The sequence below is a fragment of the Oreochromis niloticus genome, linkage group LG23, assembly GCF_001858045.2.
Source record: "Oreochromis niloticus isolate F11D_XX linkage group LG23, O_niloticus_UMD_NMBU, whole genome shotgun sequence".
NCBI lineage: Eukaryota > Metazoa > Chordata > Actinopteri > Cichliformes > Cichlidae > Oreochromis > Oreochromis niloticus.
This window is the reverse complement of record NC_031986.2, coordinates 31707197-31779285: the sequence shown is the minus strand read 5'-3', so window position 1 is coordinate 31779285 and position 72089 is coordinate 31707197. Positions and strand designations below refer to the sequence as shown.

General features: G+C 39.9%; 2 protein-coding genes across 5 annotated transcripts; one reads left to right on the top strand and one right to left on the bottom strand.

Annotated features, from left to right (window-relative positions):
- Window positions 1-14892: 14892 nt before the first annotated feature.
- LOC100694678 (kynurenine--oxoglutarate transaminase 3) lies at window positions 14893-23878 on the bottom strand. 4 transcript variants are annotated; one of them, XM_003444204.4, is made up of 14 exons: window positions 23761-23878; window positions 20819-20909; window positions 20476-20537; window positions 19883-20027; window positions 19581-19730; window positions 19395-19481; window positions 19027-19149; window positions 18809-18929; window positions 18264-18340; window positions 18089-18178; window positions 17829-18015; window positions 15990-16063; window positions 15815-15901; window positions 14893-15711 (listed from the first exon to the last, which is right to left on the bottom strand). In XM_003444204.4, the coding sequence occupies exons 2-14, from the start codon at window positions 20906-20908 to the stop codon at window positions 15655-15657; spliced, it is 1350 nt and encodes a 449-aa protein (XP_003444252.1). In that variant the 5' UTR covers window position 20909; window positions 23761-23878; the 3' UTR covers window positions 14893-15654. The 4 variants fall into 4 exon arrangements, with proteins under 4 accessions (XP_003444252.1, XP_005451227.1, XP_005451226.1 ...); XM_005451170.4 differs by having other exon boundaries at window positions 23775-23861; XM_005451169.4 differs by having other exon boundaries at window positions 23714-23832.
- A 5645-nt stretch (window positions 23879-29523) lies between these two features.
- On the top strand, window positions 29524-45394 carry lrrc8db (leucine rich repeat containing 8 VRAC subunit Db). Its single transcript, XM_025903282.1, has 4 exons — window positions 29524-29684; window positions 33169-33311; window positions 35734-37977; window positions 41107-45394. Exons 2-4 carry the CDS (start codon window positions 33174-33176, stop codon window positions 43678-43680), a joined length of 4956 nt encoding a protein of 1651 aa, XP_025759067.1. The 5' UTR covers window positions 29524-29684; window positions 33169-33173; the 3' UTR covers window positions 43681-45394.
- Window positions 45395-72089: the final 26695 nt, after the last annotated feature.

Genomic DNA, 72089 nt, shown 5'->3' with positions numbered 1-72089 from the left:
CACTTAAAAACTCATAATTCAGCGCCCACACCCACCCTCAAAAACCCCGTCTTCTGAGACAGAAGATATGTTGACTTTAAAAAGTTGCGGTAAATGAAAAAGCAGCTGATCCATTGCGCATGATATCATTTAATGAGACATTCCTAAATGTTTCTAATCTTTCTCAGCTAATTATTTGCTATCCGAGTATACTGCCAGTATTAATTATTCAGTATGGAGGAACTGTATTGAATGAGAGCATAACACAATGAGAGACCTATTTTATATTCAAGATTTCTAATTAACGGTTTCTCTTTATACACATTTTCTATCTCTCTGATCATTTAGATAACAACTTTCATCATCATCGTTTGATGTTTACAAAATACAAAAAACAGGCGTCGCCGAGATTTATGCTGCACATTCGCCTCCTAATAACATTTGCATTTACTAGTCAATTAACTTGATTAAATTCATATTCCAAGTCTGATTCAACTTTGCTTGCACAGACAGTTATTGCTTAGTGAATTAAAATAAGCATCATGGGCAAAATGACGCAACGCAGAAAAAGGCGGGAGGAGGCTATGTCAGGTCCTGTTAGGCTTAAACAACACAGGACAACAACCAAAAAAAATACACATTACAATAATATAACCCATGTAGGGCATGTCTGTCTTAAGTTTCTTTCATCAGTTTTCCAAATTATAATTCAAATTTTGATCTCTTGTCCTCTGCGGACTTCCGCCCGAGCCCTGCTCAGCACATTAGTAAAAACATATGACGTTTCCACCGCATTCCTCCTCAATACCGCCACCCCACCACCACCCTCACCCCCACCCCTCTGGCTCTGTATTCCCACAAGCAAGCGTTATCTTGTAAATTCCATGCAATTAGTAGCCTTAACATACCCAGAAACATTCATTTGATTTTAACCTCCTCTGTCCAATTAACAAAATGTAGGTTGGAAAATAAATGGCAGACGCCTAAGCAAATTAATTATGTGTCCACCAAGCTGTTAGCCCGTGTGCAGAGAGCAGGGGCTGGCATTAAGAGCCGGGCACACACTGCCATATGGCCTGTGTGAGAGCGGACATCATTTGGAGGGTGCAGTGGTACACCCTTTAAATTCTCACAGATATTTATGTCTCGGCCATAATGGCTATATGACATATGCTGGGAAAATTCTGCAGAATTAGTCCAATATAAATGTTTTGATGACTGTTGTTTGGATGATGGGTGCTTTATTTTGATCCATCTGTGATCTCTTGGGCCATTTTTTGCTTTCAGTTGGAAGCTTAATTCTACTGTGAGATGGATTTATGTAGAAAATTGCTTCTGCACGCTGCTCTAAATAAAAGCTTTTGTTCCCTGGAACTCGGCAAACTACTGTTGCAGCAAGAATTATTAAAGGGACACTCCCTCAAATTCACACATTTCTGCTTGTGAAAAGAACCTTTTTGTGTGTCTTGATGATGCTGTATTGATGGCAGCATGATTACCTTGGCTAGGCATTTATAATAACTTAATAATAATAACTTTTTTTTTTTTAAATGCATGTATCACAAAGTGATACGAGGATATGAATTGGCTGGGAGGAATGGACCTAAAAAGATGCATATGAGTTGCATTATGGGATATGTAGGATCCAGCATTTTTGGAGATTTATCCAAAGCCTGTAACAAAAGACTCAAACCCAAAGTATCTCTGCTCTGCAGTTAAAATGTGACCCTTAATTTGATCCATATGAAGTGTTTGCCATACATTTGAAATGCAAGCCCCTATCTCATGAAGACCATCATCTGAGCCAGTTAAATCAGACCTCATCATTGCAATGCAACTTCAAACTACAGAACATGAGCAACATGGCCACCTAGGGGTAGCACAGAAAACCACAAACATCTGGTCTCATTTTAAGGGCAGCAGTAACCCAAATCCTACGCCATAACGGGATTGTGACATTAGATTATTGACACAATAATCATAATTAACATAAATTATGATGTTATTATACCAGCAGACATCTAATCCACAGGGATCTAGTGACTGCACATTAAGTATATCTGACAACAGCAGGCTGCATTATAATCCTATTCAGGTTTTTAACTGCAGTTGTTGCGTTCCCAGCACCAGTTCTCACAGTGCATTACCGCTGTGAAGCTTAACACATTGATATAACTGCATATACTTATGCACTGAAAATTCCCTTGATATGGCACACAGTATGAAACCAACAGAAGTTTAAGGTGAAGTAAATGGAACAAAAACAACATGACCTCATGTGACTTGTGCCTACCATACTCTGTTTTAAAAGACTGCTCACATCTAAAGACATTGAGCTCTTGATGATAGGGTAGCCATTCTCAAATATGGAGTATATGGTAGTAATAAGGAGATATGAGAGAATAATAGTAAGCAATTTTAAATCCCAGTGGCTTTCTTTAGTTTCTTTTAAAAAAAATAAACGTTTCATGGTTATTTTAAATGCTAATCAAAAGTCCTTTCAAAAGAATAATCAGATTTTTGAACTGATCTGGAAGGACTTTATCCTACAGAAGCTTATAAGAAATGTGCAAAAGGCTCATCATTTGATTTATTCATTAAAGTGCATCTTATCATACAGGAATCACATAGATTAGATATTCCTGTCTATTTAAAATCGTAAAGTCTTGAAAGAATTTTAAAACACGTTGAACTCTCTCTTTTTTTTAAATAAAACATATTTACAGTAACAGTCCTCTTTCTGCACCAAGGGGGTGACGGTCTACACAAAGCTGTAGACTTTGCCACGATAAGGGATCTGGTAGAGTTGTATGGTTACTATTTTCAACAACCAGATTTATTTTGAGAATAGTGCCAATGTTCACATAACTTCAATACAGTGTTTCTACTGCTTTGGTGAATACTGATGCACTTAAGTGTTGCACATACAGTTAAGGTAATGAGTTTGTGCTACCTGACTTAATAGAAGCCTATGCATTCATGTTATTTCTGGCCATTTCATATTTATTTTTATTATAGATGATATTCCTGGTTAAAATGTAACTAATAAATTCTTTCAAGAATATGAATTTGGTGGAGCAGTGGTTTTTAGCAAAACAACTAACCACAGGCTCAAGATTTAAAAATAAATAAATAATGAATACTGATGTTACTCATCTAATTTATTTGCACTGATCTTACTATACCTCACACACTGGTGTTATGATGCTAATGTACATTTGTACTAGTTTCTGTGAATGAGTGACAGAGGAACCAAAGGATCACCATCATGAGCTTTTTCATCATTTTGGCTCACTTGACAGTTTGTCTTAGGTAACACAAACATACAAAAAAACTGTTCATTTTGTCAAAAATCTTCAAAGTCTTGCTACATAGCAAACTAAACACAGAACTGAATTTAATAGATCAGCACATACACATTGTACAGCAAATGATCAACATGCTGGTAGTGCCTGCTTTACTTTAGCAAAAACTGTCCCGAGTTTACATTTGTGTGCACCACAGAAATCACTAGAAAAGTCATGTGGTCTAAGTAATTAATATTACTGATAAACATGTGCCATCTGTTGCAAAGTTTCAAACACATTAAATCCTTTTAGTTTTTATTCACTGTAGTCAAATCACAGCAGGTTATTAGGGACAACCTCATGATTTCTTCATGGGTAAAGCAGCACAGACCCAGGGATCAAATTACTGCTGACATTTTATGACCATGAGGCTGTGGACACTGAGTCAGGCCTCAGTGACAGGAGGGTATAAGCACAGGAAAAGGATCTTTTGTTCAAGAGGCAGGTGTCATTTTTTTGTGTGTGATTATGTAAAAAACTGGCTGCTAGTTTCCATAACATCATCAGCTACATACACTGAAAGGTTCACACAGTCACGGTGTGTTGATGTTAATCTAGAGGTCGAAGGGGGGGGGTCGTCCTCATCACGGCCCTCTTGTTTGCCTAGCAGAACAGAGCACCTTCATCCCTACCAACAGCACAATTTCATGCCAAGTAGCTTGGAACGTTAACTATTAACTCTGAGGCTACAATTAAAAGCATTTCATCAGATAATGATTCCTCCACCACATTAAATGCAGGCACAGCCCTGTTGGCTACGACAGCTGGAAATGGCTTTAAGTTCAGTATTTATGGCGCACAATTTGCAGAGCACACAGAGACATGCTTTAAGCATGGAATGCCATCATTTGTCCAGGTACCATCATGCCACTCCAAATATTTAAAGGAAAGATACCGCAGCCTCCTCACCGGGTGTATTGGTTATGCAGCTAATATTTGGAGCACAACGTCAAATGTTTAGTATCCACAATGATGAAATTTATTGTTGTGTGATTATTAGACAGTTAGATTCAATAATTTAGGTAAACTCGGTAATTTACTTGCATTTTGACTTCTTACAAGATGGTTCATATTATAACATTCAAGGTTTTGCCTGTTCCCTAGAGAACAGCTCACATTCTACCAAAGAAAAAAAGCCCAGAACTGTGATTAAAAACACTTTTGAAGTAGGGTTTCATTTACTCAACAACGAATAATACAATACAAAATACTTTTAGTTTAATAAATGACCAGTCTTATAATATTCTGTTAAGTAAGACACTTAAAAAAAGACTCATTAGTATGACTATATGCAGACCACACACTATAGCAGAAAATCCCAGAGTACATAAGTAAAATTACCAACACTCTTCAAAGATCATGGATCATTTTGAACTCTCTGTTATTTCCATCCTTTAAAAGCAGTAACCGTTTTTAAAAACAATCAATTTAAAATCAAAGACACATTTATTTCCTTCACTGAGCCATTTTTTCCTTGCATCACTCATGTTACAGGGGAATCCAAAACACTAAATATGACATTAAAAGTGGATTTTTCTTTCAGTCTGATGTACTTTGTCTCCCCCAAGTGGTTCACAGCAGTGCTTCATTTTCTTGTAATGTTATAAATATATAGATTAAACTATGATCAAATGAATATCATTTAACTATTAATTATATAAAAAACAATTTTGAGCTTGATTATTTTCTTAACTACTCTAATTACTATAGATATCTAATTAACCATTTATCTACTACTTTTAACACAAAATTACTACATCATTATCTAGGAATTGCATTTTGGTAACGGTTTCCATGTCGCAAGCAGCCTTTAGATATTTCACATTTTTTAACTTACTTTTAAATCCCAAAACTTACTTTTGCTGTATCAACAATACATGTGCAACACTCATTTTATTATTTAAACAATTAAGCTGTGACATTTCTTGCTGTATCACTAACATGATTATCTTTACACATGCTGATATCTTTTCGTGGAATTGTTTCATGAAAGTCATGATTACTACACCACGTACTGCATTTGATGTATTTTAATGATATATATAATGCATATTACAGAATGTAGAACCTGCATATGTGTAAAAAATGTCTTTGATCTGCCAACCCATTTGATTTCCATGCCACCCTCAAAAAAAATTTCTACATCCGCCCCTGCTTATACTATGACATAGTGCAGTCTTCTCTATGGCAGCGAGGATGAATCAGTCAGAGAGTGAGAAGGAGCTCTGCTGCCTCAGAAGTGTGGACCAGGGTGTGCTGGGTTGTCCATAATGGAGAGCAGTTTGTTCAGTGACCTCCTGTCTGTCACTGACTCAAACACTTCCAAATTCTGACCAATGATTCTACCACCCTTGCGGATTAGTGTCTTAATTAAATAGTAATAATCATAATAATTAATACTAATAAAGAGATTGATTAATTAAGTGGAGCAGTTCTTTTCACATCTTTCAATGTCCTCATGTATATTAGATGAAGCAATACAACGGATCTGTAAGGGAAAAGCATCCTATATTATGATCAAAAGTTGTACATTTTTATGGAACTAATCATTAGGTATTTAACAATAAAATGTTAGAATAATTTCTTTATTTTTTCATGCAGCAACATTTCAGATAATGAAAGCTGCTTGCTATTTGCTAATCATATGAGAGATTAAATCTGATGATTGCACATGCGGTAGAACAATACTCACTGAGTGGTGTGAACGTAAACCAAACAGCCAACAGGCGGTATCTACAACGTGAAAAATGGCACCATCTTGTAGCCCCTTTCTGTCACTATAATTCATTCAAGGCTTTGTGGGAAATGCTTCACCTGTAAAAGTTTCAGTCACCAGTGACGTTTTTTTCATCAGCAGAACGTTGACCGTCATCAGAATGAACCAAATTCGATGACGTCACAAAAGTCAGAACAGCGCACAACCCCTTTACCTCAAAAACATAAACATCAATTAAATTCAGAAGAAGTTGGTGTTTTTATTTAAAAACTGCTGCTGGTGGGTCTGTGGACTCTTAAAAAAAAAAACACATAAAAAAAGCCCAAAATGGAAATAATATTGCAGTTTATCTTTTAAAGTGTAGTAAGCTTTCTGTCACCTCTGTCTGCGGTACAACAAAAACATGAGTTCAGCCGTTCATAGCTACAGAGAAAACACGTTTTAACTGTGAATAGTAATGTGATATAATTAAATACGTGATTAATACATGAGAAAAGAAATCTGCACCACATTCATTATGAAAATGTTGTGATCATATACCTTTCACAATCACTCGACCTCAACCAAGACTATCTGGGGGAAATTTGACTGTCATAACAGATAAATAATAGCTTTGTTATTGTTTCCCAATCAATTCCAGGAAACACTGAAGCTGTTGCAGAGGCACGTGTTGTACAAATATTTCAAAAACTTGTGTTTGCCACCTGCTTGTACACATTGCTTCTGTGGTTCCGGTCTGTTATGTATTTTGTTATGGAAATTTTAACAATAACCTGCAACACACCCAGTGAGCTTGATCTGAAGTGGGTTTAATAAACACATTACAATGTAGAGAGAGCATCTCAGTGAAACACTAGGATCATCCCACTATCTGTTTAACGTCTCCCATTACAATGGCCTCACTGTGTTAACATTGCACATGCATGTAAACTGGTGATGGGAGTGCTCTCACTATAGTAAAGTGAGAAAGTGATATTACTATAACTAATGCGATTTGATTAAACATGTGATTAATAGATGAGAAAAGAAATTTGCCTCCACAGTTTCTACATAGTTTTGTCTTCTGAGCCTGTTGGCAGAGAATGCTATTTGTGTGCAACTTAATAAAAACATATCAAACATATTTCTCTTTCTATAGATTTTATTTATTTATACTTGTATGTTTTGTCAGTACCCTTAGGATTATTGTGATGCTGATTCAAAGAAGATCAGTAAGTCTAAGGCAGATTAAAGCCCAAATTAGGCATTCATTAAGTGAACCCACAACTCACTGTTACTGTAACACAGGACACTTTATTAAAGTGGAGGAAACGGGAATACAGGAAAACAGCACTGCAGGGTAGTCAATCAGTGAACTTGATTATGAATGCAATGCGAGGGGCTTTACATAATCAACTGTGTACACAAAGTCAAAAGTGCCTGTCAGGTACGCTGGAATCATACACGTTACCATCAACAGTATCATCGTGAATGTTACACACTTAAAGAAAGTTTTAAATGAGCAACATGTACTGACAACAGCCATACGCAGGTAAGTGTGTAGTAAATGGCAGTGCAGTAAATCTGCCTAGTACAATATTAAATACACGATACACTTACAACTTCATATATGTCACATCGTTTGTAACGAGCCACGGTCGGAAAGCACCACCGGGCACTGCAGACGTGAACGCGCGTGGATACCGTCTGTGCGTGAGTGAAGGCAGCGACTCGGCTGAGCAGCTCCTGTGGAGGTTTGGTGAAGACCATACCTTCACCCGGCCTGCTGACGATGTGCAGGGGCATCTGGGTTTATAACACGAATTGCTAGTGTCGCCATCATCAAGTGTAGCCACTGGAAAAGACTAGAAATGGGCGTAATGCATTAAATGCTGGCTAGCGCGCAGCTAACATTTACCCTAAAGTGAGAGTTGAATAAACTATGCAGCCTCGTGTAATTTCAGCTAAGTCCAGGAGCGTCTTAGAGTCTATAACTTACCGTAAACATAAAAGAAATGCCAGTTTCCATTAAAAAAAAAAAAAAATATAGCGGACTTACCGGGGTAACTACTTTAGCACAACACCGGTACTGGTTGTTGTTGTGGTGATGCAACTTCCGTCGACTGACGATTTGTAGTCTAAAGTGGGATTCAGCGCTCCTATTGGACCAGACTCTGCGAATGCAATAAAATACATCAAAAGAAATACCATCACAGGTCACAAGAGTAGGAACACAAAGCGTCAAAGGAAATCTATGACGTTCATCTCTTCATCATTTATTTAAATTAATTTATTTTAATTCAGCCAGAAAGGAAAACGAAATCATGAGGCCGAGGAATACTTTAAACTTTATGCACAAGGCTTTGTGGGAAATGCTTCACCTGTAAAAAAGTTTCAGTCACCAGTGACGTTTTTTCATCAGCAGAACGTTGACCGTCATCAGACTGAACCAAATTCGATGACGAATCAAAGGTCAGAACAGCGCACAACCAATCAGAATGTTGCCTTTGATCTCTGAAAATCCTCAAATAGCCGTAAGGTCGCAGTGTTCCTCACAGCAATCAGTTGCGATTAGTTCACATTTGCCCTGTGTTTTTAAAGCGTTTACTAAAGAGATTTAAACTCTTTTTCAAGGACATTTTAAAAAGTTCTATACCAATCAGCTAAAGTTTGACAGCTGTACCGACCAGTTTTCTCCAGTCTATTAAAGCAGACTGTTTTCAAAAAATGGATAGAGGAGATGGCTCACAAAACCATGACGATGGTGAACAAAACCATGTTGGTGAAGGGCCAGCAGTCAATGAGCTGGTTTTGGAACTGCACATGATGCTCCCCTGGTTTGAAATCGATCAGTTGCGTGGTGTAGCTGATAATCAACTGCCACAACAAGAGGAGGCAGTTGATGTTCCGGTAGGAGGCATCGAAATAAATCCTCCCCAGGAAATAGCAAGACCCTGGGAAAATAATAGAGCAGAGATGGGAGTAGGAGATAACAGAGAAAGAAATCCACCTCAAGAAATAGAACAACCCTTGTACAATAATGGAGCAGGAGACTTTGAATTAAGCCCAGCTGAGCAAGAAGAAGAGCCGATTATTGACGAAGTGAGGTGGTGGGAAGATGATGGATCTGAGAGCGACACTGAAAGTGTTCCTGATAGTGACACTGAAAGTGTTCCTGATAGTGACACAGATGACAGTGATGACGATGGAGACAATGGCCAGGATGCTCCTGTTCTATTGCCCCCCAGCCCAGTACCAGGAGGTTCAAGGAGGAGACCAAGGGAGGAGGACGATGAAGAAGAAGATGGGAGAGCTAGAAAAATGTCTAAACACTGAATTTTGAGCTGAGCTGGACAGTCAGTGTTGCACCCATCTTCCAAAGTTACATGTGTCCTACATTGTGTTTCTTTCTGCAGAGGAGCTTGCATCCAATAAAAGCAGCAGGAACAAACACGGGAAACAAATAAAAAGGACAAAGTGAAAAACTGCAAAGCAGAAAAGGAGGAAGCAGGGACTCAAAGAAGGAAGATAAATAACAGAAAGAAAAGAAGAAAGTGTCATGGCTGTGTGAAGGCAGGCAGGAACCCAAGAGCAGGACTCACAGAGGCAAATGTGAAGTCAAAACACCCAGCTTTATTGGGAGTTTGCCGATTGAACAGAAAACTAACTAAACTGGGAAAGCAACAGACAGGAAAACGGGCAAACAGAACAAACAGTAGAATGAAGAACGACACAACGACGAGCAGGGGAAGACGCAGACACTAAATACAAGAGGTGAACGGGACTGAGAGGAAACAGCTGGGAGACACGGCTGACACTCAGAGACAAAGTAACAGACAGAGAACAGAAGGAACACATGGGCAGAAACTTCCACAGAACCAAAACCCTTAAAACTAAAAAGTTTAAACCCGAACACATAATCAGAATGAACTAGAAGACAAGATCATAATAAATAATAAACACAAAATGCTGGGTCAAATGACCCAGGACCATGACAGAAAAATAAAAGATGAGAGAAGAACGAGTCAGGTCAAGCAGCAAATTGTCAGACAATGATGAAGATCCAGATGACCGTGTGTCAGCGCCATCTACATCAGCATCAGCTGGACACTGGAAGCAAAAATGAAAGGACAATGAAGAACAAGATGGGAAAGGCGTTACACCCCAACTTTCAAGCCCAGTGTCCTACATGTAACATGCTCTCTCTCAGGTTTTAGTTAATGGACTCAGGTGCAGACCGGAAATTCTTGCAGAGTTGACAGTCAGTTTATTTACACAAACGACACCAGGTGATACTATTTACAACGTCCTGGAGGGAGGGAAGGGGGGTCCAGGGCTCCGGGGCATGTGAGGGGAAGGACGGGAATCAGACACACTCCAATGGCTCTCTCTTCTCTCTCCACAACGGGGTAACACAAATCCACTCACTCGTCCACACGGTAACAGGCAGGCAGGGAAAGGTCCGGGGTAGATCTGTACACAGAAACCAGAGTTAACGGCGAACAGACGGAAACGACTTTACAGAGTTGAACTCACTAACGGTAGAGCGACTGACGCTGATAGCTCAACGATCCAGCGACGAGTAACACAGCGCTGCCGTCTTAAATAGGCCTTGCGATCACCCAGATAAGCAGCAGGTGCGTGGGCCAGGGGCGGGAGCCCATTATGAGCACTGCCCCGGCAGGTGAGAGAGAGAGAGAGAGAGCAAAAAAACAACAAAACACATGTTGCCTAATACAGGATCAGCTGGTGAGGCACAGGGACCATGACACTCACAGACTGAATCTCGTGAAAAGCAAGTGAAAAGCAACATATGTGTCTCATATCACTGGTACCTTGTTAGATGGTGATGATTGTGGTCTCACTGGTCGCAGACATGGAGGGAGTGGTCCTATTGGTTGGCTCCCACATTAGGAAGGCGGGGTTGGGGCCTTCCTATCACCATTGTGCTAATGTAATTAAACAATAAATAGCATTTACAACACCACCATCTTCAGGTAGAAAAACACATTATGGAACGCTATCAGTTGTGTATTGGCCTCCCCACAGCCTGGACCTCAACGTTAGTGAATATGCCGAAAGGCAGCCAACATCCAAAGAAGAGCTTTGAATGCATGTCTTTATCCTGTCTTCCTTCTCTCACCCCAACCGGTCGCAGCAGATGGCCGCCCCTCCCTGAGCCTGGTTCTGCCGGAGGTTTCTTCCTGTTAAAGGGAGTTTTTCCTTCCCACTGTCGCCAAAGTGCTTGCTCATAGGGGGTCATATGACTGTTGGGTTTTTCTCTGAAGCGCCTTGAGGCGACTTTTGTTGTGATTTGGCGCTATATAAATAAAATGGAATTGAATTGAATTGAATTGAATTGAATTTTATTTTCACTATACACATTAACAATGAGATGCAGAGGAGATTGAGGTTTAGCTGTGACTGCATGGCTTGATTTTTGTCCATATGCAATGTGACATCTGTATGTGTGGGTGTGGTCCAGTGCAGTTATGTGGAGCTTCAGCAAAGATGAATACTGTCAGAAACCCCAGTTTTATTGTTTCACTGTATTTTTTATTTATGTATTTAACACAACTGAAAATGAACGGGAAACCTATAACAGATGATGCAACACATTAACACATAGAGTACATAATAACATAATAAACAATCGTATTGGCAGTGTTTATTTAAGGTTTTGTTTCTTTCATTACACTCTGAGTTGACATGTGCTTTTCAAACATTACCTTTAAACTGTTTAATATAGTGGCCATTCCATCCACTCACCTTTAATCTTTAATAGTTTTTAAGCATTGATTGTTTCTAAGAAAAACAGTAAGTGAAAATAGACTTGTGTTTGTAAATGGACCCCCCCCCATGTTGTGTAGCTTTCTGGATTTTATACTTATTGGACTACATACTTATTATATAGGCTATATAGTACATAAAATCAGAGTTTGCATGTTTTATGTAACTGAAATGTTTAATTATGTGGGCTAAAGAAAATAAGAAATTTATAGAGTATATTTATATGAAACAAGTGTATACGTACTGCATTTGATGTATTTTAATGATATATATAATGCATATTACAGAATGTAGCACCTGCATATGTGTAAAAAATGTCTTTGATCTGCCAACCTTTGAGAAGTTAAAATATCTGAATCGTAATTCTAATAATTAGTTTTCCCTTTTTGTTTAACTGTACGTTTATAGCTACGGGCAGGGCCAGTAGAGAGTAGACAGGACAGGAGGGAGAAAGCAGGGGGGAGTGATCTGGTACGAACTCAAACCCTGTAGCATTTCAGTATATGGGTAGCCTGTTCAAAAACGTGTGCTATAATGGTATCTCCAGATTACCTAAGGAAGCTCAAGCCCAATGCATGTGCAGAAGATTACTGTTACACATTATGAGCCACCAAACATACTCAAGAGTGCATCATACACAGCAAGGGTACAACTGGTGAAACTTAAATACATAAAATAGAGGTAAAAATGCAGACTATTAGTGTCAGTATGAATGAAGCCACTGGAAACTTACATACATCATATATATATATATAGAGAGAGAGAGATGCAAACATGCTTACACATCATATGTAGAGTTACAGTCAGGCTGATATTTTTTCTGAGTCAAGGGAATCTGAACAGAATTTCCCAGACTTAGATAAAAAGCAGAAAATAACAGGCTAAGAATTGCTAGATAATATTAATAATCCAGGTTAGGCTAGGGAGGTGTTTTCCTTTCTCTGTGTTTTTTCCAGGAAAGGAACAGATTCAGACGAGCTTAGACGTGGACGGAGTGGAGCAGAAGATCCCCAGGGGGAAATGGCAGGACTGCCACGTCGCTACCCAGAAGAAGATAGTCATAATAATACTTGTTTTTGTTGTGGTATAAAACTGTATTGCCCGCTTACAGGGGTATCCTTTTTGTGAAGCAGACTGCTGGTTCACATCCAGGTCCACACACTTTAACTTGTAATTTCAACTGCTAAAGTGAATGAAAAATGGAATTAAAAGTAGTTGTAAATGTAAGGAAAAAAGTGAACCTGTTGGGGGGTTGCAATGATCAGGAAGTATTTGTTTGCAAGTTGATGTAGTTCCATGTCATAGCAGAAGGTGACACTAGAGCCAAAGATATGATGTAGAGGGTAGACGAAGAAAAATGTAGAAGTTGCAGGAGAGCTAGAATATGAGGGAATGGAATTGTTGTTGGTGCTAGCTAAGAGGATGTAATAAAGGCAGGAAGCAGAGATGAAAAAGGACTGGTTGTTGAGAAATAAGTAGAGAAAGAAAAGAGGGGTGAGTAAAAATGTTGAAAGCGGATTGTAGAGAAAACACCTGCTCAGGTTGTGGCTGAGCAGGTGTTTTCTCCCATTGCGTTTGGTTGTGATTTGTTTTGGAGCATGGCAATAAATGTTGCATTCATGGGGATCCCGGAAATATTTTTCAACAATTTATGAAAGTTTGAGTACACGGCCTCTGCATTATCAGCTTTAAAACGACACAGGACATCACATTTTTCATAAGTATTCAAGCTGACACTGAAGGTAACTTTTGTCAATTGAGGGCTGAAGTTGTAGCTTAGCAGCCAGGTAACAGCTACACGGCGAGCTACATGATTACAGTGGCATGAATAGCCGTTTGACATGTAATCTCATTTCTGTCAGTTTTCAACAGTTTTTACAAAATTAAATCTCAGTCCATTACGCTGAAATGAGAACAAAACGACTGCAAAAAAAATCTTATGAGACAACTTCACTAAGAGGTTACATAATTTATATATACACTGGATGTTGGTTAAATTGTCATCTTCCCTAACAGGCTAAGTCGCCCCATAGTGGATGGGTGGCCATTTAACTTTCTGCCCTTCTTTCTTACAGTTTGCACTCAAATTTTCACATTTAATATTATTACTGCTGAGTCACCACATATAAAAAGACGATTTATTCCTCTTCTGTCTGAGGGCAGGTTGCTGTTTTTGTTTTTAAAACTGTCTGCATGTCCCAAATGCCACAGATGTGTTATGTATTTTACCTGTAGTACCAAGTATCACTAAAAATCCAAAGAACAGGGAACATTTCCCTAGGAATTGTTAATCAGACTCACAGAAGCATTACACTCAAGATAAAAGGGCTTTTTTTCAGGGGGAAAAAAGTCCTAATTGGACTTGTGCTTTTTTCTTTCTGACTCCTCCATAGTTATGAACTCACCTGAATGGTTGTGGTGCCAAAGGCAAGTGGTATCACAATGCTGTATGAGACCTTTTGTTTTTGGCCAGGATTAATTAGAGATTCAATGAGATTCACTTGTTCCCATACATTACAAAAAGAATTTCTAATCCAACAGTTGAAAACAGTCCTCTGTACTCAAAAATGTTATCTCACATCCAAAACTAGGAGTAAAAGGTAAGAATGATATCCCTGTGTTGGTGTTGTTCCTGGATCATCACAACTAACGTTGGAACAGGTTCAGATATTTTAACTGGTTTTCCTCCTGAGTGGTTTTACTGTACTTTAGTTAACTGGATTCTATTTATTTCATAAGGCTTTTAACCGTATTTTATTATTATTTTTTTTAGTAACGTCTTAATGTCGGGGCGATTGTAGCTCAAGAGTTGGCAGTTCGTCTTGTAATCGGAAGGTTGCCGGTTCGAGCCCCGGCTACGACTGTCTCGGTCGTTGTGTCCTTGGGCAAGACACTTCACCCGTTGCCTACTGGTGGTGGTCAGAGGGCCCGGTGGCGCCAGTGTCCGGCAGCCTCGCCTCTGTCAGTGCGCCCCAGGGCAGCTGCGGCTATGTAGCTTGCCATCACCAGTGTGTGACTGGGTGGATGACTGAATGTAGTGTAAAGCGCCATAGGGACTAAGTAAAGTGCTATACAAATACAGGCCATTTACCATTTAATGTGTTCTTTTTCACAGTGAGCATGCCTGCGCTCCAAAACAAACTGCGCCAATGAGAACAAATCAAATGATTTAAGCAGAGAAACAGAAAACAATAAAATAACACCAAACTTTGTCAATACATTTAATGCTCAAGCTTCTTTGTGCTGCTCGCTTTAGGGATCGCCACAGTGGATCATCGGCCTTCAGCTCACTCCATCCCTAACATCCTCTTCTAATAAATCAACCCATCTGCATGTCCTCCTTCACTATATCCATGTACCTCCTTCCTTTGAGATCGTTCCCTTTTCCTCCTGCCTGGGAGCTACATCTTCAGCATCCTTGTCAATACATTTAATAACTGTACTTTTTAAAAGGAGTCTTAAACCTTTATGGATGTTTGGTACCAGCAGATTGCTGTTAATCTAATGATTAGCACTAAAATTTTACAAAACATTTGATCACAATAAAGTTTTCACAAACCAGACCCATAGTTTTAGTGGAAAGGGAAGACACAGAAAAGGCACAGTTACAGCAGATTCTTCCTTCCTGTTCTTTTGTGTTTCATGATTTAACCCTCTACAAATAACAGCCAAAAACAGAATGACAAAAAGACTGACTAGGGTTTTTTCATCTATTCAATATTTGGGTTTCCTTTCTCCTAACACACTGTACAATTCAAAATACGTACTCTATAATCAACTCTTCTAATACATTTGACTAATTTCCAGTTAGTGTGGAGTTTAAGTCTTCCGAAGCACCTCCCGTTAAACCTTTGTCCAGCTCTTCAAGATGCTCCGCGCTGCGTCGAGAGTACCATCTTGCTGTTAAGAGAAACAGGAAAAATAAAAACTGCACCTCAGCCAAGATTCATCTTAACTGGATAATTTTAGAGGTACTGTGTTTATTGACACTTTGTGTGTTTACCTTAATGAAGCAAAGGCGAATATATTTCTCAAAGTCTTTTGTAGACTCTTCTCCAACAAATGCAGTAACTGGAATGGCTGCTAGTTTCTGTATAAAACATATATATTACCATTTTTTTTAAAAAAGCATTACAGAAACACATTGCTCCAATATAGTAGAATGAAGAAATATTTACCTTTTCTTTAATCATCCACTTTACAAACTTGTAGTCATAGGCTTCATCCTCATCCATATGTGAAAGGTCCTGATCTATAATGAACACAGAGAGGGGGAATATACATTTTAAGGGTTAGAAACAGTCTCACTGACCAGTCATCAGGTCAGCAGATCCCTACTGGGTTATTTTTAAGGTGTTGCTGCAGCTTGGGGATTTTTCCAGCCTATTTCTTATGACAATTACATTTAATGAATAATATATTTATACTCAAACCTCACTTAACTGACTGCAGATGATCAAGTACACACACAACATGCTGCAATACTCTTCAACCACTGTACCTGTCTGGCCTTACCAACTATGCTACCGGCTAATTCATGGGATGCCGTTTGGGCTGGTTTTGTCACACAGGCATGGGAATCTGTTTGATCTAATATTCATAAATTTTCCACATGACGGTCTACATATGCAGGGCTCATACGCATTTTTCAGGGTCAAATTCAAGCACTTTTTAAGCACTTTCAATGTCCATTTTCAAGCATTTCCAGCACATTACCAAAAAAAGAATGCATGTTTAACTTAGCATCACCTCAGTAAGGCCATGTAAAAATTAAAACTAAAATTTTTAGGTTGACTTAAATGTCCTGTGTTCCCCTTTTGTTAAAACACCAGGGAACTTCAGTAGCACAAAAAAAAGTGGCTATTCTTTGTGCCCATATGGATCAGTCCCTCTTATTACTATTATTTCCATAAGCCTTAAGTTGGTTAGTTAAGTATCGGACTAATGTTTAAACCTTTTACTTGAGTAAACTCACATTACTGCTACTACTAAGTAATGTTAGCTAAATTCACAGCATATTCCATAAATCACCAAGCCATAACTAACTGCTATAATAGCGCGGCCGTACTGCATCACACTCGGTGCATTTCAATCATTTCTCCAGCAAGTTTGATAGCTAGCAAAATAATAATAATAGTTTTAAAAATGTGCACGTGTTATGTACACATTCTCAAAAATTATTTACTAGGACTCACCTATCATGCGACTCGAGAGCACAAACTCCGCTATTGTCGTTTCCATCAAACACTCATTTAACAGCTATCTCCAGGCATGTTAGTGCACTCATCCCCGACTGTCCGAGGGAGTGGCGGGGTCACACATTGAAACAGACTGACATGCAGAGGTGCTAGGCAGCCCGGGCGGAGAAATTTTGCTTTTAGACTTTGCGACTCATTTTATTTCTCTATCTGATAAGAAAACTATTCGTTCAGAAAGTTATATGTGGTAAAAGAAATACAGTTTCAAGCACTTTTAAGCACCACATCTGAAATTCAAGCACTTTTCAAACCTCAAAAAGACTACATTAAAATTCAAGCATTTTCAAGGATTTCAAGCACCCGTAGGAACCCTGCATAATTGCCTTTGTTACATCAATAGCAACTGTCAGTTGTGATTGCTTTCTTTTTTGAGTTAAAGGAAATGGTAAATGGACTGGTTCTTATACTGCTCTACCTGGGTACTCAAAGCGCTTTATACAACTAGCCTCATTTACCCGTCCACACCGATTCATACAGACACTTTTTCCTATGTTTTTTCTATAGAGGTTCTTTATATCTAAAATTCACGTTTGGCATACAGACTGGAGCAGCCAGGAATCGAAGCACCAACCTTCCAATTAGCAGAAGAACTGCTCTACCTCCTGAGCTACAGCCACTAAAGCACACAGTATAAATATGAAAACAGAAAATTGTTAACTAGACCCAGCTGAAGTTAGAACACAGTACCAAACTGTAAGAAACACAAGTCACGTGTAACTAAGTGTTTTGCGATGTCAGTTTAAAATTGCAGTAACTCACTGAGAGCTGTGACATCCACGAGCATGAAGTAGCCTCCCTCTGGGATTACGGGAGTCATGCCAGCCTCCTCCACAATGGCAGCAAGGCGGTCCCTCTTTCCTTCAAGTTCATCTGCCAGTGAAGTGAAGTAACACTCAGGCTGATCCATCAGCTCATAGTTTAGGAGTAAACCTTGTGCCACTGCCTCCTGACAAGAAACACAGCTTTAGAACTGAAGTACAATCACGAGCCTGCATAATGGAGATGTTTGGTGGACTTGCCTGCAGAGGTGTGGGACAGGTGTACAGGGAATTCTGCATGACGGTCTGAAGATGCTTCATCAAGTGCTCAGGTCCAATAGACCAACCAAGCTAGAAGATACAAATGTCACAACAAGGTCAGATTAGTGATTAAATAAGTCACTGTTAAACAATAACATGGCTTAACACGACTTACCTTCCATCCAGTCACACTAAACGTCTTTCCTGCACTGCCAATAGTAACAGTTCTATCCCACATTCCAGGCAGAGTTGCTGCAGAGAGAAAACAATGTTGACATGTCAGAAAAGTCAAATACAAAGTAAAAAGTAAGTAAAAAGTAATTGTGTGTTTCAACAATTTGGTTCACAGTCATAACGGTAGAATTAATAAATTAAAAACACATAAGCAGGCGCCAGTTTGTGAAAAACGTCATTTTGATGCACAATCTTGAATACACTGTCCGAGCTGGACATAGCCGTCGCTCCTAACTACATTTCATGTTTGTAGCTGGAGACCTGCCACATACGTAGTACACCTTAGAAGTCACAACCATTGTCTTGCCACCAAAATGCCCCAGTAATTTGTCATAATTTCAGCACTGTCTACAGGGACATGTGGATGATTTCTATGGTTTGAACCCTACATAAAAGTTACAGAGTGTTTAAACACTCCAAACCTTGTACTGACAACACTGACTGGTACTTTTTCAGTCAGAAATGCATGTTGACCAATACACATACCAATTTTGACATGCTGGTGTCCCCTGTAGACGAGCCACTCATAAACCTCATCACTGAAGCACAGGGTGTCATGTTTAATGCAGAGGTCTGCGATCATCTGCAACTCATCTTTGGTGAAAACCTGCAGGAAGAAGACAGGAATGAACTCGTCGGAGCAACGGTCATCGTCTCAGTGGCTTTTTCAAACACAGTGACAGATAACTTAGCTGTGTGCTTACCTTTCCAATGGGATTGTTGGGAGTGTTGATGATGATGGCCTTTGTCTTAGAGTTGAATTTACCTGCGAGCTCATCTGGGTCCAGAAACCAGTCAGCGCTTGTGATCGTCTTCTTTCCAGATTTCTGAAATGTTGAAGATTTGTGTTAAAGGTACTGACATCTGCTAACATCCTCAGGCCAGAGCAGCAGGTAGACAGTGCCCCATGCACTGAATTCAGATGAACTCTTTACAGCACAGCACATCTTTCTAACAGTGAATTTTCTCTTTTCTAATGTTAATAGTTTCTTTATATGTTATACAGAATAGGTTATATTCTTTTTTGCAGGTTGTTTTAAGTTGTATTAACTAAACACATGGCCATACTTACAAGCCTTAGCGGTATCAACACAGGCTTGCCCCCGGCCATACGAACCATAGGTACATAACAATCAAAGAAAGGTTCAATAATGATGACCTGGAAGAAGGAAAATTACACAGTGAATGCTCTGGGAGAACATTTGTGGACGTAAATATGAACGTTTTTGAATATGAAGCAAGGGAGCAAAGTCCTCACCTCATCCCCTTCTTCCACTAGAGCTTGGATGGCGCTAAATAAGGAACCATAACCACCAACCGTGACCAGAATTTCTTTTAAGGGATCAATCTGACGTCCATAGACCTTCCCATACACCTGAGAGAGGGCCTTCACCAAAGATGGGTGCCCCTTTTCAATAAACACAGAGCATAAGTGGAAGAAAAGAAAAACCATGAGCAATGTAGTTACTGCAAATCTCTCATAATAATGCAGTATTCATTAAGATGGTATGGGAGTTTTAACACACGAAACTCTGCAGATTGTGGTCCACAAAGACTTACAAAGCCTCTTGTGTACTGGTTCATCCTGTCAACTGATGCGGCCTTCGCTAGCGCCTCCTTGACATAAGAAGGTGGAGGGATGTCTGGAAAGCCCTGGCCCAGGTTAACAACAGATGGGTCGGCTGCCAGTGCGGTGAAAGCCACCCTAAAGTAACACAGGAATAAAGCTTCACTAGAAACAACAGAAATTAGTACATATTTCTGACCAAAGGGCAAAAAGGGCATATTTTCATATTTTAAAGTGGTACAAAAGTCATCCAACAAAACACAGAACGATTTCTATGAAAGGATATTAGGCCCTTTCAAGCCAAGAAAATAAATTATAAAAAATGTAATGGAACAAATTCACAAATGCTCTGACATTAAAGCCAAAATCAGTAGCGGCAGGAAATAACTTGTACTACACGCTCCTCAAGCATTTTGCATAAAGTTCCCTTTGAAACTCACACTAACGGCACAAAGCATAACGAGCTGCTGGAGTGGAAAAACTGCTGGATTACTCCTCATGTAACATGTGAAGTCTGACCCTGATCAGTGGTCTGTTAAAAGAACTCCTGCCCTCTCTTATAAAGACATAGAAATGCTTTACTCACCAGACATTCTTGTCCAGTCCTTCAATTCTTTTGGCATGTGTGTGCCGTGACATCATTACGTGCTGCAACAAAATACAAAAAAGTATGACAACTTCCATTACTTAACAATTTCCAGTCACCCAACATAGAGGAAATTGGAGTGGTGGTAAAATAATCATCAACTAGCTGAATCTTGAGAAAACGAAAAAGTTTCAGGACGTTGCTCGATGGCTGTGTAGCTTCTCCAGTTATACATCTACAAACATCGCTAACAAATCAGTTCAATCAGTGTATCCTGCCAGTTAACAACCACATATCACATACCCTGGGTGGCTCAGTTCAAATCTTTTTAAAGTGCTGTTACCTGTGAAGTAGTAAACCTCTTTCTGCAGGTTACATGAGCTGATCGACATGTAAACCTGGAGCAGTTCAGGACCTGTCGTGCAATGCTCATGCTGCACAAAAAGAAAGGCAATTAAAAGAAAGTGAGTTAGTTTACTTCTGCTTTCCCAGTATAACCTGTAGCTTTCTGCAATACCTTTGCTGCTGTGACTATGACTTTTTGCTCAGTTAGATGCCTCCACATGGATTCTCCACATTCTAGTAAAGGACAAAGTCCTGTTTTTTTTTTACAAGACATCAGTTATCATTAACACCCCAAACTGGAGAATGTAGTCCAGCAAATTAGCTATTAAATGCTCTTTTTGCCTTTGGGTTAATTTAGATTTAAAAACAAAAAAAATAGGATTTGAATGCAAAGAAGTGCAGCCAAAAATGGGGTGAGACACAGATTTAATTATAAGATTAATTATCTGTAACTGGATCGGGCAATGTACTTCTTCAAATGTGGTAACAATTATTAATGCACTTAATGTAATGCTTTTTAAATTTGTAACAGAAGAATTATTCTTTAACAAATCAATTCAATACATTCATAGGAAAATTAATAAATAGACAATTTTAAAAACACTTGCTCTTTTGTATTTGTTTCATACACATTAAGATTTGGCATGACATCTGCGTGTTTATCTTGGATTTTATATTCTTCTTAAAGTTCATTTTCGAACTTTCAACTTTGGGCTTTGATATCTTTTTTGCACAATCAGTGTTACCAACTCCTCAGTAAGGAAAATCGCTATTAGCTGTCCTAAAAGTCGCTAGAAGTCGCTAAATGACATCATTGCCTAATTTGCATAATTGGTCATGCTAATGTAATTGTAACCTATGTTGTTGAAGAGAGAAATAACAACGTGGAACAAGACATAAAGTGAGTAAAGCACGTCCTAAATGCAGTTAGAATTTATTTAGAACTACAAATTAAATTTCTTTTAGCAATTATTGTTTTTTTTTAATGTCATAATTCCAACCCTGCAGCTTTATCTGGGCTTGGACCGGCAAAAGTGACCCGAAATAGGCACTCTGGTGGAGTTACTTTGTGTGTGTGTGTGTTTTTACAAGTAGTTTTAAACCTTGTGATCCACAAAACAGCATAATAGTAAAAGAAGAACTGACTGCGTTACAGGCAGTGCGGGAGCAGCGGCTTCGCTCATGCGCGATTCATTTGCCGTTTGGACGCATAGGTGTGAACGTCTCCTGCCCTGATAGCAGCTGGGGGAGGACTACCCTCCGCCTGTGAGCGCTTTGGCACGGGTGAGGTGCCCACGGCCAGTGTTTGGAAGGTTACTTTTAAAATGTATTCCATTACAGAATACTGAATACATGCCCCAAAATGTATTCTGTAACGTATTCCGTTACATTACTCAATGAGAGTAACGTATTCTGAATACTTTGGATTACTTAATATATTATCGTGCTGTTTACAACTACGTGAATGTACTATTGCTGTGATTTATTACTGATACTGAAGGTCCGCGGCTCCGAACCGTAGTAAAGCGACCTGTGGCTAATACAGTGGGTTCCGTGTCGGGCTGGTAGCCGAAAACTAGCTTTACTTTGTTGTCTGGGTCAACTTTGCTTGCCAGAGACAGAGAGAGGCGTTGAAAGGCTGCTCCAACGGAACTTATTTTTTCCGGAGGAAAACACGAACACGGTGTACAGTTGAGTCTTAATAGCTTACTTACAAATGGGCTCGTCAGGCACTCTTCTTGGCTGCAGTGGTTATTATTATATTTACATGCTTCCAGCTCCCGTTTTTGCTCCGTGACAGCTCGGACTTTTCCTTTCTCTCCCTCCCTCCCTCACAGACACATAACGTGTATGGTAGTTCATTCTCGCTGCAGCACGGACTACACTGCCCATGAGGCTACATTCTTTAGGGCCATGCCTGTAGCATTCTGCCTTTTAGCTTAGCACAACAACAACAACAACAAAGCGCTCTCTCACCCAGGAAACACGCAGAGAGAGAGCGCGTCACCCTGTAACCATGGCAACCGTAACGCTGCCGCCTGGAACAACATTACGTAGCTGTCAAACAAACCCAAACAGTCCTGACCCGCGACAATATGAAACAGGGAAGTACCGCCGTGTAATCCATTTATTTCAACAAAGTAACTGTATTCTGAATACCACCTTTTTAAACGGTAACTGTAACGGAATACAGTTACTCATATTTTGTATTCTAAATACGTAACGGCGGTACATGTATTCCGTTACTCCCCAACACTGCCCACGGCAGCACCGCTGCTTGTTGAGAGTAAGGGCGATACGCGCTATCACGTCAAAAAGTCGTCATAAATAAGTCTCCAATAACACCAGAAAAAGTCGCCAGATTTGTCGCTAGTCGCTTTTTAGAAAAAAAGTCGCTAAGGGGGTCTGAAAATTCGCTAAATATAGCGACAAAGTCGCTAAGTTGGCAACACTGTGCACAATGTTGCCATTGCAATAAAAAAAAAATTACAGCAGTAGGTAGGTGGCGCCGATGTTCTTCCCTTCTATGTGGCGAATTTTGGCACTAATGGCTTGCCATACCCTTCAGCCCACTGTCACGTCACGGGTACTGCTGGGCAATACCGGGGAACTATTATCCGGTAGGGAGACACTGAAAACCCATGAACCGGTTTCACCTGCTGACTTTCCCTTAGTCGGTTTGTGCAGCTCTGCTGCCTGACGTAAACATGGATGTTCTCAGTGAAACATCTGAGTCATGTGCTATCGTCGGCTGCAGATGAATACACAGCACCAGCTAGCTGAAGCTAACGGTAGTAAAAATGCTGATTTAGGGATTAGCTGCTCCGTTAGCTTGCTATGAAACCCTCTGCTGACAACCAATACTATCAGCCCTTCTTCACACATCACATACCATGCAGTCGTAGAAGTTAAGGCACTGGCTCTGCAATCAGAACTTACTTATTAACACTTACAAACAGCTACAGCAGTCAAGAGGAGGAGGAGACGTCACTGCTGCTGCGTTTATAGCTACCGGAAATTTGCGAGTTTTAACTCTTAGTGACACTTAATGATATGAGTAAATGGCTCGACTCATGAGGAAAAGTCATACACGCTTTAATTAATTTTTAGAAATCCAACGAAAGTCACTTAACACTTAACAGCATGAGGACCGTTAAAACTCTTAAGTTCACGTTTCGTCTTCAATTATTTGTTTACGTAACGGACATGAAGGCAGCACTGTACTACCACACAGGCCTGTGAGGTGACGTTTGTGTCACGTGTGGGCTAACAAATAATGATTTCACCTAAGTAGTCTTTGCGGTCACTTTTTTACTCTGTCCATTAGTCCATTATTAAATGAGTCGGCATCTATAAGCCAGCTGATGATGTTAATGTCACGTTTAACAAAACAGCCACCACATCCAACTAAACAGTCCTGGGTGGATTGTTTATGAGTCTGTGCCAAGACTGACACCGTGGCAATGTGTAACAAGACATGCAGGGTTGTATTTGGAAACAAGGTTGTCGAACATTTCTGCGTGAATTAGACAATACTGTGCAAAAGTTCAAAGTTCTTATCTGGACTTTGGCTGCTTTTTTACATATATTTCTAAATATGTAAGAAAAATTGTGTACGTTTCTGTTCTGTGTCCTGTGTACTTATGTGTCTTTTTGGCTGCTGTTACAACCAAATTTCCCCTTGTGGGACAATTAAAGGATTATTCTATTCTATTCTATTCTATTCTATTCTTTTTTACTTATTTTAAGGCCGCTACTTTTACCTGACCATTTTCAGAAAATTTTTTGTCTGTTTGTTGAGCCACTTAACACTGACGTGTGAACAATTAACAATTAAAGTATAAAAAAGCTTGTGGGGATAGGTTAATTGGATAATCCAAATTGTCACTAGGTGTGAATGGTTGTTTGTCCCTGTGTGTTAGCCCTGCGACAGACTGGCGACCTGTCCAGGGTGTACTCCGCCTCTCGCCCTATGACAGCTGGGATAGGCTCCAGCGCCCCCCGCGACCCTGAAAAGGATAAGCGGAAGCGAATGGATGGATGGAAGTATAAAAAAGACACCTAACTGAGATGATATCTTTAGGCACTTTGTTTCTACCAGCCTTTAGCCAAAAAAAAAAGAACGCCTCAAATAGCTGATAGCCAAATATTTGGTATATCTCAGCATAATGTGCAGTGTGTGGTTGAAAATGTGAAACTGGACAAGTGAAGGACAAAACAAATGAACCCTGGACAAGTTCTAGGCTTTAAAATAATATCTAGAGCAGATCAACAGTATCTGAAACTCATGTTCTAAAGAAATGGAAGAAGAAGAAAAAATCCAGCAAACACCTGACATAGGACCTGACAGATGCATTTGGCCCTTCAGTTGATCCAAGGATTTTCACCAAGTCAGAAATGGTCTTGGTGAAATCCTTAAGGAAGGGAAATACAGAGAAAAGATTAAGGTATGCCAAATTACACAAGAACTGGACTTGTGTGATGAAGCCAAATATGAATTTTTGGTTAAATTGTGTCAGTATGTGTGGAAGAGGTCAGGAGAGAGGTACAACAGTGATTGTCAACAGCCAACTATAAAACATGGTGAAGGCTCTGTTATGGTTTGGGGTTTGGGGCTGCATGTCAGCCAGTGGTCTTCTGGATCTTGTCAAAATTGTTGGGATTTTGAGCATCGACCATGCCTGGAAAGCATCTGATTGGCAGTAGTTTAATTTGTTCCTTATGACAATGATCCCAAACACACTGCCAATGCACTAAAAGCATACATGGATAGAAAACCGAACAACTGAAGAGTATCAGGCATGGGTTGGCCACCCTGGATCCAGGACCTCAACATTATTGAAGCAGTCTACGATCATCTTGACAGAAAGTGGAACAAAAGGTAGCTAACATCTAAACAAGAGCTTTGAATGTCCTGCAAGAAGCCTGGAGAAGTATTCCTGAGGAAATTACCAGAAAGCTTGTCTAAGAGAGTTCAGGCTATGATGAAGAATAAACGTGGTCATACCATATATAGACTTTTAAGCTCATTAAAGTTGTACAAATGCAGTTTTTGCCTTACATGCTGTATTTCTCTGTATGTTTGCAGATGTTTAACTAAACCTGTGCATTATTTTACATGTTCCTAGGAAAATATAAAGACATGAGGGCTGTAATACTGTAATTCTGCAAATTATATAAAATGAGTTTATTTATTGCTGTTATTATTTGACAAAACAACATTATTTTCTATATTTTATATTAAATCAGGAAACCACAGAGGAATATGGGATGCCTTGCCAGAGCTTTTCTCTGGCGTATCCCTATTGAATTTGCAATCATGTGTCCGTAGGGATATTTGAAGACATTAAATATCTGACCGCCTTTCTGAGAAACCTGCCAAGAAAGCACTATCAACAGCATGTCGCCTTCGGATCAGATTTTTATTGCTTTAAAAGGGTTTTACTGTTACAGTAAACTTTGTGTTACATCACTCTTAAATCTCGACTCCACTGATTTTCATGGATTTATTTCCAACTATTTCTTTCATAATAAACCCATAGACTGAGGTGCCTTAAAATGGATTACATTTAATCAGAATTACATAACCAGATTATCAAAAGAAAGATGTGCAAATATATTTCCATTTTTTTATTCCTTCATTGCATTTTGAATAAATTCTACCAATTTAAATTCCAATATAGAAAAAGTTTGTGTAGAACGCTTCTGCTTATCCTTTACAGGGTCGCGGGGGGCGCTGGAGCCTATCCCAGCTGTCATAGGGTGAGAGGCGGGGTACACCCTGGACAGGTCACCAGTCTGTCGCAGGGCCAACACACAGGGACAGACAACCATTCACACTCACATTCACTCACACATTCACACTTAGTGACAATTTGGATTATCCAATTAACCTATCCCCACAAGCTGCATGTCTTTGGACGGTGGGAGGAAGCCGGAGTACCCGGAGGGAACCCACGCAAACACGGGGAGAACATGCAAACTCCACACAGAAAGACCCCGGCCTGATGGTGGAATTGAACTCAGGACCTTCTTGCTGTGCGGCAACAGTGCTGAATAAATTCCAAATTTGCTAATTTTTTTATTCAGCAACCAAACTCCTTTGTACAAAGGTAAGGTTTTCTGAGCTGTATGCTTCCATGGAAACAGCTTTCAGATGAAATGTGGACGTGGATTAGATCAAATCATCAGGTAAATAAACTTGCAGCCTTTGTTCACCCAAATATGGCTCTGCTTCAAGTTTCCAACATAGCAATTCTTGCTAAGTAGCAGTGGGAGAGTGGGAAAGGTGGCACCAGAAATAAGTCAAAGTGATAAAAGTCGTAATGTTATTCTAACCAAAGAGGGGCTTTCTCGGCTTTAAATCATGGCTACACTGAATGTTTCTAAGGGGACAGTGCATAGAGCTGAAAAACAAATCAAATGTTAGGACACCATCACAACATCACTATATCAAGCTTTGTTCCCTGAGAAAGAGAGAAAAGAAACTTTATCACAGATGTAATTTTATAAAATAAAGAACAGAAAGTTCCAACCATAAAAGCTCCTGTCAAAAAAGATCTATAGAGGTCCTAAAGCATTAGTGTCAATACACAACTTCCCAGGACTGGAAGCAAGGCCAGGCACTTTAGAGAAACCAACATTTCACAGTGGATGATGAAAAAGCGTTATACTGGTTATGGGGATATGCAAACAGTACTCTCACTGATATAAACTACACAAAACAAAAGTAATGAAAATTAAAACTATTCTATTTTATTCTAAGCTACGTATTCCCTCGTGATAAATGATCTATCTCATAGATCATGCCAGTTGTTTTACACTGCATTAACTGGACCTAAACTGAGAAGAGAAATAATTAAAATATCACTGGTGTATACTGGTTTAGAAGCTGCAAAGTGATTCACTAAGTGAATAGATTAGCCTTCAAGAAGATGGTATCGGGTAGCATCTGCTCTTTAAGTTCTCTACAAGATACAGTGGAAGTGCTGCTGGACTAAAATTGATGGCAGTGGAAAGTACGAGGCGATGTCTTAATGGCACTCTAATATTTTACATTATAGTAACAGCTCACTCAAACTGCACTATCAGTCTGTGCAGCAGGAAACAGAGGCAGTATTTGTAATACTTGTTAGTTGATGTCTGCAACAGCCACAAAAGCTAACAGTGTTCAAAACAACTTAAAAGCTTTCCTGCAAGATAACAAAAGTATAGCACAAAGAGTCTCTAATTCCTTAAGTTGAATTCAGTGGTGGAAGTTACAGAACTTTTAAATACTTTCACTAATCTGTGTTTTACTTAATTGCTTTTCAAAGGCAAACTGGTTTATTTTTACACTGGTTTTACATAATGCGGATCCGTTGTGCTCATTTCCTCGATTTCATGTTTTTGTTCTTGGAGTCCACTTGTTACGACCCCAGCTCACTGGGAGGAGGAGAGGAGGAGTGACTTTAAATAACAGAATGAAAAGGGTTAGAGTTAAGTACTTTATTTGGGGTGTTTGTAGGGAGGTGGTGGAGGCGGTGCAGTGCAATGAAATAAAACGGTAAACAACAAAGAGGCATGGGTCAGACTTTTTACTTTAAATCACAGCTGCCCTGATTAACAGCACGTTACCAGGCACCACACCAATGAAACTGGCAGCAGATATAATTCATAAGGAGCAAACAGGTGAGGAAGGCAGGATGAGGGGCATATGCATGCACCACTCAGGAGCATGGGCCTTCACATATTAGTTAGCATAAAAAAACTGTTAAATTATTCAAGGGCAACAGAGTAAAGCAACCGCGGGCTGTTACACGGCTGCATGACTCAGAGTTCCTCAGTTCACCCTGCGCCTGAAAAGAGCTGTTTTAACTCCTCTCACTTTAAGTCTACCGTCCCTTTTAGCCTACGGCATGAATAGCAATTTGGTTCCTGATCTGATGTCCTACAAAGAACCTCCCAAACAAAAAAAAAGAAAGAAAAAAAGAATCAATATGAAACTGCACTTTTAAAGTGAATCTCAAGGCAAATGATGAAACTGCTGCTGCTGTTCAGCTCGATTTTACTGCAACAAGGTTAATTTAAACGTTCGACCTTTTCTCATCAGTCGGGTGGGGGGGGCTCTACAATGGATTTGATGTATTTTTTACTGTTGCCTCAGTTTTGTTGCTATACTTACATTTCAGATGTAAATAAAGTAGAATCAGAAAGTAAAGGTTTTGCATCTTTAAGGATTTTTTTTATACTACTGAGCAGCATTCATTTAATACTTTATGGAGTAAAAAAAACAGCATTTTTTACTGCCAGTCCCATTACTTACATACTTACCATATATTCATTAGAAAGGCCCATGTTAAAACAACATTTTTGATCAATTAAATTTGGCATATTTGCTCTTGCTTGAACAGTTTAATCTTGTTGCTGTAAACACACTTTGTTTGATTGTGATCTGCAATGTAACAAACATCCAACAAAAGACTGATCAAATCAGTTGTGTAAAGAAAAAAAAACTTGATTGCCTGAGACTGATACTCTGAGTGTATACTGATGAGTTTTAATAAAGTAATTTTACTTTTCAGCTGTATTGAAAAGTCAAATAAATGCATACATTTTTAATAAGCTTTAATGTTAGTACTATTGTCATCAATATTAGCAGCCAGCTGCAGTTTCCATGAATTACAAACGTCTGCTGGGGTTTCGTGAGATGTCCACGCCCCTGTGGCTCACAGTATACATGCCTGCATGCTCTGGCAGAGGATCTAGGAAGGTTGGCGGTCAGAGGCAGAGGAGAAAGGCGGCCACGCACATGATGATCGGAGACTTCGTCGCTTGAAACCCGACAACTCAGATCTTCGAGTCCAGCTCCCATCTCAGAAAAGGTAAATATTTACCTTTAACACTGTCAGTGATGTTGAACCGACGCGATAAACGGATTTTCACTGCCCAAACGCGCAGCGGAGCCACAATAACGCAGTTATATTCGGCGGAGCGCCTCTCAAACAAGTTATCCGGTTATCCGTTACTTTATGTCTTGGTTATATAAATAGGGTCTGAATATGCTACAGAGTAATCTGCGTACAGGAAAGTGGACAGCACCGCTGTAAGAAAGCACCACTGAATCGCCACTAAAAACGTTTTAAGGTCGAACTGTAGCTCCTAACAGGATGACTTATATGATTTGTGCGACTGCAAGATGAATCACAGTTCTTCTTACTGTGTGAGCACTTTTCTAGGCGCTTCCGTTTTACATTAAAGTCTAAAGACTTGAAAGTAGCTCCTTAGAAAAGAGAAATCCAATCCCGGGTTTTTTTTTCCTCCCATGTCCTTAATGAGACAGGACTTTTTGTATGCCTGGGGCTGGGTGTGTTCCAAACATGTCTGTTTTTGGATATCTGGGATTCAGGCAAGTTTCCTGTCAGGAAGGGACAAGGATATGGCCTGGTCAGTTCAATTCAATGGCTGACTCATCCAGTACCAAGACAGTATTTTTCCTTTACCTAACACAGAGTGTAGGCAGCCCTTTCAACCCTCCCCTCCCCCCACCCCATTAAACCATGGACACCCCCAGGATCTCAGCTGAGTTGAATTAGTTTAGCCTCGTAAATCCATTTGTTTAGCCTAAACTTTTTTTTAGGACAGCAGTGAAATTCATATTATAAAATTAAGGACCTGCTGCTGGTTTTACACACATTCAGTTTGCTGTTTGCGGGGAACGATTGTGTTTCTGCACACATACATGCAGGTCCATCAGGGGTCTGTTCTTGGTCGATAACTCTTTAACTTTTACATACTCCCAGTTGGTGCTTTCATAAAGAATCCTGATATATTCCATCATACTTACACAGATGATACACAGTTGTACGTTTTACTTTGATGATCTAACCTCTCTTCATAAATTAATGAGCTGAACTGATGACATTAATTGTTGGATGTCTCGAAACTTTTTAGAACTGAACACAGACCAGATGGTAATATTTGCTGGTGGTCCAAAAAAGTCAGACAGAAAATGTGTTCATATTTATCATCCCTTGCTCTGAAATACAGCGAGCAAGTCAGGAATCTGTTTTGGTGAATGGTCTTAGTTTTGACAGTCACTGGAACTGCTTTCTATCACTTTAAAAATATAGATCAAAAGTCAGAAATTTCTTATCTCAAGCTGACTCTGAGAAACTTGTCCGTGCATTCGTATCAAGCCCATTAGACTAGTCTAACACTCTGTTTGCTGGATTATACATTTGTTAGTAGGATGACTTCAGCTTGTTCAGTATCCAGGAACCAGAATCCTTACACGTCCTACTTCAAAGTGACTTTATTGTGGCAAGATGGCAATAAAACAGCAATAAGATGGAATCAGTTTGCTACCAGTTTGGAGTCCAGCCAGAATGCCATGGATCTGAAACAGGAATTCTAAAACTCCTCCACAAATAGCAACATAGTATAAATAAAAGTTTAATATTACGCTGACTCTATTACTTACATGCAATACTTGAGTAAATTTAGCATCTATTAAACTGTCAACATCATAACTTCTTCATGAGTAGAAATGTGGCCAAACCACAGTTTAAAATGTAGCTGCTAGAATTCTTTAAAGAGAAAAAGATGCCATCAACAAAATTCCATTGAGATGGATATCTCAAAACACTGAAACTTACACTTATTTGCATTGTTATTTGGAGCTAAGTGAGAAAAAATCATTTTTGCTGTGTGACTGAACCGACCCTCTAAAGTCAGCCATGGTTTCGTATAAACATCTCCTGAAGAGCTTCTCTCATTCCTTCCTGTTGTTATGATCGTGAAATGGAAGAATCGATATAGACACTCCAGGTGAAAAAACTTAATTGAACTATGAAAAACATGACGTCTCTAAAAGCTTCAGTCTTTTAGCAACATGTTCAAGAATACTTTACGGCTAAACGTATTAATAATGCAAGACAAAGTTTTATTGACCGTAGCTATTTAGTGCCGTGGAGCTGTGTGTGATCAAATGTTGCACTTTATAATCTAACAACTATTTAGATCGTTCAGTCATTTTCCGGTTGTAGAGACATGCTATGCACTATATAGTTCACACTGGAATGTTTTACTACAAAAATCCGTGTGGAGAGTGTTTGTCACACGCCTCTTCAGTTTAAATGACAGTGTAGCCAAGCTACTGCCAGACAGACACTGGAAACAGGATCCTGCAGCTGCAGTACTTTAAAGAAGGTGGCCACATAATGACAGTGTGAGGGACTCTGCTCTTTTTCATGCTACCGGTTTTAACAAAATTAAGCTTTAAATAGCCTGTAAAGAGATTAATAGCTCCAACATCTTGCTGTTGTGTATACAAGCTAAGTGCTGTGATTGGTTATGATCAGTTTTGTTAGTCATCGTGTTGCCAGGTGTGAACCGACTCTGCAAAACCAGTGGGCTTTTTGGACTGAAATTAATGTCCAAACACTTGTCAGAATGAGTAATTTTTATAGTCCTATGTATAGAATGGCTCTTAATAAATTACATTTGAGATGGGTACAGTGTCAGAGTTCCACTTGAGATGAGGTTTGGGCAAAGAGAGAAAGTTCAGAGTTCAAAAGTCATCTATCTGGATTGTGGGAAGTAGGAAAATACGTTTTTGATTCATTGTGAATTTCTGGACCAATACCATACCAGTATGGTCAGTTAACATTGAAAAAAATGTTTTGTCAAAGTAATTTAAAGCATCATTCTGGAAGCACAAAAGAAACTCATCTATATCCAGATACTTTTGTGGTTAATCTTCTTTTAGTGAATGCAGATTGAGACCACAAATTGACCACAAATCAATGAAATTGAATGTTTCAGTCCCTTGATGTGGACCAAGTTTGTAGATTGCATTGATTACCTCACAACGTTGGGCTGCAGTCCACATATTGTGTCCTTTAACAGTTTCTCCACCCTACTTTATGATGACATGACTGCCCAGGCCTGTGGGCTTGGTCCTGGAATATTGTTGAAAGCTTTGATATTTCAAGGTTAAAAAGAAAACAATGGAAAAATGGCTTGATATTTGGTAAAAATGTTTGGGAGCTTGAATGGAACCTAAGAAATGAACATTTTTGGCACCTTTGAAAGGAAAGTTTAAAAACTGCTTTGACTGATAAGCAAAAAGCAGAATACTCAAAAGCCAAATTAAAATGGTTAGCCAAACATTAAAGATGTGACAGAGTTCAAACAACAACAACAAAAGGGATGTAAGATGCATCATGAATGTCAGTGGTGGTGAGTGGCTTTAAAAAGGAATGCCCTGTGAATTTAATAATGTCATTGTTTTCTCTGAGGCTAATACATTTCCCAATTGTACTATCTAAGAGTTATGTGGTGTTCTTTTCCATTGTTTTGTAACAGGCACCATGATTCCTGTGATGGAATTCCGGCAGTTTTCTGAACAACAGACAGCGTTCAGAGTCCTGAAGCCGTGGTGGGATGTGTTCACTGACTATCTGTCTGTAATGATGCTCATGATTGGCGTCTTTGGATGTACTCTTCAGGTCAGTAAGACTGACTCACCATGATGTATTTACTTAAAGAAAGAGACTAATGGAAGTGTAGCTAATACACAGTAACCCACAAGTTTGGATTCAAACATTCTGTTTATGTGATAAGAGAAGTTTTTCTACAGTTTTTTCATTAAATCTAACAATAATTAGACTCAGAGAAGGTCTATACTCTCCCAGATGGCAACATTACTGCTTTGCTTTCTGCTTTGGAACCAGCTCAAAAAAGCGCTAATTATGTGTTTTTACAACCAAGCCTGTGTGAAGCAAGGGAGGCATTCAGCCCATCAGGAGTGTACCAGTGGAAACTTTAACCGCCCAGCCACTTTTAGTAAACAGAAGACTCCTAACTCCTGTGAGGCGCTACTTGACTTCACTCTCTGTGTGAAATGGGGACGTTTTTTGAATGTTGTACAACTCTTTAGTGTAAATCCTGGAAATGATACCAAAACAGTTTAAGAAAAATGTTAACAGGAAATTTATCAAGCTAGAAGCTGCCATTGTTTCCCATTCTCACCATTACAGTGTTTGGACGTGATCTGATTGGTTGTAAATTGAGTGAACAATTCTTTTTGTAGCCAAGTTTAGTTTAGAAGTCAGTCCAAACCATTGTGGGGTTTTATGTAAACGGATTACGCTGTCTGACACAGAAATCTCGTCACTTACTGTATAGTTTGAGTTTTAAAAATTCTGCAGTTCAATCACTCAGTCTTCAGAGACGTTTACTGACTTGACTTTGCATTGCTGTCTGTGATATCTGCAGCGCAACTGCATTCCTTACTATAGTGATAATGTCATTTTGTGTCCGCACTTCTCACTTAAATGGGCTGAGTTTCAAACAGGTAAACAGAGTCCACATAACATCTCCTCCTCAGAGCCCCATTTCCTGTCATTAGCATCTCAGAGTCAAGCAGCTGTTTTTCATTATTTACATTACAAGTAAACACCGAAGGCATTTGTTTTTTACTGATGCCATTTGGTGGATAGCGCTCAGTGTGTTTACATGCAGTCAGGAGAGCAGGTTACATAGAGCACCCAAGTAAAGTTAATGAGAGAATGCTTTATATGCACTGTAATAATGTGGTAACTTTGTGTGGCTTACTGAAATCCATGCACGGCTCTCTCTCAGTGAAAATGTAAGTAACAAGGATAACACATACGTCTCCGACTGACTAAGAACTTTAGGAATGACTAAATGGTAGAAAAACAGAAATCAAAACAGCAGTGTATCTGGGATGTACTGGATTTTTTTGTATCTGTGTCACAGGTGCAGTCAGAAGAGGGCTCTTTAGTGTATTATCTCCTTACAGTGCAAAAGTGTCTGGTTTTTAACAAATAGTTCAACCTTTAGCAGTGAATACTGACTTGTTTTGACTTCCTCATGTTACTCAAGCTAATGGAGTGTGTGTGGTGTTTTAATCAGACATCGATTCCTGTCTAATCAAAGATGGGAAATGCCATAAAGACTTTGCTTCTCTTTTTCTGGAGAAGCAGTGTTTATCCATGCGAACATTCAGACCAGTAACAGCCAGCAAAACATGGAAGATGCAGGGTAGCATTTTGTTATGTCGCGTGATATGGGACATTCAGTTTGAGGAAAAGATCTATGATACTGAAGGCTTATCAGATCTGGGAAGCTATCACAGTGACCATTATGCTCTAAACTACTTAATTGCATAATGTCTCCTGGGTTGAAGCAGTCCATGTTCTAATTCAACACATATTTCATGCAAAAAAATACTGTAATACTTGCATCAGGACAAACATATGATGCTGTCTTAGGATCATATGTCCTTGAGTCGAGGGTTGCCACCACTATTTTATTTCTTGCATAAAATATTTTAACTTTTGAGAAATGTTTTCTTGCTCAGCCATTAAAACTACTGAGTTTAGGTTTGCATTTGTTATAAAAGATCATGGTGTAGGTTACAACAGACCCAATAGGCAGTTTGACAACTGTAGCCACTCTATGATTAATCCTCCATTTCCAGGGTTACCAGTTTTGGCCCTATGGCTGGTTTGCTGAAACCTGCAAGGATATAAATGTCAAAATGTCCTGATTATAAATGTTCTTGTGAATTATTTTCGAGAAAGCAAATTACCCTTGAAACGTAACTGAGAAACAATTTAGTACTTTAAGCTACAAAGGCTTGTTGCTCATTGATTGTACCTGACGGTTGATTGCTAGGGGACATTCTGGTGTTCTAATGGTATTTATCATACGTCAATCAGCAGTGTCCTTTGCTTTCATTGTTAGTTGCTTCAAAGGCTCACCTTTAAGTTAACAAAAGCTTAACTGTGGACCCTTCATTGCATGAAATCTGAAAAACACTCATTTCTGTGTCTGACTGAGCCTTATTATGCATTTCTTCTTTCTAATATATATATATTATATATTTTTTTTATTTCATTTTAGGTAATGCACGATAAAATTATATGCCTTCCTCAGAGAATATCATTGCCTCCAGACAACAGCAGTGAAGTAGAGTTGAAGTCACCATTACATCTGCAGTCCAACACCTCAACTGTACCAACAGGCCTGAAGACCAATCTAGATCTTCAACAGTACAGTTTCATCAACCAAATGTGCTATGAGAATGCCTTGCATTGGTATGCCAAATACTTTCCCTATTTGGTGCTCATGCACACTTTAGTTTTCATGGTGTGTAGCAACTTCTGGTTCAAGTTCCCTGGCTCAAGCTCTAAAATAGAGCATTTTATCTCTATGCTTGGCAAGTGCTTTGACTCTCCCTGGACCACACGAGCTTTGTCGGAAGTGTCTGGAGAAAATCCAGAAGAACAGGATCATAAAAAGGACACCGCTTCTAGGTCTAACATTCCTATGTCTCCGGGGGAAGGCAGCCTCGAGAAGACGCAGTCCCTGCGTTCTATTGCCGAAAAGATTGTTGTTGACCAGCCATCAGCAAGTGTTCTTGATAAAAAAGAGGGTGAACAAGCTAAAGCTCTGTTTGAAAAGGTGAAGAAGTTCCGTTTGCATGTTGAGGAAGGAGATATCCTTTACCTCATGTATGTTTGCCAGACTGTATTCAAGGTGTTTAAATTCCTTTTGATCATTGCTTATAACAGCGCTCTAGTAAATAACGTAAATAATACAGTACATTGCAACGGTATCGAGGAGATCCAGAACATGACAGGCTACAAAGTCTTCGAATGCAATCACACCATGGCTCATCTCTTTTCTAAGTTGTCTTGCTGTTACCTGTTCTTGGTGTCTGTCTATGGATTAACAAGCCTCTACACCTCCTACTGGCTGTTTTACCGCTCACTGAAAGAATACTCATTCGAGTATGTGCGACAGGAAACGGGGATCAGTGACATCCCAGATGTCAAGAATGACTTTGCTTTCATGCTTCACATGATTGACCAGTATGACCCGCTGTATTCCAAACGATTTGCAGTTTTTCTCTCCGAAGTCAGTGAGAACAAACTGAAACAGCTCAGTCTCAACCATGAGTGGACTGCAGAGAAACTGCGTCAGAGACTCCAGACCAACTCCAACAACAAACTTGAACTACAGCTGTTCATGTTCCCTGGTTTACCCGACACTGTCTTTGAACTGACAGAGCTGCAGTCACTCAAGCTGGAACTCATCAACAATGTCACCATCCCTGCCTCAATCTCACAGCTGCAAGATCTTCAGGAGCTGTCTCTTTACCAGTGCTCTTTAAAGTTGCACACAACTGCTACATCTTTCCTCAAAGAGAACCTGAAAGTGCTTCGTGTGAAGTTCGACGATAACAGGGAACTTCCAAACTGGATGTATGGCCTGCGAAATTTAGAGGAGCTCTATCTTACTGGGTCCCTCAGCTCTGATGCCTCCAAGAATATAGTTCTTGAGTCTCTGCGGGAAATGAAGTGTCTCAAAACACTCTCCCTTAAGAGCAGCTTAACCAAGATACCCCAGTCGATTGTGGATGTTTCCAGCCATCTGCAGCAACTCTATTTACACAACGATGGCACTAAGCTAGTAATGCTCAACAACCTGAAAAAGATGACCAATCTAATAGAGCTGGAGCTAGTGCGCTGTGATCTGGAGCGCATTCCGCATGCAGTCTTTAGCCTAACAAGTCTGCAAAAGCTTGACCTGAAAGAGAATAACCTTCGTTCGATAGAGGAGATTGTCAGCTTCCAGCATCTGCGGAAGCTCACTTGCCTCAAACTCTGGTACAACAGCATCATGTATATCCCAGAGCATATCAAAAAACTCGGCAGCTTAGAGCACCTCTACTTCAGCCACAACAAGATTGAGATATTGCCTTCACACCTGTTCTTGTGCAACAAGCTGCGCTACCTGGACCTATCTAACAACGACATCCGTTTCATTCCTCCAGAAATCGGAGTTCTTCAGAGTCTGCAGTACCTTTCTGTCTCTTGTAACAAAATTGAAAATCTACCAGATGAACTGTTCTTTTGCAAAAAGCTGAAAACGCTAAAGCTTGGCAAGAACTCGCTGTCCAAACTCTCGCCAAAAATATCCTATCTAGCTCATCTGACCTACCTGGAGCTCAAAGGCAACCACTTTGAGTTCCTGCCACAGGAGCTTGCTTTCTGTCGCGCTTTGAAGCGCAGTGGCCTTATAGTGGAGGAGACACTGTTTGAAACTCTGCCTTCAGATGTCAGGGATCAAATGAAGGCTGAGTGAGATGCCTTACTGTAGCCGTAGTGCCTGCTGTTTGTTCTGTCTATCAATTCAGAGCATTTGTTTAATATGAAGTCATTGTTATATTTAAGTATTACACAATAGGCTAGAGATATCTTTTTGTTTGTTTGTTTTATTAACGGAAGGAAAATGACATATTCATCTACTGTCACATTGAGTGTGGCTGCTGCAGGGACACTTTATATGGCCACTACTCAGTCTTAAGGAGCGAGTTCAGCATTATGAGAAAGTTTTCTTTTTCTTTCTAAAAGTTTTATGAAAAGTTTTATTTTAGTCGCACATCTGTCTGTTAACCAGTAGTCACTGATACAGCCAGGTCAGCTCTTTCTCCCTGAAGTCTCTGATAAAATAACTCTCTGCTGCCTCTAGCTTTATATACATAAAGTGATATTGATTTTTCTCTTTAATCTGTGGAGAGGGAAGAAGCTTATTTCCCATACTGTTAAAGCCTTTCTTCAAAGCCTATTTCCAGTCACTGCGTCATGACATAACTTGATCACTGAATGTAAATCTTCACATTCATGACCACACATTTATGTGTAGGCCAGTAGCTTTAGGCTGTACTGTATATATTTACATCTAAGAGACTGTTACTTCACATGGATCACAGAAAAAGAGGAAAGTACTTATGAAATATACATAGAATCTAGAAACTTAGAATGAAACTAGAATGAAACAGTTCTCTATTGTAGGAAGCTGTCATTTTAAAGTGCATTAAAAACCTGAAGGATGATGTCACACTGGTCTTTGTCTTTGTCTCCTAAGTGTGAGCAAAAAATATGCAGCGTAAGAAATATGCATTTTCATGAACAGTATTTTTATGTCATTGACCAATAAAATTTGAGTTTTTAAAAAAAATGTCATTTGGAATTTCTAAATGTCAGAATATTGCAAATAAAATGCAATACAATTTTGATTCTATTGGTTTACTGACCAGTGATGCAAAATCTAAAGCGTCTAAAAGAGGGAACAGCACAAAGGACAATGTCCTGTATTCGACTGTGTTGTGGGATAAAACATCACCTGCTGGCTGTTGAGGATTAATAACTGTAAAGAAGATTATTATTGGAAGTGCACAGGGCCTCAGATAAAAAACAATGTAGTTGGTATGAAGTGTCTACAAAATAATTTACATGGTTATCTGGGAAAAATATTTAAGCCCAAAAAGGCATTTTTTAAAAAGTTATGTTATTTGATTCAGCAATTGTGAAAATGCTTTGCATCTACAAAAAAGGAAAATGAAAGAAATCTTCTCTCACAGTTATCACTTGTTATTCAGTAATTACAAGCTCATGAAATCTGTAACTCATAAACTGTAAGATGTAATTCCAAGATGTGGTCACGTTTTTTCCTTTTGGTGAATGAAATGTGCCTTTGTAAACAAAGGGGGCTTGGTTGCAGCTGTCAGTAAAAGATTTTTTTATTAATTAAAAGGGGAAATGCAGTGTAATAAAAAAGGGCTCGCATGTTCCCGTTTGAAAGTGAAGGCTGACAATCAGAAAATTGTTTTCTTGCACTCTCTACTAAACCAGCCGAGCTTCAGTTTTAAATGTGGCGTTTGCACTTTTGCCACGGTCCCTAACTTCAGTGGGTCATCCTGCACTTTGCTGTCAATTGAAACAAGGGCTTCAAAACGCTCTGTGCCGTCGTATCAGATCCTGATGTGGGACAGAAAACATGCGCAATATTAGGGAAGATTTGCGCATGAAAAATGCACAGTTTCACGGACCTGGTGCAAAGTCCTGAGGTGGTCCGGCCCCGGTGAACGAGCATATCAACCAAAAACGGTGTTCACCTCCAGCAGCTGCTGCTGCCGTGCCGGCTGTATCGCCCAGTCAGAGGCAGAGGACCGGACCATCTGAAGCCGAGTAGGGGTAGTCAGATAAGCTGCTTACAGCTCTGCCGGCAGGCCCACGGTTGAACTAGTGCGAAGAATGGACGGATTCATCTCATCAGGGAAACATGGCAAGTGAGAAGAGGCGTTGTTCGGTACTGCTGGCATCCGCAAAACCGGATCAGACTCCCTGAAGGTGAGTATGTGGCTGTTTTAGTGTAAATCATCTAAGGTCTTTAAATGTACCCGCAGTGCGTTGGCTCAATAACGTTAGCAGGCTATATGGCGTTATGAAATTTAGTGGAGCTGGACAGAGAATTAAACCTGCACAGAGTGTACTGTTTTAATGTGAAAGTGATTTTCTGCAGCCGAAGACAGATTTTTTTGTGCTGCGTTTAAAGGCGTCACGTACATCCCCCACCTCTTGTTTTGAGTGCATGGATGCGTCTTGCTGCTGGAGCCGGTCTCAGCCTGCTCTGCAGCCCCATGGAAAACAGTGACCTTCATGCTTTACACACAACAGATTTATTCGCAGGGGTAAACAATTATATTTAGTTTTTTTTCTTTAAATAGCAACACCGAAGCAGCTGTTTGTATCATGTGTTTTCATTGCTCAAACAGTATTCAGCATGTTAAGGCTCTCTAGAGCCACTATGACAGTGTCACGAAAGTGCAGAGAAAACCAGGAACAGAAAAGAGACGCAATAGATGCTTAGGATTTACAGCTGCTCTGCAGACTGCACCATTTGTTTTGCACACTGACATCTCATATCATGTCTCAGTTCAAGTGCGGGCTCCTCTCTAAAGCTACAATCCCAAGAGGCTGTCCTCTCTGAGTCTGCTCTAAATGTTCCTGAGAAATGTAGCTGTAGCTGAAATTTGAGACAGGGATACTAGCTGTGCATTTTTTCACTAAACCCCTAATGGATCCAGCTTTACGAGAATAAATGTGATTGCAGTGGAGTCATTTTAATGTAAGTGAAAAAAAAAGGGAGGATTAATGGTAAGAAGGTTGCACTTGGACATGTTAAACTGCAATTGTCCATTATAGCGTGACATCTACAACATTGTCACCTCCTCAATTTCTTCATTTTTTAAGTCAGGGAAGGCTTTTACAGAGTACCACTGGGATGAGAATATCTGTAAACAGCTTACAAGGTAGTTCTAAGACTCCTTCATGTGTGGGTTTATTATGGACCGAGACATTATGCGAAAACAATTCAGTACAAAAACATCAACTGTGATATAATCCTATGCACATTTTCTTACTAAAGTTGTTTTCTGTTGCAGGAATGTTCACGCTCACAGAAGTAGCCTCCCTGAATGACATCCAGCCAACTTACAGAATACTGAAGCCATGGTGGGATGTCTTCATGGATTATCTTGGTATTGTCATGTTGATGTTGGCCATATTTTCTGGAACCATGCAGTTAACTAAGGACCAAGTGGTTTGTCTTCCCATTCTGGAGCAAACTCCAGAGGGGTCCGGGGGTTTCTTGGAACCTGAAGCGCCAGAGCCAACCAATGGCTTTTGGAACAAAGAGAGTGCCATTGGGGAGCAAGCTGCTCCTCTCATGGCTAAAAGGCCTCCCGACAGCGTCACGCCTACCATTCACTTCACACAACCAGCTACCATCGGACAGCCCTATCCTACAGGCGTCAGGACCAAGCTGGATTTTCAGCAGTATGTTTTTGTCAACCAGATGTGCTACCATGTCGCCCTACCTTGGTATTCAAAATATTTCCCATACCTTGCTCTAATTCACACTATTGTGTTGATGGTCAGTAGCAACTTCTGGTTCAAATACCCCAAAACAAGCTCAAAAGTAGAACATTTTGTTTCCATACTGGGAAAGTGTTTTGAATCACCTTGGACTACCAAAGCTCTGTCTGAGACTGCGTGCGAGGATTCGTCAGAGAACAAGCAGAGGCTGGCCGGGGCCTCCTCTCTCCTGAAACATCTGTCCACAAGTAGCGAGGAGGGGAGTCCGAACCAGTCCGCTCCGGTGCTGACTAAATCTGGGGTTACCTTTTCTGCTGAAAAGCTTGTGAGTGAAATTCCCTCCATGACTATACTGGACAAGAAAGATGGCGAGCAAGCGAAGGCCCTGTTTGAGAAAGTTCGGAAATTCCGTGCTCATGTTGAAGACAGTGATTTGATTTATAGACTCTATGCCATACAGACAGTTATCAAAACTGTGAAATTTATTTTGATCCTGTGCTACACAATGACGTTTGTTGCTTATATAGATTTTGACCATGTGTGTGAGCCTGAAATAAAGCATTTGACTGGATATACCAAGTTCCATTGTACACATAACATGGCATTTATGTTAAACAAGCTCCTTGTTAGTTATATTGCTCTCATATGCGTTTATGGCGTGATCTGCATATACACACTGTTCTGGCTTTTTCGGCGACCACTCAAGGAGTATTCCTTTGAAAAAGTCAGAGAGGAGAGCAGCTTCAGTGACATTCCTGACGTTAAAAATGACTTTGCATTCCTCCTCCACATGGTTGATCAATACGACCAGCTGTATTCAAAGCGTTTTGGGGTTTTTCTCTCTGAGGTGAGTGAGAATAAACTTCGGGAAATCAGCCTGAACCATGAATGGACATTTGACAAGTTGCGCCAGCATGTAACGCGCAATCCTCAAGATAAGTCGGAACTTCATCTTTTCATGCTGTCTGGAGTTCCTGATGCTGTGTTTGATCTCACTGACTTGGAAATTCTGAAACTAGAATTAATCCCAGAAGCCAAAATAACAGCGAAGATCTCACAAATGATAAACCTCCAGGAGCTGCACTTCTACCACTGTCCTGCCAAAGTTGAGCAGACCGCTTTCATTTTCCTTCGTGATCACCTCCGATGCCTTCATGTCAAATTCACAGATGTTGCAGAGATTCCTAGCTGGGTATACATGTTGAAAAATTTAAGGGAACTCTACTTGGTGGGTAACCTGAACTCTGAAAACAACAAACTGATTGGACTTGAGTCCCTACGAGATCTCAGGCACCTGAAGATTCTGCACCTTAAAAGCAACCTCACAAAGATCCCTACAAACATAACCGACCTGTCACCACATCTGTTAAAGCTGGTTATTCATAATGATGGTACAAAGCTCTTAGTGCTGAACAGTTTGAAGAAAATGATGAACCTTGCAGAACTGGAACTGCATAACTGTGAACTGGAACGAATCCCTCATGCCATCTTCAGTTTGAACAACCTTCAGGAACTTGATCTCAAATCCAACAACATTCGCACCATTGAAGAGGTCATCAGCTTTCAGCACCTGAAAAGACTAACGTGTCTCAAACTTTGGCACAATAAGATCATCACTATTCCACTGTCAATCAGCCATGTTAAAAACCTGGAGTCGCTCTATCTCTCACACAACAAGCTGGAATCTCTACCTTCACCATTATTCACACTTCTCAAGTTGCGGCACCTCGATGTTAGCCATAATTCTATAGTGGTAATCCCACCAGAGGTGGGCTTTCTCCAGAACCTCCTATATTTTGCCATTGCAGGGAACAAAGTCGAGGCACTCCCCAAGCAACTGTTCAAATGCACCAAACTAAGGACTTTATGCCTTGGCCACAACTGTATCTCCTCTGTTCCAGAGAAAATTGGCCAACTTTCTCAGCTCACACATCTGGAATTGAAGGGAAACTGTCTGGATCGTCTCCCAGCTCAGCTCGGTCAGTGTTCCCTCCTTCGCAGGAGCTGCCTGATTGTGGAGGATCATCTCTTTGACTCACTTCCAATTGAAGTAAAAGAGAGCATCAATCAGGAAACCAGTGTTTCTTTTGCTAATGGATGTAAATGTTTAAGTGATGGACGGTAGTTACATCCTATATGACATCAAATGTCGGCCATTTTCTCTCAAATCTTTGTTTTTTAAGTGCATCACTGCTAGAAAAAAGCTGACTAGAGTGCACATGTTGGTCTCTTAGGGTTGTACACAGTAAACATAGTATAGCAAATACAGGGTTGGTACCACTGGAAATGTCATGGCTTGTGTCTTGTCTTGATTTCTTTCCTTTTTCCTTTTAGTTTTAGTTATTGTAAATGCATAGCAGCACCTCAAACACCTTATACTTCTTACCATAGTATTCACAAACATCTATAGTAGATTAATGGGAAACTATATGTTATTGAAAGTGTACCCCTTTATTGGGGTGACTTAATTTGTTTTTTTGTTTGTTTTGTTTTTTCAGATTAACTTTACGATGAGTATTTTGTGTAAAGAGTGAGATGAAAAGGATTGATGCCTGCATGCATCTCCAGCCATATCTGACAATGAAGTATAAAACTGCAACCTGGAGATGATTAGCTTAGTTTAGCTTAGCTTCGCAAAAAGATTGGAAAAATGGGGAAACAGCTACAATCCGTGAACTGACCATGAAATTAAATTCATGCATATTTAAAGTTAAATAAGTAGCATACAGTATTCATCTTGTTTGTTGAACAAAATCAAGTGGTTTCTCCGCATTTTTAGTCTTTAATATTGAGCTCAGCTAACTGTAGCTCTATATTTAGCATGAATACATTCTATCAATCTTTTCATGTAACTCTCACAAAAAAAGTATTATTTCTCAAAATGGCAGCACTTTAATCAGATAACGTTCATTTCTTTGTTTTTGTGTGTGCCTTATTTATTTTCTGTTGTTTTTGCTGTTTTCTCTTTTAACAAACATTTTACATTTAATACTTAAAGTTAACAGAAGCATCTCTTTCCAGAAACAATGTTGTCATTTTCCTGGATAATAAACAGAGCTCACTGGTTTTACTGTTTTTATCAAGCACTTTATCTCTACTTTCAAATGGAATCTGTACGAGAGAGATAACAGGGTGCCGTTTATGGGAAGCGGTATCGCTTTTTGGATTTTTTTTTAAATGCATTTCAGTTACAATTACAGAGATGTGCTTAAAACTACAAAACCAAAGCTATCATGGAGACTGTAAATGAGGATGTGATTTGAATCCTTCAAAAATCTCAACTTCATCTATATTGTTATTGTAAACATTTCAAAACTGTTAGTGTCAGGAACCTCACTTCTCATGCACAACAAGCTGGAGTCTTGACCTTCACTGTTATTCACCCTCCTCATGTACTACCACTAACCAATAAACCACAGTTAACTGTATACTCTCATTAACCGATTCCACCTTCTTTAGGCTTATCATGCATTTTGAAGATGTACACCTATATGTTGAAATTTCCATTAACCTCTTTTGCTACTGCTTCAGTTTTTAATTATCTTTTTTTTTCTTTTTTAATGAATAGACACCATAATCCTTTCAGCCAAATCACAAAGATGCTTTGTTTAATTATTATTTTTACTTTAGCTGTTATGTCTAGTTATGTTGTACTGTTCTGATCAGTATATTTCTCATGTATTTTTTGTGTATTTACATTGTGTTTTCTGTGTTTTTCTGCACAGCACTTTGTAAACCTGTTTCTAAAATGCGCTATGATATATAATAAAGGAATGCTACACAGTTATTATTGCTATTATGAAATGCTAGAAATTATAATAAAATTGCACTGAAATACTTTTAAGCACAAAAATGTGGAATTATTCTGTATATTTGTGTTGTGAAAGCCTTGATGTCTCATATCTCACTGTTCTTTTTGTTTGGTTGTTTGTTTTTTTTAAACATATTTTCTTTGCTTAGCCAGAACAGGTTTTTCTCCTCATCCAGCAGTAAGAAAACTGCTGACATGTTGTTTTACCTGCACACACCTGGGCTACATGAAAAAATGCAACAGTCACTTTTTACCTGACAGCCTTCTACTTTTTAGTATTGCCTATGTACTACATTCATCACCAGTTTATTGCAGGGTCAACACAGAAAGATTCACACACATTCAAATTCATACCTACAGACCATTTAGAATGAGCATTTAACCTAATAGATGGATGGTTTTGGACTGTGGGAGGAAGCTGAGCCGGAGAGGATTCATAACAGGAACATGCCAAAGCTATCCAGGATGAAATGAATGGAATAGATCTATCTATCTATCTGTAATATTTAATTTGGTGTCAAACGTGGTACACTTCAAACTAGTGAAACATTGTAAATGTGGAAGACTATCTGAAACTAAATACATTTCTTGTGTAGTGTTGACCCCTTGTGGAAATAATTTGTTCCTACATGTGTTTTTGTTTTCTAAGTAGTATTTACTACATTGGGTATGTTTTCAAACATCCACCTTATCTTGTTATTCTAAGATATTTATCGGACAGTAATGTGGACCAGTTAAATTAAACTGTAGCGATTTGCACTTAATTTACTAATAAATAACTAAAACTGTGTAATTTATCATTTCTAAATTGTGTAACTGGGAGGCACTGGTAGGGCCAGCAAGTTTTGGGCCCCCCTTAGTGGCGCCCCTGATTAAGAGGGTTAAAAACAAACTTTTTAGAAGTCATCATACAATATTTTCCTGGTTCAGTCCAGTTGAAATTAAATAGGATTGTAGGTGGTCCAGCTACATGAGTTCAGCATCTCTGTTAAACAGACCTTCTTATATCACAGAACTATATCATGTCACACTGCGATGACAAAGCACCATGCCCATTATATTACATTATATTAATATGTAGTTATATTTTATATATGTTATATATTTAAGTTTTATTATTACTGACACTCAGCTTGTCTTTCTAGAGCACCAATAAGGCAGGAGTCTCATGTTTAAGGCATACAAAATAAAGTGCAGAATTTTTACTTTCTACTTATGATGTGCAACTTGTGTCAGTTCCATAAAGTCATAAAGACAAGGCAATGCTGCACGGTAGTACATGGAATGTAACTCCAAAAATATAGCCTCCTACAATTTAACTAAAAATATAAAAAACCTTCAGATGGGGAAGCATCTCATTGTGGATATATGTTGATATATGAAGGTTTATTTAAACTACAGCTGGCTCGACACCCCCTTTTCATGTCTGTTGGTACTGATATCACAACCTTGAACATCTGTAAATGCAAATACACAGTCAACAACACTGTTTTCCCTCCCTTAAAGAGCTAAGCTCTTAATAATACATCTGTGTAGACACAAGTATAGACTGTGAAAAATAGAAATAAACATGATTGCATCGTTTGGGTCTGAAAAGTGATAGCAATGTGAAAGTGCCCTAAACAAACGTTCTTTCTAATGACCAACACGGGCTGACTGTACGGTAAAGTTAATAGTATCCTGATGAGTTTATGGTCACAGTCACTAGTTTCAACTCTTACTCAATCCAGCATTATTTTTAATTTGTAAATTATGATTCCCGACATGGTAAAGCAGGGTAAGGTTTAGTGCAGGCCTATGACCATGCAGTGGGGCCCTCAATCCACCTCTTACTAATCACACCTGACTTTAAAACATAATGATAGAGATACTCTCTTTGAGGCTTCAAGTAATCAGAAAATCTCTGTGGGTAACATCCAGCTTTTATGTATGATTTACGAGTTAGACATCTGTGCTCCAAGCATCATTTATATACAGTGCTTGAGACGCAGCTTTCATTAGTGGATTCAAAGTTTATTTGATTATCTTTGATTACCCTGATCTTTATTTGATTATACTGTTTTACTTCTGATATCCAAACTTGTAATTTTGTCATGTAAAGGACTGATACCAATATCAGTATTAATATCGATACCAGTGTGGAGCATTGTATCACTAATCAAAACTGATTGAAACGGAAAACAACACAGGTTCTTGCTGAAAGCTGGTCACTGTCCCAGTTAATACCTTTACTAACTGGTGACACTGTTTAACAGCATGCTCTTGAATAATATAATATAGATATAATATAGATAGTAAATCACTAAGCGGTTATTACATGATGACGAAGGGGCGTTTTGTTTTTCTTGCATTTGTCATATATGTATTATACAACATTCTTTACAAAAAGTTCCTGAAAGTTTGATGCCATAACAGTTTGGTAATTATGTATAAGGTTAATGCATTTATTTAACTAAACCAATAGCAGGTAAATTAACACATTTAATTTACCCAGGTTTAATTTAACCAGGTCCTAATTTGGATTCAGGAAACAGAAGGCATCGGCTGCTTCTAATGATGTGGCGCAATGAGTTTTTTTTCTGTGTTTATACCACATTCTGCATTCAATCATTAGTTATTATTCATTCCTTGCTCGCTACCACAGTTTGTCTTTTGTCCTGTCTTACTCGCCTCATCCTCAACCGATTACGGCACATGGCCGCCCCTTCCTGAGCCTGGTTCTGCTGGAGTTTTCTTCCTGTTAAAATTGAGTTTTTCCTTTCCACTGTCACCAAGTGCTTGCTCATAGGGGGTTTTCTGAATGTTGGGGTTCTCTCTGTATTATTGTAGGGCATTTTCCTTACAATATAAAGGTCCTTGGGGTGACTTTTGTTGTGATTTGGGATTTAACTGTTTCTTGGTGTGCTCGTCTACTTATTATGTTATGAAGCGTTCACTCACTGTGAGGTCCCTATGATGCATATACTAAAAACATATAAATGTATGTAAATAATGTATAATAAACATGTTATTACAATCTATTATGTGTTTTATATTCGAATTTTTATTTTAACATCAGAGTTTCAGTTTACCATTATGTTCTTTTTTGAAGCAGCATCATTATGGTGATTTTATGGTTCATTCTGCATGTTTTTCACCACTAGAGGGCGATCTGTTTTTATCCTGGCATTCTTACAGATCATGTTCTGCTAAGCATGCACACATGCAAACAAACACACTCACACACGAATACAGATTTACATAGAGGGCGGGCAACATCATCAGAGCAGACTTGAAGGCGACCATTGTGCCATTTGGATCCTCAGCTCTGGGCTGGGAGGGGTAAACATATGTCAAGATAACTCTGAGCACAGCAGCAGAGAGAGGATGCATGACTTTAAGTCGGCCTGACACCCGGGTTGTTATAAGTCTGCCATCAGGTGGATGGAGAAAACACATGGCCTACAGTCCCGCCTTCATTACTTCCTTGGGATCAAGCAATGGCCTTAGTACTCGTCACAAACACTTAGCGTGCACTTTGCTCCTTACAGGACTGCACTGCCAGCCATATTTGTATGAAGTGGTCATCACGGGACATAGCCATGCTTCATCCTGGGGACAGAGCTAACATGATGTCAATTTAAAAGGTTGACTGGCTCCTCAATCTGTGCATCTCCGTCTTGCACGGAGCATAGAGTTTGACACGTCAGCCGAGGAGACAAGTTATTGCTTTAACGACCTGCTATGCATTCTGGGCTTCCTGGTTTGATGCATGCTGCCTGGTTTGTCCTTGGCAGACAACATATTCTCAGCAATAGCAGGTGTTTATTGAGGATAATAAGCACCAGTGTAACAGCAAGATAAATTCATTTGAATTTGGGTTGTTATGTCATTTTCCTGGTGGTATTTCTGGTAATAAGACACGAGGATCTATTTGGTCCAACTGGGGCTGTGCTGTGAGTTTTGGATGTGAATGTGGCCTGCTCCTTGTCTGATAGCCCGAGGAAAGCGGCAGATCTTCAGCGACAGCACTTTGTGAGCACTTGCACAGCTGATGAGCCGTAATTATGCTTTAATTATTTCTGTGGGGCATTATTCTCTCCCAACATGAATGCACCCCTCCATCCCCCCTCCTCCCTGCAAATTAAGACATTCAGTATATTGAAAACATTTGGTGATGAAACTCTCTCCAGTGAAGTCCACTAATTACTGCACAGCCACATGTCAGCACCCATAGAAGGCAGCTTTGATGTCTACTGCCCAGGATGATAATCAAGAGCACATATCGCATGTGATTGGCTGTAATTGGAACAAGTTGTTTTAAAAAAAGGGGGCACTGCATGACTTTGACGGCTGTTTTGCACAGCCACTGCTCAGACTCTAACCCCCCGCCTCCCCCCATCATGTGCCCACGGGGTGAGGAAGCCTTGTCACTTATTAAGGAGGCTGTTGCCATAAAGTGACAGATGTCCTGATGTGATCTGTCTGCATCTTTGGCCTCCATCTGTCTTGTTAGTACACATAGTTAAGGATGGTGTGAGGAGAGAGCTGTTGTTCTTTCATATATGTTAAATGTATTGGATGCTCTGTTTCTGGGAGCAGAAACCAGCTCCCCTGGCAATCCCTCGACAACAATCTCTCAGCTCTTCTTTTCCACCTCTTGTTTTTCCAAGGTTTGTCTGCCTCCTCCACCAATTCTGGAGGCCCTGATGTTCAGGGTTCAGTGTCACTGAACCATCTCCAAATCTCCATTTTTGCTCTGCTTTGCTCCCTGCTTGGCAGAGAAAGATTAGGGGCTCGGGTCCTGGGGTGCGCATCCCACCCTCACTCTCGTCCTCACACCCTCCTCCTCCTCACCCATCCTTGGAGATTCAAATCCTTTTAGCTTCTTCCTCAGGTAAAATTGCCAAGGACCTTGTGAGCCCTGGGTTCCCCTGGAGGTAAAATCTATAATGGAGTTTTGATATGAGCAAGAACAGCCTTGAAAATGGACTTCTTTAACTAGCTAGCTGCCTCGCAGAAGGTCAACAGTACTCCAGGTGGACACAACATGCCACAACTGTGTTAGAAAAAGGCAGAACAAAGGAACAGTTTTACTCCAAAGAAAGTGACCCGTAGACACTGTTGTAAATAAAAACATTCAAAGTGTTGCTTTTGTCATTTTCTCAAAGCAAATTATTCAGCATCAGTTATACATAGTTATACATAGAAACCTCTTTGTGGGGAAAATAATCTCTTATTCAGTTTAATATTAATCATAGATTAGTGCCTGCTTGACATAAAAATTTAAGTGAAGTGCAGATGACTGCAACAGAATTAAACTGTCAAGGAATAATTGCTTCCATTTGACCAGTAATCCTTTCTTTTCTACTTTCACTCAAAGATAGAGGGCACCACAAGCTCACTTTTTGAAAGCCTGCTAGTCAGACGTAACACAGAGAATCTGAAGTGCTTTGTGTACCTAAAGGTTAGTGTCTATTTTAATTTTGTAATAGCCCCTTAACCCTTAAGCCAGACTTAGGTTACAATAAAGAAATGTAGTCTGAATGAAATGGTTGTGTAAACTGAAAAAGAAACAGGTTTAATTGTACTAATGCTACTATTAATGCTACTACTAATATAGTAATAGGGGTCAGGTTTAGGATAGAATCTGTTTTGAATGAAATCTATAACAACAAAATAGCTTTGGCGAATGTGGAAATAAGATATCTGCAATTTATATATTTTAGAAAATATCTTTATTGACAGAATTATGTTGCATGAACGATACATGCTGCAGCATTTACAGCCTAGGCTAGCTTTCAGTGCTCACTCCTGGATTAGCTTTTAAATTACATGAACACAAATTATATACTGGACAATATCAAAGGACAAAATGCATCTGAATCAGCACAAGTTCAGTTCACGTAGTTGAAACAATGTGGCAGCTCTATTTTTGATTAAGATAGTTAAACGGCATGACAAAACAGCTCTGTTATGAGCTTTAAAAAATACTATTATTACTAATAACACAATAGAAAGTGGGAGAAGTCATGATAAAAAATGGGTGTATGGCATGACAAAAATCATGATTACAATCATAATACTAACCCTGGTTAAGAACTAAAATTTCTTCTAGTTGGGGGTGAAACAGGTACTGGGCATGAAAAAATACCTCTACTGAGACATCACTTGTCAGATTTAGGGATATGTTAGAGAGTCTAGGACAAGGTTCAAGAATAATTCGGCACTGGATAAAATAGCTGCATGACACGACAGGAACCATGTGTCAATTAATGATAGCAACAATAGGGGTGAGGGTGTAGGCTGGGGTTTGGAAATATTCTGTTTTAGGATGAGATAGTAACATGACATGACAACCGATATGATGAAAAACCGATACCAAAGTAGGATTCAGGATATATTTTGGATTTATTTAAATAGATACGCATCATTGCAGGTATGCAACCATAGTTGGCACCATTATTTTGGGGGGTAGAAATGGGCACAGGGCATGAAACAGTGGGAATAAGTGGTTAAGGTCTGAAATATCCTACATTTGATGACTAATATCCATGGCATGGTGAAATAATGAATTTGTGATAATGAAAATGTCAGATAGTTAATTATGGAAGAAACAGCTACTTTGCATTAGATATTTACACATCATGTGCTGAAATAATAAATTATTGCAATTTATTTGGGGTTAGTCTTGAAAAGATATGAAAACATAGAATGTTTTTTTAAAAATACCTCACTGACATGAGAGACAGGTAGCAATTAATAACAACACTAACAATAAGCAGTCATAATTTGCTGTAGCAGCAGTTACAGTAGCAGTAATAATGGAAGTAATAGACTGCTAGAAGAGTGACAGAGTTTGAGAATTAGAAATTTCACACAAATACGCCTCATTACCACTTTATTGATGTACCCTCTGCTGACTTTCAATTATTCATCAGCCACTCAAAAAACTGTTTGCTCTGCCTCAATTTATGCTCCGTATCAAAACAGAAATCACATCCCTGCTGCAGCCGTAATCTTAGTTAATCAGCATCATTTAATGCACTTAGCAGCAGCAGTTCAGATTCAAATGAAACACTTGTGCAAAAGCAATCGCCGTCTGCCCTAGTTCTCATCGATGGTGGGTTTGTCAAAATGATGCAATTGGTCATTACCTCACATCAGACGCCTTGGAGACATAATTCAGCCTGACAGTTGGATTCTAGCTTTGACAGCCTCAAACTTGTTGAGTTTTCTCTAAATACTTGCCACTGCAATGAGTTAAACATCCCCCGGAGGCACCGCGGAGTTTTCCTTTTGAACAAACACCCGAGGGACGCCAAGCTGGGACTGCACAAGGAACTGGAGGTCTTACGGAGAGGGCTGTTTGGGTTTATCTAATGGTACAATGGGTAATTTCTTCTGCCACTGCAGAGGGAGGGGGGGAAAAGAGGGATGAAAAGAGAAAAGGGAGTATGTTTAAGAGAGAATCTTTATCTGGGCTTAATTTCCCATGCTCTAGCAGAGTGGAGGATTTTTTTGCTGTACAGATCTCTTTTGTCAGATCCTACCTACCCATGGAAGACCCAGGGGCACTCTAAGAACATACGCATCACCTAGATTTGCCTTCCAGCCCACTTTTCTCCAGCGATTGCACCCTCTCCCCGCTGGCTTCTTTGTGTAGAAGAGACGAGTGAGCATTTTGGAAATCAAATCTCAGTTTGTCGGAGTAAAACTGGAGCAGACTTCAATTTGAATAGATTTATTTCTACATAACTGTTCTGAGCACATGCATGCACGAAGCCTTCTTTTTATGCATTCTGCCTGGTTGTGATGCAAAATGAGGCTGAACGGGAGGCACTGAGAGAGAGATGTCGAGTACAGAACCTCGGCTGTACCGCTGAGAATCCCTCCAGAATGGAACCATCTACTTAAACGCAATGATTGATTAAGCAGTACTTCAATTACGTGGTGAAATGGGGTTCTTTACCTCCCTGCTAACATTGTTATAGCTTATTTGTTTTCATGCGGTCAAAATCTCATCCTGAGAGGCCTGAGCCCTCGAACAAAGTGCGGCTGGTCTCTGAAGGCCGAGCCACTTTGCAAGAGAGAATTCAGACAGGTACAATAGTCATCATTGTCAAAAAGGGAGTGCACAACACTGCTGGGACAAAGGAAGGTGCTGGTGAAAACACGAGGTGAGTGGAACAGGCTGAGGTAGAGAGAGAAGGGGGAGCAGGGGGGAAAGCAGAGGGAGGGATGCGAGGTTGAAGAGAGTCCCAAAGCACCCTGCCAGTGATGACCAGAGTGTCCATCAGCGAGGTCTCACGGGTGCCCACTGAAACAGCAGCGCTGGCAGAACTAGAAAACACCCACCCTGGGAAAGTGCTTTTTCTCCCGCCAGACGCTGAGTGATGGATTGGGCCGGCCGGTGCACACAATGCATTTGTGAAGAGAAATAGAGAGGAGGGGGCGTGGGGATGCAGGCAAGGTCTGTCAGAAAAACACTTCCACTTTACTCCTAGAATGCACTAAAATATTTAAGAGTTCGATATTTATTTCATTATTCCACACATCGGATGTGAGAATGGACATACACACAAATGGAAGTGTGCAACAAAAGGTTTAAAGTCACATGCTCGACTGTACGCTGACGTGACCGCAGTAAAGACAAAGACAAAAATGAATATGAATAAACAAGTTTACCGTGTTTTCGCACAGCAAAATGGCAAAATTAAACACTACGATTAAACACTTTGAATGGCATCTGAGGGCCTTAGGAAGTTGGGAGTAGATTTCCGCAGTGGCCACGTTGAGTTTTTCTTCCTGGATGATGGAAATGCTTCTGTTGAGAGTTACGCACCAACCACACCTGCCAACCTCCAGAGTCAACAGTATTGATTAAACCTCTGCATCCTCTCAAATCCATCCCCATTTCCTTTGAAGGCGAAAATCATCCTTGATATCTGCCAACAGCTTACTTACTTAGGGATTTCTTCCTTTCCATCTAGGTTGTATTAATTAATGCATGCTTTTCTTAAATTAGCCCTCTGAGGAGCTATAACTCAAATTCCTGTATTTATGGAAGTAATAGGTTGAAAAAAAAATGGCTAAACTGAAATAATTATGCAGTCCAACACTTTGCTTTGAGAATAAACTGAGAGAAACCTGATGAAATATGAATGTGCATTGGGTGCAAAGATAGTTAAATATTTACAATCCTGTGTTAGTCCACAACCCCAGTAAAAATGCTAGTCAACTGCAATAATTGCCTTACTGCAAAACTTTGAGCTTGATTCATGCATTCAGAGTGTTATACAAGTTCAGAATGCTTTCCTTTAAAAAAAATATGTACACCCATTAAAAATATATATTTTTCAAACTGCTGGTACACCCCATACAATCCCGTATATCTTACATTTTTCTGTTTAATGTAATCAGACAGGTAGTTGCATTTTAAGCAGGAGCCCATATTGCAGTTAAGAAAGGGCGCAGTGCAGTAAGATGGTGAGGGAGCCCCCTGAGGGACTGATCTTATATCAGGAGTCTGTATATTTCCATGCTAAAGAGGCTATTCAAACCCACCAATGCTTGAATTATTAAAGACACTGTATGTTTTTCAAAGCCTTGATTTAGCTTTTTAAGGGGTGGGATATGTGCCGCGTTGCTAGTGCTGTGGTCAGGGTTTGTGGATGGCAGGGAGTGGAGGGAGGACTGGAGCGGGGGGTGGGGGGGCTATCAGGAACTAAATTGTTTCTGTTTTCACTCCTCCCACTGCTGGACTCGTCTGCTAAAATGGCCTTTTACTTTCTAAGCATGCTTTTACTGCCTTTGAAGAGTTATTTTTGTTGATGAAAAAGATACGCCGCCTCGGTTAAAGCACACCCCGGCTATTCACAAGGTTGTTTAATACTTTCCCCTCAGTTTGGCTTATAAATTTAACATCAGTAAAGTATACCAGTGGTCTCATGCCGTAGTACAGGCTTCAAGCTAAGTGGCTGAGGCTGAGTGAGTGAGCGAAGGACAGACAGAAAAACGGAGAGCGAGAGAGGAAGAAAACGGTTTAACAGTGGTTGATCCTGTTGTGGAGTGGAGGAGTGCGTACTCACGCTTTTAAGACGCTAAAAGTCTTAAATTGGCTTTATCGATGACTCTCTTGATTCCTAGATACAGTACAGAGGCCTCACTTGTTAACAACTTGTATGTTAATGACTTGTATTAGAACTGATCAATCTACTTTGGATGCAAGCGTTTCCCATCGCTTTGAAGTGAATGCATTGATTGGTGAGAATATAACAGAATTAAACAATCGGTCCTCCTCGCTACTGAAAGAAGCTGCCTGTAAGCCTGCTTTCTTTTCTATTAATAGGAGAGAAAACACCATTGCAAGTAGAACACAGAACACCTTATTGGCATATAATTTCCATACACTGGTATGTGTTAGAAAGTATTTGGAAATCCAAATTTCACACAGAGAGCATTAATTTACAGCTAAAGCTCCACCTTTCTTCTCTAGCACTACATTAATGCTCATACAACCGTAATGGGTACAACAGAGAAATTACAATTAAAGTGTGGTCAGGCTCTGATAATTAAAACAAAGTTAAGGAAAGACTGCAGACACATAGGCTCTAATCAATATATGTCACAACCACCCAAACCTCAATAACCTCACAACCTACATGTGAAGCACCCAATACAAATACAACACCAAACATGGAAAACACTTGCTTATCAGCCTAGCTTTGTGCACATTGTTATTGCTATGTAAATTTAAATGCCATCCAAGATGTAACTGTATGCTATAGCATTAAAATTACGCAAATCAATGATTTTCTGAATAAATGGAACAATAAAATAAACATGAATATCATGTATATCCATATTTTCTGGAGTTCCCCTTAGTATATTTGAATCTTATAAACCAAAATGTGATTGATTTGATTCACTGTTATTGCTCTCATGAACTTTATTTTAGCAAAAAGGGTCTGATAAACAAACTAGCAAACATACAGATGCTTGCTAGTTATTTTATTAAGGTAGAGCTAATATTTTCCATAGAAATAAACCTAAAAAGAGCTCAATCAAGCAGAATATTTAAGGCTCAAAAAATATGCAAATATACATATACCAAAAACTGCAGTTCCTCCAATGGCCGCTTGAGGCTCATTCCAAAAGGGAGTTAATCTCCATAGACTCCCATGTTAAAATGTCCAACTTTACCAAATCAACATGCTTATATCCTGGTTAACCTAGTTAAATTTTATTGAGACTCAAAGCTATACATTAGTGAGGGTATGGTTGCTTTGAATAATGGGAAGGTACTGCTAGCTATCTGCCATCCTTCACCTCGTGAAAAGAGTCACTAAACTGGACCTCTTGTTTGTATTAATTTTGCCCTACAATTAAAAGGCTCATACTGGGTTTGAGCCCAGTGACAGCCCATCCAACATTTACTTCACTTCTGGTGATAGAATTTGTATCATTCTAGCACTGAATGTTACCCTGTTACCACTAATTAGCACTTATCTGTTTGATGTAACCATAGAGTTTATGGATGAACCTTGCTAACCAAGCCTCATGGTTGTCGACAAATCAAGGGGTGCTATCATGGCGGCTCTGTCTATCTTTTATATGTAGTCTAGGTAACTGAAGAATCTTTCACTCCAAAAAATGCTAAACTTTCTCTCCTTGATAGCCTCATACAAAGGGCTATTGTTTGCTAACACAGTACTTCGCCCCAAGTAATCAAATAATGCAGTTTCCCATAACAGGGACTAAGAGACCAAGCTCAAACTATGAAAAAATATTCATGACCTAAAGTCTACAAGATTTAACATATTTCCAGCAGGTACTGTACTGTTTGTAATGTAGTTACTTATGATAATAAATAACACCAATTGCTGTTCTTGGCTACCAGACATCCCTTTTACTTCCACATAAAGATGTTCAAAATCTATGTTTTTTTTTAAAAACCTGGTATAAGTGTCATACCCTGGGCATACATGGATATAATCTACACTGTTGCCACTACCGCCACACGCTGCGTATTTTAGTTCAGGGGGAAAATGAGGATGCTGTTTATGGATGCGATTCCAGGTGGAATATTGCTGGTGTATTGCCCACCAAACAGATGTCTCCCCTGAATTAGTTACCTCTGGAGCCTCCCTGAATACCAAATGAGGGGGAAGATACAAGTTGTGCCCAGTTCTGATTTATTCATCCGGGCTATACCTCATGCCTAGACAACAGCATGAAAATCAATGGCATCTGTTACTCATTTATGGTATAAAGTATACAGCGAGTATACAGCAGTATACTATATATGGCAATTGCATGCTTTATTCATTTGTCTCCTGTAAAGATATCATAGATAAATAAATGATTGTGCCTTGAGTTAAAGTTGGTGCTGCTGTTTTTGACACCACACTGCTGGGATTTAAATGACCGCAAGGAAATCTCACCAAAACAAAAAGGTTGCAGTTGTATTGCAGTGGCATAACGAGGTGGTCTAGGTTTGTCTGTTCGATCACTGCACAGTTACATCATTTCCTCTCTTAAAGTGGGAGGGCAAGAAAACAAGAGGAACTCATGATATCACCCCCTCTCATCCTCTTCCTCCCCCTCCTGCTCCTCCTTTAGCCGTCCGCACGGCCCAGCCTTTCTTTATTGATAGTGGAATGCTTGACAAAGGAGGGTAATTAAAGCAATACTGCCGGTTGGGTTTCATTGATAAAGATTGGAGCCGATGCACCTCTCTGTGGTGTGTCAGCAGCAGAGAGCTCCCGTCCCCTGGATCCCTCATTCGCCTTTCATCTCCCCCACTCAGCCATGAAAAATTCATCCAAGACCTCCAGAAATATTTATTGTAAAATCTTAGGGAGAAGTGGTAGCACTGAAAAATTCATGGCCTTATTCGCCTCCAACAGCTGTGGACCCCTTAATTAATTTGATTGCTCACATTACACAATAAATTTGTTTATACAATATTTATCTGTCCTTTTCTTCAACTTGGTCTAATCAAACAGACATACAGACAAAGCTAGTGTGTTTTTTAGCCTTATTTCACACATCACATTATATGTATTTCTATTTCAAACTTCATTACGCTGCCCATATTTTTTCTTTCCCATAATGCCACTGTTTTAAGATGTAGCTGTAATTATAACAATAACCACAAAAAACCTCCTTAAATTCATTATATTCAATAGCAAAAGGTTAAAAATGGGAAAAGTGTGCACACTTTTAAACTCCATTTTAATAATATCATTTTCCTTTAATTCTCTTACTGTTTGTTAGAATATTTTAAAGCAAATAACCTTATTAAATTTCTCTCTCTCTCTCTCTCTCTCTCTATATATATATATATATATATAGATATAGATATATGTATATCTATATATATATAGATATATGTATATACACAAAACTGGATGTGCACACATCTGGAGCATGTTAAAACCTGAAAATGGTGTGCAACTTTTTTATACGGTTTCTTTGAAATTGTGTGCAATGGTGTGAAAAAGTGGGCAACAGGTTTTAAAGTACTTTGCTTTCTGTTGCCGGGTGTTACCCAATTAGCAGTGAATCTATACAGACATAGGCAGTGCACACAGCCAATCAGCTGTGCAGACATTATTACACAATAAGAAACGATTATTATATACTGCATTATTGATAAATTAAAACTCCAGTATGTATAGGTCCTATATGTATAAGGGAAGTTCAAAATAAAACATGGAATGAGTGAACACCACTTTCTTTGAAAAAAACGAGATTTTTAAAGATGGGGTCAAAATGAGAAGTTTTTCCATGAAGTAAATGGACTATTGCAACATTATGTAAGATTGAAATATGAACTTTTTCATATATTTTTTGATGGTAGGTGTTCTCATAATAACTATCACGGCTTTATACTGCTTCCTACTAGAATTATTTTACACTGTTTAAAGTGTATCTTTCTTCTTTTAGATGCAAAGCTTGAAACACATCAGTTGGGCCTTTTGTTTGTAATGGTGTCTGGTGTCAGTCATGTTGCTTTGTTGTTGTTTAAATGGGAATATATAACATAGGACAGCCCTTTCATTCAGCATTGTATACCTTCTGTATCTCATCATCATTCAAGCAATATTACAGCCTCAACCAAAAACGTGGGATGATGTGAAATCCCCGTAATTGCTTTGCCTCTTTAGAATTTGTCATTTTGTTTCTGATTCACAAAGACAAAATAATACTTTTCAAGAATCACTTTGTCGTATTTTTTTCTCTACGCATTCATATGAGCAGCAACCAATCTGTAAGAAGCCATGACAGCTAGTAACAGCTAGTAACAGCTCCATGTGACAGGTGTCTTCCTCCGGTATGTAATCACAGTGTGAGGACCCATGCTGTGCAAAACAGACAACAGCAGTTTTTATAATGATGGAATACCCACGGTGTGCAGACTTTAAACAAGCACTCTTGAGGATGCCTCAGATGGACTTTTGAATTGCGTTTTTAAGTCAACAGCAGCGGTATGAAAAGCACAACCTGGTAATAACACACTGTCTTCTAAAGGTTGAATTTACAGTTAGTGAACTGGAGTAGATGAGATATAATAGGGCCTATCTGGCAATTCATTACCTGTGGACCCAAGTATTCAGTCTTGTTGCCCACTGAGACTTGGTACCGATCCAGTCCTGCACCAGATGTAAGCCTGAGGGGAGTGCTGGGTCAGGGTTAATGGCTATAGCATAGTATCATGTTCTTCTCTGTTGAAGTCCACCCTCTCGCCCTGCCAACAGGGCTCAGAGGTCAGCGGGGACATTAGTCTCGGCCCTATTCTTCATTAGCCTTGCTAATTACAGGGCTCCTCTACAGGGATGTCAGCTCATGCCTGGGACAAGGCTTGCACTCTTCTGCCTCCTGTCTTCACTTTACACCACCACAGGCCCTGCCATATGCCGAGCTCTGATGTGGTTATATAAAAGAGGCACTTATTCTTGACTCGCTGCTTCTTCAGCTAGTTCAGATGTACAGTATGTCAAGCCAACAAATATCCACACCTAAGATAACTTACTGGACTGAGATCTCTGACATGAAGCCCCAGAATTTTGCACGCTGACAGACTCTATTTTCTGCTAAGAAAAAGCTCTCTTACGGGTCCTTTGCAGTGCTATCGATGGAAGGGTGGCCTGTGACATTGCCTTTGGCCTCCATCGTCTGTTGTTGTTATGTGTAAGATGGCTCTCCCGGCGCTGCATGGCGGTGCTCTGAGGAGTAGCGCTGCCTGCTGGGTGAGGTGTCAGAATGATGATTGCTTTCTGACCTTGGCCCGCTCTCCATTACATCCATAATGAAACCTGCACTTCCTCTGCAGATGCCTCTAAATGGTAAAAGGTGCCTTCCTGTATGTCTTTGCCTTTGATTTCACGTGGTCACTGGCATTTGATCCTTAACGCGTTTCCTCTTTTGGTGACCATTCACCTCTGGGACCTGCCTTCATGGCACTGGAGTTGGGTGCCCTACTTGGTTCATTCATCTGTGGCTTTGTCTGTGGCTCTTTGATTAGGCGCTGTGAACAGGTAGGAGGGACCTTTAAGACCACCTCATCTCTGAGGACTCAGAGCAAGCCTGTGACCCTAATGTGGAAGACTAACCTTGCCGTAATTCAAAGAGTACCTTCACCCACATAAACAGACTACAGAAGTTTCACCTGCTGGTGGTGCCATCATTTCAATGGAAATATCTAATTTTCTGTACAAACAGTCATTTTTTATGATTATAATTCCATAACTGCAGATTGGTATTTGTGTTTTTCTGTATGTTGCATGAAAAAATTCATGAAAAAATTTAAAATGGTGCAGATACTTATGAGCTCAGACACATACAGGGCAGAACACCCTTTTTTTTAATTAAGTGTTTATGAGAAAATAGAAAAATTGAATAATTTATGAACATGTTTTATTGTGTCATATTTGATATGTCATCCATCTATGGCACTTCATTGGTCACAGCATTTTTTTTGTCTTACGGGCAAAAAAGAAATATTAACAGAATTTTTTTTTTTTTTTTTTTTTTTTGCCTTGTGGCAAAATTAATATCAAGAGAACTGGTTGTAGACTAAGATGCCACAATCTCACTAAAAAATGGAAAATATGAACTTTTATGCATTTATTTATTGGTCACAGAACATGTTCCTTTTGTAATTTATTCATGAGTCAGAGTTGAGAATGAAGCAGGGTCACTACTGTATCTGTCCACTGCCAGCAGAGGGTGGAAGACGTGTCCAAGCACCAGTTTGTTTCAGTAAAGTATTGATGAAATTTAGGAAGAATTCTTAAAAACAGGAAACATTTATCAAGTTATCATTTATCAACTGTCTGAATAAGCTTCAGGTAAATGCTAATGTGAAGCATAGCAGTTAGAATTTCCATTAGCTAATTAAACCACACTACAGCTAGCTACTAACCACCAGCCACTAAACATGACCAACTATGCTTTCTGTGACAGCCGTTATTCTTATAATAATGCAACTAATATTTCTATGTTACTTCTTTAAATGATAGGATCTTCTTTTTTACATCTGTCATTAACATAAGCTTCTTATTTTTAATTTTTAATTTTTAATAGAAGCGGACAGTAGGTCACTTGCTGCCTGTGTATGTTGCCTTCTTGTGCTCTTAAACTGAAGGAAGAGAGATAGAGTGGTTATTAACAAGTGAGAAAGTGGAAAAGGGAGCTTTCTAGCAGCACAGAGGTACCATCCCATAACTTCTCTGCACATAGGCCTGTCTGAAAAGTCCCATTGATCAGCTCAGAGTCTCTTGTTCAGCACTAACCGCTATCCCTCATCCCAAACTGTCACAAAGCCATCAAGATCAAATCCCGCTTCTACATGGCAGGCCTGAGAGTGCGTTTCCCTCTGATACCATACAACCCCAATAGACAGGGGAGCAATAGAAAGAGCCCAGTGGAAAACTAGAACTGCTGCCACATCTTTGGCAACCATTACTGACTTTTTTTGTGACATGGTTTTTGATATGTCACCTTCTGATCTGATGCGGGTTTCTGCTGGTCTCGCCTCAAGGGGTCGGGGGGTAGGCTGCGCTTGCAGAAAAGTCGGCGAGAAAACGAGCACTTTGCATTCAATTGCTCCCCGTTTGGTAGTTCTTTCCCCGCCGCTTGTGAGGAAGAGAGCAGACAAACAGATATCCAGAGGAGCTTTCTCTCCTTTTTCATCCCCGTTGTCAAGTTAATTTACAGCAGAGTCTTCCTGGATGCAGGATGCCATGTGAGTTATTGATTATTTTCCTCCCGCTCTCAGAGCCATCATCCTGAGCCTTGATGGAACAATGAGGGAGGGTTGGGCCCCAGAGGAGTGGTATGTACATCTCTGTACACACCACTTTACACTTGTAGTCAGTGTCGGGAACATACAGCAGAATTCAATTTACACTGCTTTTAGACAAATGTAAACATACCACATGCAATGCACAAGTGCAAATCTCAGTGGTCTGAGGTCATCTGATGCAGCCAAGCAGGAATCTGATTTGACTTCAACTAAAGAATGTGTAAATTACAAAGGAAAAGACATGTTTTATGAAAAGTAAATTCCCAAAACAATAGCTGTGAAAACACTTTTTGGTTTGACAGTTCTTACTGGACTGTAATTTGATAACAGCGATGTGACTGCATTGAAACCGGCATCCACGCATGGAGAAAATGACACATTCATATCTGTATAGAATGACTGCCTTGTTCATTTAGAAATAAGTAAATGAATTCTTTTTCTGGAGAATGTCAAATTGAGAGGGTATCACGGGAACAAATGAGGCTAAGTTTCTGGAGGAAAGTGAGGAGGTGTGACCCGGTGGAGCGCTGTCAGAAAGTCAAAAAGCCTCCCTGACTCAACTAATCCCTTTGCCTATGAAGTACTCCCTCCTGTGATTAACCGTCTAATGAACATGCACAAAGACAGCAATGAAATAGGTCAGAATAATGCTTCTTAGGCAGTTTGATAAGGCTCCTGATCCTTATCCTCTGATGTTGTGAACATTCAAAATTCTTCCTCCCGTCCAGTCGAGCCAAACATTTAACCAAAAGATCATCCACGCATCCATAATAAAAAAAGAAAAGACTTACATCGCTTTAAGTCCATGGTGCTGTACTTTAAGTTGACTTTCGACTTGAAACTGCTAAAGAAATTCTAGTTTTAAGCATCTATTGTCTAATAAATGATCTTTTTTTTCAGATTACAACATGGTTTAGTTTGCCCCATGGTTGTATACTGTATAGCATTTCTCTTCTCAGTCTGTGGTTGACATAAGTGTTTGCTAACCGTTGGCTTAATCAGTTTTATACTGTGTCATCAAAAGAAAATCAAACAGAGGGATTGGTGCTTTTGATGTGAACAGATTAAACCATCAAAGATTTTAATTGTTCCTAAAACGCTTTCAGATCTTTAGTATTCCCTTTGCTGAGACCGTCTTCCATCTGTCTCCCAAACGTTGCACCGTGAAGGGAAGGGGGATGCAACCACATGCTGGCATACACACAGGACAAATGTAAGGCTCCAATAATTATGATCTACTCATTCATCAGAGAGTAAAGTTCTCCTACTGATATAAATGTATCAACTATTAATTGGCTGTTAAGCTAAAGATCAGATGACAAACACATCGTCTTTGATTAATTCTCGTCACATTAGCACAGGAGTATCATTAAGAATAAATTCCAAATATGAATCAATAACCTGTAACCAGGGTTCGTGCTACATTTAAGGACCCTTAGCTGATAGATATGGTAGGGTCTGCAGCATAAATATGGGCATGTATATATGTATACATATGTGTTTTTATACGCATTTGTAAATTCGTGGATATGTGGATTTCTTGTAATCTGTTTCACCTGGAAGACAAAATACAGCAGCAGACTGAAACAAGAAACCATCAGAAATCCAACATTTCCATCACATTTACATTCTTTGTAAAATTACTGCTCTTGTACTGACTATGTCTTCCTGTATCCTCTTCTTCTTCTCCAACTTCTAATGGATGCAAACTGGCATTAGGTTTAGATTTTTTTTTACCAGCATTTAAAAAAAAGTTCTATACTTGGAATAAATTTTGATGAACCTGAACTTCAAATGAAGAAGACGACAACACTGTAAAATCCTTTATTCCCGATTTGCTGCATAATTAGCACACAGATTAACACAGATAACCAGTTTTGACACTATGTTCAAACAGTTCTGAACATATGGGTATTTTCTATACGTGGGATTAAGATGAAAAAACAACCTGCATATGTGTCACGTACATGCATTTAGAAGTCATGACATGCTTAACCTAACTACAGCGCTAGCCTGACCATGAACACACCACAGATGAATGTTTTGACATTTCTGTTCATACACAAGTTAAACAAGACGCACCGTGTGAATTATTCAGCCTTAGATGTGTTGGTGGGTGAGATTTTTTTTTAAACCCACCCTCTTCTAAACCTGAAGCACATTCTGATTCTAGCTCTTACTTATAGAAAAGCTGAACTCAGCTGTACATGCTTATACACTCAGCTTTTTCAACAATCACTTTTAGATGCCTGCAGTAGTGCACTAATTTTAGTCATTTTTGTGCTGAAACCAGGCTTCTGATTGGGTTATGGGTTATGGTTATATTACATTAACTGACTGCTGAGATCTAAAATTTTATGTAAACCACACAAATTATGAAAACTACATTTATTTAAAAATTTATATATAATGATTCATTTTTTATGGCACACTGTGATAAGACATATACCCTAAACCTGCAGACTTTTAACTTATTGAGTAAAAATAAAAATGACAGCATAACTGCAAAGCTGGAGTTCTACTGCCAACAAAAGTTCACAAATAGAAAGCCAAAAAAAACCCTGAAACATTTACTTATAGCAATACATTTTGCTTTAAATTGTGAGGTTCACAAAAACTTTACTAATAACTCTGCTTTTTACCATTTTTTCCCCCTCTTTCCAAATAAACTAGACTAATCTAAATGTTTGTTTATAACCTGTTGAATAATTAGTCCCACTGAACTTGTTTTTTTCCAACACAATCAAGAACAACAAGTTGTAACGATTTACCATAAACGTACATACCTGAAATTGATACTGATCTGAAGAGCCAATGAGAACTCTTCCTGTAGTTTTAAAAAAATATCACTATGACTGTGATGTCTGCTACCCTTTCCCACTTCTATACAAGAGCCAAATTGGGGCAATTAGGAACGTAAAAGTTGCTGTAGTGGTAGAAGTGCCAAAACTTTGTGCTGGCAGTAATCTTGGCTTCACAGTGGGTCTTGGCCTCGGCTTCAACCTCTGTCTTTTATCTTCCCTTTGTCGGCATAGCAGCGTTGAAACAGAGATTCTGCGCGTCTCCTCCCTCCTCTGGTGTGGCTCCACAAAGATGATTGCCTTCTAGTAACAAGCCTCTGCCCCGCATCACCGCTACCATCACCACTGTACCTCACCCCACCTCTCTCCCCCTTTCTCCTTCTTCCTTGTTCCCTAGCTCTATGCTTAGCAAACATCAAAGGGACCTATCATACCCCAATGGTTTAAATCTTTTAACAGGGAATAACAGCCGGAGTACATCCAGACCCCTCGCGTCCCACAGTCATGTCACCATGTGTTCCCGCAATGATCGCCAGGGGAGAGGCTCTGGCCGGGTGGAGATCTTTTTTGGTGGTGCGTGTTCTCTCTGCAGGACCGTGAGGGGGGCCCCGGCACTGTGATCAGGGGCCAGGCCGAATTCTGTTTGAAATGTGAATGGGCTAATTTTCATCAGCCTCCCTTGTGCTAGGGGAGGTCCCAGGTGCCACAGCATGCCAAGGGTCATCATTAGAGGACGGCTGCCTTCAAAAAAAGCAAAAAAAAAAAAAAAAATATATATATATATATATATAAATAGGCAGCATCTTGTGGCAGCGCTTCTGTTTCATTCTTTTAAGATTTCATTGTTAAATTCATAAACATTAATTAATAATAACAAAATGTATACAGCCCACATGCTGCCGGCTCCCACATCTTCAGTTTTTCTTTATCACATTTTCTTTCTTTCTTTTTATTTCACCCGCTGTTTTTTCCTTTGCTGGAGTATAAACAAACAAAATAGTGACTGAAAATGTGGAGACGACCTAGCTCGAGATATGGGGGGAGGTTCATTTCTGATTTGAAATTCAGACGGATTCTATGATCAAAGGAGGCTCAATATCTCTCAGCTGTTCAAAGGGACTTGTATAAAACAAATGTGATGTGACCAAGTGTAGAGGAGCACTCATTAAGAGCTAAAGCAGATAATGACAGGTAAGACGAGGAGATGGCGCCGTGCTCTAATTCTCTCCCCCCACTGAACAGGCATTTGTTTGCTTTTGCGTGTGTTTTTTTGTGTCTTCCTCGCGCCTGCGTTTTTGTTGCTTTTGATATTGATTAGGGAGGGAATAGGAGAAGAGGTACACGAGGGTTTCAGACACCGCTATCCTGCTCCCTTTTGTCAGAGACAGCCCTTGAGTTCTTGCTGTTGTTCTCTGCCATGCGCCAGCGCGGGGAGTTTGGGTTGCTTTGCACACAAAGTCACAAGGAGCTAAACGCCTCCCTTTAGGGTCTGCGGGGTATAAACCACCCCATTGTTTTCTCTTTTGTGTTGTTAGGAGAAGTGAGTGAATGTGAATTTTACGCCCACCTTGTCAAGGCTCCCTATAATAAAAAAGCAACTTTATGCATTTACAACTAGAAGAAAAATACATCAATCTAATGAACCAAGTCGATTTATTCTGGAGAGAACGCGAGTCTCAAGTGCTCGACAATGATACATGCACTTGATGTTCTCAGCTGTAAATCTACACCAATAGAGAAACAACCAAAATGCAAAAACAAAAAAATGATATCATTGAGCAATATGTTTGATGCTTGGCCTTTTTCTCAAACAAGTCTTTTGCCTCTGCCTTTCTGTTTTCAGGTCCTGACCTTCAGCAAGCACACAGCTCCAAATGAGCTGGGTCAGTTTTGCAGTCTTTTTGTGCTTGGAGGAGCCATGAAATATTCAGGCTTAGTGCCTCCCTGAGACCAGGCTGGTGGCTGTGGCTTTGTTAGCATGCCTCGCCCTGCGCTCCTGTCCAGTGTCCACTCTGCACCTTGAACCGAGGTCCTCAGGGGGTGAATTCAGGAGTCTACTCCCTCCAAAAAGAATGTCCCTTTTTCTGCTCATCTTCTCGGTTTTCCCTTCCCCACTCAGTGGGAATTTGCTCTGCCGTCATGCAATACCTCCCACCTCATTGCTTGATACTAGCATATCTGCTGTATGGCTATTTCCAGCAGGTAAGGGTGCGGGATATAGCTCTACGTGGACTTTGTCAATTCATGACCAATGGCGAGGTCCTGCATTATACACTAAGCTGAGCAGGAGAGCAGGTTTGTTTTATTCACAACCTTGTGGATTCAAACAGATTGCTCAGACTGGGGAATTGAAGCAGATACTATCATACAGGTCCAAGACATGGAGAGAGAACAGGTAGGAATAAACTATGTATAAAAGCACTGGTAAGCTTCAGCCTCAGGCAAAGCTACATGGGCTACAATGTTACCCTCCCCAAAGCCACAATCAATTCTTGGCTTCACGGTATCCAAATGTTTATTTTTGCACAGCCCAAGTATAATGACAAGTCGTTCTGAGATACAATTGTACCCTTGGCTCGCATTGGTGCTACAGACGCTGCAGTTACGTTTACCTTGGTTTGGGATGAGTTCAGAGCTGATCAAATCTAAACAAGTTCTAAACACTGACACTTTGAGTCTTCGCTGTTCATTACAAATGGAGGAATGTGGAGGATTCTCATGGTTTCTTTTGCCTATTGTAGAACTGAACATACACATCGCACTCCCAATTCGAACCATTCAAATCACTCCACACTGCAAATCCCGCATGTCTGAGCTAACAGCTGTAACATATTACTGCTCTATCCCCACCTCTATAAAATAATACCCCATCACATCCAAATATATTATCGCCTAATTCAAATTCATAACAATGATGGCTTTCAAGCATCATCTGTGTAATCCTAGAATAATTTGCCCATATGTCTGTCCATATCCACAGTGATAAATAACTGTTCCGTGACAAAATCCTCTGTAAAAGGGCAGGATGTGTGTGTCAGTGTCGCTGTGGTGTGTCCGTCCTTCGTGATATATAAACCCGGCTATCTGCTCCATCTAGCCTGACGTGCTCTTAATCCAGCCTGACGAAGGGATGCGCTCTGACGGTTAGCGAGGGCTTCACTGAGGCGGTGATCTGCACTGCGACCCCAAATCCCACCTCCACCTCAATCTTTCCCACAGCCTCAGATGCACTACATCCATAAGTATTCCATTAACCCCGGTCTGAAGAGCTGAACACGGATAAATCAATGTGTCTGTTTGTGTCTTTGATCTGTTAATTTATCATACCTGGACAAATGGGACCAAAATCTACCTGTAAAAGCAGCTTTTTAGTTTTTACATTATTGCTGCCAGGTCCTCATAAGCCTGTTGTAAACAAGAATTGAGATCCCTATTAAAGTGTTCATTGGCTGTGGATGTACGCCCTTACATCTTTCCTTCTTTACTGCAGGGCCATGTAGGCCCTTTGCAAGCTGCAGTTTCTTGCAAAACAACATGGGGTATGATGCTCTGGGTGGGGGATGTTCACCTACTTGGAACTGTCATTACCTGAGGGGTCAAAGGAATTTATTACAAACGCCACTGTGCATGCACAAATGTGTATTAAATATGTACATGCTACTAAATACAGCAGAGCATAATTATTCGAAATGGTTTTGCATTCCATTTACTCTGCGAACTTTTAGTGCGTCCTAAACAATCCTAACCCTGACTTTTACCTTTTATTAAGACACGGCACATATTTAACAGAGTTTAACTGCAATAAAAGTAGATTTTGGGGAGAGAAAAAAATCTTCAGTTTGACAAGCTTTTCCCTCTTAAAAAGGCTGCTATTGTGGTATTTTTCAGAAACACACAAACAACAACAAAAACACTTTTGGACAATCATGCATTTCCCTAACCCTATTCACTGCATGTTTGCCACAATGCATCTCTAAATCCAGCAGATTCTCCCAGAGGATCAGACTGCCAGGAACGGATGTGCAGCAATACTCTGCGCACGCAGCAGGGGGCAGTATGTGACCTGAAAACATGCGCTGATGAAGCCGGCGCTTTGACAGGGCCGCGTGCGCGCTCCAAAAAAAATTAAATGAAAATTTAAAGTCAAATCGATGTTATCCTCTATAAAAGCAATCCTTACAGCACATATGCGCAACGCTTCCACAAGCCGTGTATACTGCGTGTGAATTTAACAGCCTCTAAATAATCATACGGCTCTCAATGAGGCTCCATACATGCACTCCTTTCAAATGAAGCGTAGCATCTCAGCAGGATTAGTGGCTGCAGTTTTCACAGAGCAGTTGTACAGATAATCATACTCATAGATATTGTTCTGTTTTAGGCTCTACTGTAAGTAAGAAGTCAGTTTTTAGAACATATGGACCCCACATAGATGCAGATAAATGTGCAATTAATTATTTATATATATTTATAGTTATAATTTTTTTTAAAAAAATCTACAGCTTTTATATTATAAAATATACGGCTGCGGGGGACTAACCGGTGAATCCAAGAAATACCTTTAACGTCACATTGTACGCTTAAAGTATGACACAAAATGCTTTTTAAGGGCGTTTATATTTAAATATACGTATTCAGCTAATTTACTCAGTACGCTCTCACACACACTTTGTGCCGCATGAATGATTTAAGAGAAAAAACAAATGATGAACGGCACTAAACATCCGTTTCCATTTAAAATGCAGGTGGGCATGACCACGGCGCTGACACACGCACCGGTCTATGAAGAGAGTCAATTAGGAGCGGCTGCAGATTATTTGTTAATTAAATAGGGGCTACCTTAACCACATAGGTACAGCAGCTCACACCTCACAGTGCAACACTAACAGCTGCCAGGCCTTGTTCTGCCGAGAGAGAGGGGGCTGTTCATTAAGCAGCGCTATCTCTCCTGGGCTTGTCCACCTGCCTTGATCACGTTTGCATTAATAATGCATCGCCGAGTGCAGTAATACAACCATTACATTCGCTGCTCTTCTCAGCCTCTCGCTGGCAGCTCTGCCACCACAACATGGGGGGAAAATTGTAATCTTTTTCTCCTCTATCCGGGGCTTCTCTTATATTGCCACCCCAAAAGAACACATTTCTGCTGTATACACACACCAAAATGGCTTTACCCTTTCTCTTTTGGGTTCACTACACTTTGAAAACAATACAGTAGGCACGGCTTCCGCCAGATGAAAGTTGACCATTTGGAGTCTGAAGGATGTTCATTCCTCCCCGGTTCCTTATCTGGTGTGGTGTATATATTGAAGCAACTAAAGAACAAAAGTGTTTGTTTGTCAGTGAGAGAGAAGCGCCGACTGATGGGATTCTCAGCCGCAGACATGCCTTTCAAGGTGACCATGAATTTTAATGGTAGCAGCACTTGTTTGGGAAGATTCCCTTCAATTATTGGACTTGCCTGATAGGAATAGATTGGGGAGATTTGCATAGATTTCAAACACCTGTAATTAAATCTAAATGTGGCATGGCCTCTCTCAAACAGCAGGCTTTACATCCAAGAGGACCCAAAACTGGGGGGAAAAGACACCATTTCCAGGGATCACTTTCTTGTTAAAATTCACAGAATAATTGTCTTTGTATAGGAGAACAGTATATCCAAACAGTCAATAGGAGAAATTGAACCAGTTGCGGAGCAGGCATGACTGCTTGCTGGCTGGGTAAATATTACTTATTATTTTCTAATGTAACACTCCTAAGCCCGAGCTCAGATTTCCATTCGGAAGCAAACATTAAGGAGATTCAGGAGCCATCCAAATGGCCAAGTAATTAATGTTACCACGCACGCCCAAGATATTAGAATGTTAACAGTGTTGGAGCCATGTGATTCAGAATACAGAGTGAGGGCTTTATTACTGCGGCCCAGACAGGGGGTGACATCCCTCCTAATTGGGGACATCAGAGTTCCTGCTGCTGCGTCTTATCCTCAGTTCAGATCGCTTCTTTCTTTTTTTTTTTAATTTATTCACTTTCCCTTCTCCCCCTTTTCTTTCTCCTCTCCGTCTCTCTCTCTCTCCCGCTCCTTATCACTGGGATCTGCTCTCATTAGCAGTCGGCTACGGCCCCCCCCTCGTTTGCATTTCAAGTGGCGGCACTGTGCAGGAGCAGCCCCACGTTACCGTCAGGCAGAGAGAAATGGGGAGGGGGGGCTAGAGCCGGAGCCATCGCACGCAGTTGATGCTTCATCACGGCGCCGCATCTCGACATCTGGGGCCGTCTTTTTTCCCATGAGCACCAGTGTGTCATTAACAGGATTAATCTAGGCCCTAATTTCCTAATGATCGCTGTTTTAATGTATGTGAACGAGTGCAGTCTCTTGACTCATTACCGCCAATTTGCCTGAGACACACATAATCAGACTCTCTAACAACCCACCAACATTTATTTTTGCTAATATGATTTTTTTCCCTTCCACTGTGGATAGAGCAAACACAGTTTAGTTCTGGCTGAGTGGATTCCCAATCAGTGCTTACTATACGCTTTACCGACACTGAATGACATGCAAATGAGCAAAATCTCATTTATCTCTTGATGTGTGGCCTACTATTACTGTATCAAGTCAAACAGTT

Coding starts and splice junctions, on each gene's coding strand:
- LOC100694678 (XM_003444204.4), bottom strand. CDS start 20,908: ATGAGCATTGCACGACAGGTCCTGAACTGCTCCAGGTTTACATGTCGA. Junction 20,538..20,818: donor AGAGGTTTACTACTTCACAG/GTAACAGCACTT, acceptor ATTTTGTTGCAG/CACGTAATGATGTCACGGCA. Junction 20,028..20,475: donor GGACTGGACAAGAATGTCTG/GTGAGTAAAGCA, acceptor GTGTTACTTTAG/GGTGGCTTTCACCGCACTGG.
- lrrc8db (XM_025903282.1), top strand. CDS start 33,174: ATGATTCCTGTGATGGAATTCCGGCAGTTTTCTGAACAACAGACAGCG. Junction 33,312..35,733: donor TCTTTGGATGTACTCTTCAG/GTCAGTAAGACT, acceptor ATTTCATTTTAG/GTAATGCACGATAAAATTAT. Junction 37,978..41,106: donor GGGATCAAATGAAGGCTGAG/TGAGATGCCTTA, acceptor TTCTTACTAAAG/TTGTTTTCTGTTGCAGGAAT.